Source organism: Cryptomeria japonica, chromosome 7, assembly GCF_030272615.1.
Source record: "Cryptomeria japonica chromosome 7, Sugi_1.0, whole genome shotgun sequence".
NCBI lineage: Eukaryota > Viridiplantae > Streptophyta > Pinopsida > Cupressales > Cupressaceae > Cryptomeria > Cryptomeria japonica.
The window spans coordinates 427519721-427591809 of NC_081411.1; the positions used below are offsets into that span (position 1 = coordinate 427519721).

General features: G+C 36.2%; 1 protein-coding gene across 1 annotated transcript; it reads left to right on the top strand.

Moving 5' to 3' along the window:
* Window positions 1–35853: 35853 nt before the first annotated feature.
* LOC131030462 (polyamine oxidase 7) lies at window positions 35854–38720 on the top strand. Its single transcript, XM_057961297.2, has 11 exons — window positions 35854–35993; window positions 36113–36365; window positions 36493–36639; window positions 36725–36786; window positions 36875–37056; window positions 37136–37279; window positions 37364–37516; window positions 37596–37850; window positions 37962–38043; window positions 38130–38257; window positions 38512–38720. Exons 1-11 carry the CDS (start codon window positions 35873–35875, stop codon window positions 38587–38589), a joined length of 1605 nt encoding a protein of 534 aa, XP_057817280.2. The 5' UTR covers window positions 35854–35872; the 3' UTR covers window positions 38590–38720.
* The last annotated feature ends 33369 nt before the right edge of the window (window positions 38721–72089 follow it).

Below are 72089 nucleotides of genomic sequence, written 5' to 3' on the forward strand. Positions count from 1 at the left end.
TTATCGTTCATTTTTATGTTAACTTTTTGAATGTGAGTTATATAATATAACTAATATTAATTGTGCTTTGTTTTTTCTTGTGCGGGATCCTTCAGAGCCGAGCAGTGCAGTGAAGAGGATTGATTTTGATGATCCATCAGCAACTTAGGATGTTATAAATAGTTTTGGGATGCTTACATGTCCAGTTGGCATGTATATTTTGTATATGGACATACATTCACGTATATAGACATATATTTTGTTTGAGTTGGCGTTTATGCCATATTTGTGTATGGACATACATTTGTAATCATTTGACATTTTTCATATATACAAAAGTTGATATTTGATCATATAAATTATTGCTCATCTTTGCATGGTGTTATCATGGAAATCTTTAATCTTCATTCCAATAATTAACAATGGTTAATTATGGTTATTTAATGAACAATACAATTCATTTCATTTCATCATAAGTGTTGTTTGTATAATGAACAATACAATACAATTCATTTAATGAACAATACAATTCATGAACAATACAATTCAATTAATAAACAATACAATATACTTCATTTAATGAACAATACTTGATATAATTCATTATTACCCTATGCATGCTCCTATTTTTCCCCCCCACTCGGTCAAACGCTCGGGGTCATACCCTACCGGCATTGTCCCTTGAGAACCCTAAGTGCTAAAAATTGTCAAACTTTGACAAGCCCAAACTCGGAATCCCTGGCACCTACGAATGATCTGTTTGAACCTATGGGTCCATGAGAGGGGTCTCTACAAAATCCTATCTCGGTTTTTCAATTTTCCCTACGGTTTTATTAGGGCAGCATTTTTTCGGTTGGTGAAAAAATCATCAGTCTCATTCAATTGAATGTTGTTGCATGGCTAATTTCTCGTTCTGCTCATCGTGATAATGAACCATCGGCTCTGAGATGTCTAGTTAGGCATTATTACCCTATGCATGCTCCTATTTTTCCCCCCCACTCGGTTGAATACTCGGGGTCATACCCTACCGACGTCGTCCCTTGAGCACCTTAAGTGCTAAAAATTATCAAACTTTGACGAGACCTAACTCAAAATCTATGGCACCTGTGAATGATCTGTTTGAACCTATGGGGCCACAAGAGGGGTCCCTAAAAAAGCCTATCTCGGTTTTTCAATTTTCCCTACGGTTTTATTAGGGCAACATTTTTTCAATTGGTAAAAAAATCGTCAGTCTCATTCAATCGAATGTTCTCGTGTGGCCAATTTCTCGTTTTTCTCGTCGTAATAACAAATCTTCAGCTCCGACATGTCCATTTAGGAATTATTATCCTATGCATGCTCCTATTTCCCCCCCCCCCACTCGATTGAACGCTCGAGGTCATACCCTACCGACATCGTCCCTTGAGCACTCAAAGTGCTAAAAATTGTCAAACTTTGACAGGACCTAACTCAGAATTTGTGGCACTTGTGAATGATCCTTTTGAACCTACAAGTCCACGAGAGGGATCCCTACAAAATCCTATCTCGATTTTTCAATTTTCCCTACGGTTTTATTAGGGTAGCATTTTTTTGGTTGGCAAAAAAATCGTCAATCTCATTCAATCGAATGTTGTCGCGTGGCCAATTTCTCGTTCTTCTCATCATGATAATGAACCATCAGCTCTGACATGTCTAGTTAGGAATTATTACCCTATGCGTTCTCCTATTTTTCCCCCACACTCGGTCGAACGCTTGAGGTCATACCTTGCCGACATCATCCCTTGAGCACCCTAAGTGCTAAAAATTGACGAAACCTAACTCAGAATCTGTGGCACTTGCAAATGATCTGTTTGAACCTATAGGGCCAGGAGAGGGGTCCCTACAAAATCCTATCTTGGTTTTTCAATTTTCCCTATGGTTTTAATAGAGTAGCATTTTTTTGGTTGGCAAAAAAATCGTCAATCTCATTCAATCGAATGTTGTCGCGTGGCCAATTTCTCAATCTACTTGTCATGATAATGAACCGTTGGTTCTAACATGTCCAGTTAATAATTATTACCCTATGAATGCTCCTATTTCCCCCCCCACCCCACACTTAGTCAAACGCTCGGGGTCATACCCCACCGGCGTCGTCCCTTGAGCACCCTAAGTGCTAAAAATTGTCAAACTTTGACGGGATCTAACTTGGAATCCGTGGCACCTGTAAATGATCCATTTGAACCTACGAGTCCATGAGAGGGGTCCCTACAAAATCCTATCTTGATTTTTCAATTTTCCCTATGGTTTTATTAGGGAAGCATTTTTTCGGTTGGCGAAAAACTGTCAGTCTCATTCAATCGAATGTTGTTGCGTGGCCAATTTCTCGTTCTGCTCATCGTGATAACGAACCGTCGACTCTGACATATCCATTTAGGAATTATTACCCTACGCATGCTCCTATTTTTCCCCCCTACTCGGTTGAACGCTCAGGGTCATACCCTACTAGCGTCGTCCCTTGAGCACCCTAAGTGCTAAAAACTATCAAACTTTGACGGGACCTAACTTGGAATCCATGGCACCTGTGAACAATCTATTTGAACCTACAAGGCCATGAGAGGGGTTCCTACAAAATCCTATCTCGGTTTTTCATGTTTCCCTACGGTTTAATTAGGGCAGCATTTTTTTCGGTTTTCAAAAAAATCGTCAGTCTCATTCAATCGAATGTTGTCGGGTGGTCAATTTCTTGTTCTGCTCGTCGTGATAATGAACCGTCGACTCTGAAATTTCCAGTTAGGTATTATTACTCTATGCATGCTCCTATTCCCCCCCCTCCACTCAGTCAAACGCTCGGGGTCATACCCTACTGGTGTCGTCCCTTGAGCACCCTAAGTGCTAAAAATTGTCAAACTTTGATGGGACCTAACTCAGAATCCATGACACTTGCAAATGATCCATTTGAACCTACACGTCCAAAAGAGGGGTCCCTACAAAATCCTATCTCGGTTTTTCAATTTTTCCTACGATTTTATTAGGGCAGTATTTTTTCGGTTGGCAAAAAAATCGTCAGTCTCATTCAATCGAATGTTGTCGCATGGCCAATTTCTTGGTCTTCTCATAGTGATAACGAACCTTCGGCTCCGACATGTCCCGTTAGGCATTATTACCCTATGCATGCTCCTATTTTTCCCCCCACAAGATTGCATAACTTTGAAGAAAGACGCATGTTGATTAAAGCCCTTCTCACTGCATTTCTCTGCATGGTTGAAGACGATGGTAGATATGGTCATTTCTAAATAGCAATACATTCACTTGACTTAGTGTCTATCAACACGTGGAAGCCTCCCACCAAAATCCCATGTATCTTGTTGAAGTGGATCATCAAGTCTTTGTCTTCGTGCAAGTGCTATATCCAAAGTTTTATGATTTATGTTAAAATCAACACAAGTTTGTCTCATTTGACGAGCCTTCCTCAATTGATGGCTTACTAAGGAGGTTGTAATCACTCTTCGAGCGGCTCTCTTATCTCTTTCTTTGGTATTCTTTCCAAATAGAACTGAGAGCGTCAAATAGATTTTTGGCAATAATAGAATTTCTCTCCATCTTCTTTTTCATACGAATGTTCAATTTGTTTAGCAATGGTCTCATCTTTATCATATTTAGCAATTGAACAAAGAGTTGGCATTGCTCGGTAAATATCTTATTGCTAAAATTTTGGTCGAAAAGTTGTGTAGCCCACAACCGAATGGTTCTTGTTGACCTCTTTCCTTCAAGATTCACAATAATGTTCTCATCGGTTTCAAGTAACCATTTTGGGGTTCTTGAAGGTCTTGGATTTGGAATTTGTCTTTCATACATGAGAGGGTCTTCATTTCTAAAGTAATTAGGTGTTACATATGGTTCACTTGGTTGAGCAATTCCACCTTCAATGTCAAAGTTTTCCACATTTTCACCTCCAATGTCAAAATTTTCCACATGTTCACCTCCAATGTCAAAATTTTCTACATGTTCACCTCTTATGTCAAAATTTTCCACATGTTGAGCATTTTCATTATCAATTTCAACATTTTCAACATTTTAAAAATTTTCACTTTCAAAATCTACATTTTCATTTTCAATAACTTGTGACACATTTTCAATTCAATTTCCTCTTGACTTGAAGTAACATTAGAAATATTTAACATACCTTGTCTTCTCCTCCTATGACCTTCTCTATCTCTTTCTCTATACACTTCAATTTGGTCATTTGAAAGTTTTCTTTTGCATTTAAACTTCTGACGACTACTACTCCCCATTTACCTCCACAAAGATTCTCCTAAATGATTGACAATGTAAGATTTGACTTTAATAAACTCTCAAAAGCACAAATTTGTCTCAACCTATTTGAAAAACCATGATCATCGACAAAAAATAGAATATGCAGACTCTGGACTGTTGGAATCAACAAAATGGCCCACAAGGGTCTTTTTAATTTACAAAAATTGGATATCCGATTTTAATGTATAAATTTGTGGTCCCAATTTTTTTTCCCGTTGCCGCCCTTTTTTTAACTATTGCCACATTAATGGCAATGACAGAAATCATCTGATAAAATCCGATATCCAATTTTATTACTCATATTTTAGAGAGAGAGAGAGAGAGAGATTATGGGAGAGCGAGCGAGAGAGAGAGAGAGAGAGAGAGAGAGAGAGAGAGAGAGAGAGAGACGAGGGAGAGAGAGAGAGAGAGAGAGAGAGAGAGAGAGAGAGAGACGAGGGAGAGGGAGAGAGGGGAGAGAGAGAGATTAGGGGAGGGGGAGAGAGAGATATTAGGGGATATATATATATGGTGTCTTAAGGGGTCGTATGTTGTCCTTAGGGGTCATATGGTGTCTCATAACCCCTTAGGACACAATATGACCCATAACGACATAATTTGGTGTCTTAAGGGGTCATATGGTGTCCTAAGGGGTCGTAGGACACAATATGACCCTTTAGGACACCATATGACCCCTAACGACACCATATGGTGTCATAAGGGGTCGTATGTTGTCCTTAGGGGTCGTAGGACACAATATGACCTCTTATGAAACCATATTGGGTCGTTATGGGTCCTATGGTGTCCATAGGGGTCATATTGTGTCCTACGACCCCTTAGGACACCATATGACCCCTTAAGACACCAAATTGTGTCGTTAGGGGTTATATGGTGTCCCAAGGGGTCGTACGTCACAATATGACCCCTAAGGACAACATACGACTCCTTATGACACCATATTGCATCGTTATGGGTCCTATGGTGTTCTAAGGGGTCATATTCTGTCCTACGACCCCTTAGGACACCGTATGACCCCTAACGACACAATTTGGTGTCTTAAGGGGTCATATGGTGTCTTAAGGGATCATATTGTGTCCTACGACCCCTTAGGACACCATATGACCCCTTAAGACACTAAATTGTGTTGTTATGGGTCATATGGTGTCATAAGGGGTCATGGGACACCATATGAGCCCTAAGGACAACATACGACCCCTTTTGACACCATATGGTTTCGTTAGGGGTCATATGGTGCCCTAAGGGGTCATGGGACACCATATGACCCCTAAGAACAACATACACCACTTATCATAGCATATGGTGTCGTTAGGGGTCATGGGACACCATATGATCCAAAATAACAACATACAACCCCTTATGACACCATATGGTGTTGTTAGGGGTCATATGGTGTCCTAAGGGGTCATATTGTGTCTTGGGACCCCTTAGGACACCATATGACCCCTTAAGACACCAAATTGTGTCGTTATGGGTCATATTGTGTCCTAAGGGGTCATGGGACACCATATGACCCTTAAAGACAACATACGACCTCTTATGACACCATATTGGGGCGTTATGGGTCCTATGGTTTCCATAGGGGTCATATTGTGTCCTATGACCCCTTAGGACACCAGAGGACTCCTTAAGACACCAAATTGTGTCCTTAGGGGTCATATGGTGTCCTAAGGGGTCGTAGGACACCATATGACCCCTAAGGATGACATACGACCTCTTATGACACCATATTGGGTCATTATGGGTCCTATAGTGTCCATAAGGGTCATATTGTGTCCTACGACCCCTTAGGACACCATATGACACCTTAAGACACCAAATTGTGTTGTTAGGGGTCATATGGTGTCCTAAGGGGTCGTAGGACACAATATGACCCATAAGGACAACATACAACCCCTTATGACACCATATTGAGTCGTTATGGGTCCTATGGTGTCCTAAGGGGTCATATTATGTCCTACGACCCCTTAGGACACCTATGACCCCTAATGACACAATTTGGTGTCTTAAGGGGTCATATGGTATCCTGTGGGGTCATATTGTGTTGTACGACCTTATAGGAAACCATATTACCCCTTAAGACACCAAATTGTGTCGTTAGGGGTCATATGGTGTCTTAAGGGGTCATGGGACACCATATGACCCCTAAGGACAACATACGACCAGTTATGAAACCATATGGTTTTGTTAGGGGTCATATGGTGTCCTAAGGGGTCATATTATGTCCTAGGACACCATATGACCCCTTAAAACACCAAATTGTATCGTTATGGGTCATATTGTGTCCTAAGGTGTCATGGGACGCTATATGAACCCTAAGGAAAACATACAACCTCTTATAACACCATATTGGATTGTGATGGGTCCTATGGTGTCCATAGGGGTCATATTGTGTCCTACGACCCGTAGGACACCATATGATCCCTTAAGACACCAAATTGTGTTGTTAGGAGTCATATGGTGTCATAAGGAGTCATAGGACACCATATGACCCTTAAGGACACCATATGACCCCTGAGGATAACATATGACCTCTTATGACACCATATTGGGTCATTATGGGTCCTATGGTGTCCATAGAGGTCATATTGTGTCTTATGACCCTTTAGGACACCATATGACCCCTTAAGACACCAAATTGTGTTGTTAGGGGTCATATGGTGTCTTAATGGGTCGTAGGAAACAATATGACCCCTAAGGACAACATATGACCCCTTATGACACCATATTGGATCGTTATGGTCCTATGGTGTCCTAAGGGGTCATATTGTGTCCTATGACCCCTTAGGACACTATATGACCCCTAAAGACCCAATTTAGTGTCTTAAGGGGTCATATGGTGTCCTAAGGGGTCATATTGTGTCCTACGACCCCTTAGGACACCATATGACCCCTAACAACACAATTGTTAGGGGTCATATGGTGTCCTAAGGGGCCGTAGGACACAATATGACTCCTTAAGACACCAAATTGTGTCATTAGCCCTTAGGACACCATATGATGTGTCATTAGGGGTCATATGGTGTCCTAAGGGGTTGTAGGACACAATATGACCCCTTAAGACACCAAATTGTGTCATTAGCCCTTAGGACACCATATGACCCCAATGGACACCATAAGACCCTTTATGACACCATATGGTGTCGTTAGAGGTCATATGGTGTCCTAAAGGGTCATAAGGACATCATATGACCCCTTAAGACACCAAATTATGTTGTTATGGGTCATATTGTGTCCTAAGGGGTCATGGGACACCATATGACCCCTAAGGACAACATACGACCCCTTATGACACCATATTGGATTGTTATGGGTCCTATGGTGTCTTAAGGGGTCATATTGTGTCCTACGACCCCTTAGGACACCATATTGGGTTGTTATGGGTCCTATGGTGTCCTAAGGGGTCATATTGTGTGCTACGACCCCTTAGAACACCATATGACCCCTTAAGACACCAAATCGTGTCGTTATGGATCATATTGTGTCCTAATAAGTCATATTGTGTCCTAATAAGTCATATTGTGTCATATGACCCCTTTAAGACATCATATTACCCCTTAGGACACAATATGACCCCTTATGACACCATATTGGGTCGCTATGGGTCCTATGGTGTCCTAAGGGGTCATATTGTGTCCTACGACCCCTTAGGACACCATATGACCCATAACAACACAATTTGGTGTCTTAATATCTCTCTCCCCCTCTCCCCTAATCTCTCTCTCTCCCCCTCCCCTGATGTCTCTCTCTCTCTCTCTCCCTCTCTCTCTCTCCCTCTCTCTCTCTCTCTCTCTCCCCCCCCACTCCCCCTCTCCCTCTCCCTCTCCCTAATATCATATACTAATTTATTTATAAATTAACATATTAAAATATTATATATTAATATATTAATAAACAATAGATTAATTATGTGAAAATTTAGTTAGTGAATTTACTTATTAAAATCGGATATCCGATTTTTATTGTACAATTTTCAAATTTCAAATTTTGGCTCGGGAATGCTTTGGGATTTGGCTTGGAAGTGACAAGCCTGGAAAGTCAACTGAAAAACATGTCTTTCAGTATTCCTTGATTTTCCAGACTTTACACTGGTGGCTAATGACTTTTTTTGTAGCCAAAATTGATAAAACGAAAAGGGTTTTTTAAGGACGTTCTCATCTTTTCAACAATATAAGGCTTGTCTTATTTTGATTTTAATAAATAATTATTATTTATTTTCTAATTGAATTCTTACAATAGTCCTAATTGATAGACTGATTGAAAAACACTCATAACTTTCAAACAGTACAACATTTTTTGAATCTGAAACATGCATCAGATCCTATGTTTTGTCTACTGTAGGGAAAAATAAAAAAAAATTAAATTTCATAAGGTTTTGACCAAGTTAAGGTGGTCAGACGTAGGAGTTTCTAAATTTCTGAAAAGTTGTAGTAAAAAATTCATAAATAATTATTTACTTTATAAAAAATTATAAAAAATATGTGTCACATCCGGACATGAGTCTAATACTTATATTATAAATATTATAAAAAAATATTATGATTTGATTGTGATTAGGGTGGTCAGACATATGTCTACTTCTTATCTTTTTCTTGAAATTTTAGTACCACTGCATTGAAATTTGAAATTTTCATCAAATAGGATTTTTTTTTCCAAAAAACAACTAGTAGCTTAGAAACTACATTCAATTTTCTATAGATTCTCTTCTTACATATTTTAAAAATAATGTTCACAACTTACTTTAAAAATAATGTTCACAACTTGTTCACACCATGATCCTGCACATACCCTACTACATAGCATTTGTTATCTTAGAAAAGTTTTGTATAAGATATGAAACAATATTCTAAAACTAATGTGAATTTTCTTAGCAAAATCTTTTCTTTTGAAGTAGGGCGAAGAAAACACTTAAAGTTAGATTAAACCTTGTGAAACCATACTTGCTGATTCTATTTGTATCTAAATTTGCAAGAGAAAATGTCTGGATGTTGAGCAAGAAGAAAGGCTCCAATTTCATTAAAATGTTCCGTGTGAGCGACAAAATGTCGAAATAAAATTTGTCTGTATCTATCAAGTGGAGGTCCATGAAGTGACAATCTTTCTCAATTGATTTTCTGAAATGCTATGTTTAAAATTTGATAGTTTTTATGTTTGGTGATTAATAAAGTGGAGGTTTTCTAAATGGATAAAGGGACAATCTAACTCAAGTGATTTTGTGAAATTCTATGTTTAAAATTTGATAATTTTCGTGTTTGGTGATTAATAAAGTGGAGGTCCTCTAATTGAATAAAGTGATAATTTGATTCAAGTAGTTAATATTCTTTTTTTTTATAAAAGGATTTTTTAGATGTTATGATTCAAAATATAATTAGATAAAACCGGGAGAGGCTAAAATCATTATAAAACTGTTATGCAGGCATACAATAAGGAGGAACTCACAATTGGTGAGACCATTAAGATCACAAATACCAAAAAAGGACATGCCCTTTTTTGAATAGAGGCTTTTGGCCAGAGCAACCAACCTGCGAGACCAATTGTCCTAACTCAACAAAAACACATAATCAAAATATAGGTGTTTAGGAAGGAACTCCGAACTATCTTCTTGAAGGTCTCCTTTGAATTGGAGTCGAAGCAGCAAAGGGAACAATCAACAAACAACATATTTTGAAAGACTTCCCACAACCTTGGAAACTTAATGAAAGAAGAAACACTTAACCATCCTTGCAAATCAGAAATAACTAGATTATGGTCACGCTTAAAAAATCTCAAAGGGTTTTGAAAGGCATCCCTTAACCTTTTACTGGAAGAAATCCCTACCAAGAAAGCAACTTTAACCACCTCAATAGGTTTGTTGTCAGCATTAACACAATGAAGTATATGTCTAGTAAAAGAAACCAAAGGGGAAGAGGCAACCTCCTAAAAAAAGAACTTCCCTTCCCAACCTCCAAAAGGAAGACCCTGAGGGCGTCACCTCAAGAGAATCCACAAAAGAGCAAGGGGAGTTGGGCGCAAAAGCACCGGTCCAAGAAGAGAACGACAACTGCCAATAGAAGTTAGAACCCACCTTAGGACTAGGTAGGAAGGAAGGAAAACCCTCTCTGGTTAATTGCATGTAGGGTAACCAACCTTCAGCACACAACCATAGTCAACCCACAAACTGAACGTAAAGAACCATTTTTATACAAGGAAAATCGTCATCCATTAAATAATGGACAACCACCAAATCTCAAAAGGCCTCTAACAACCCTTAATAGAGCAATATCCACCTAAAAAAGAAGCACAAAAGGGAGAGTTGGTGTAACTACAATGATCACCACCCAAGACAGAGAGGATGTTGTCAACCTCCTTTAATGGTTTAATAACTAGGCCCTTAAAGCTATAACTCAAAGATTACACATCTATACTAAGTAGCTATCAGACTCATTATGGAGGTTCATTTAACTTATCAACCCAGGGACATGAACTTGAAATGGGTCCACTGTATGTGCACTAAGACTCTGTTATGGCCATCATGACTTAAACAAAGAACAATGCTGGAATTGAAATGTTTTAAACAACTAATGAAGAAAACAAAACTTAAATCAACAACTAACCTGAACATGCAAATCTTAAACTAACACAAGCTATAGGGATGCAATTCCAAACAAACAGACATGAAACTACTTTGCCCGTTTTGGCTGCAGGAACAAACACATAGCAGAATTTTGTGGCTACAAGAACACTCAACTGTTGGAATGATACTAACTACTGCATAAAGAATAACTACTAAGCTAACTAAACAAAGTTCTCACCAAGTGGGCCCCCTTGAGTGAGACTTCCAAGATTAACACAAGTGCTAAAAAACTCATAATATCACTTTATTCATCAAAACAAAAGCACACAAGATATGACAACACGCTCTTAAACTGTATTCCAAAATTGAAAGTAAACTTACAACATCAAAATGTTCAACCTCTACAAGAGATCATCTAAACATTATTTATAGAAAAAAAAACTACCAACTATCCTAACTAACTGGGCGACCAACTCTACAACATAAGGAGGGTACCATTTATTGAAAGCATGAAAAGAGGAAAAGAAAGCTCATGCATGCGCTTAGTCAAGTCAGATAGGACTTCCTCAATGGAGATATAGTGCAACATGCCCCTAAATAGACTCAACTGATTGTACATGATTAATTAAGAAGGTAGTTGCAACATTAAGTAGAGAAAACTCCTGTACGTTGGTTACTCCTTGACTTCTTCAACAACCTGCCAACTGGTAAGAGTCTTGCTCTTCGTTGCAAGCTTCATCATAACACCACATTCTTAGTACAGACTTGGAAAACACGTTAGCACATACAAACAACCACATTTTTCAGATCATCTTGAAACAACATTCTTTTCAACACATGCACATTTAATAGATAATTACATAGCATATGCATTAGTATCATAAATTGTTTCAAAGTTAAACTTAAGCCTAAAAGATAATAATAAAATAACATAGTAAATAGTGACATCACAATATCAAAGTCTAAAATATCATCATGAACAACATAATAAATCCTTAGAAAACATGACTATAAACTTGTCTCATGAGATGCCACAACCCCACAACCCTAAAAAAATAAGACTCTACGACATTAGAACAACAAGCTTGAAGAAACTCGAATGCCTTCACAAAAGAAGATCTATCCAAACCAACGACCAAACCCTTGAGATCTGCCGAAGTAGACCCAAACCGGGTCCAAAATGACACCATAAATCCCCAAATGAGTAACACAAGAACATAATACACCCACAACATCATGGATCGAGGGAACAAAGCCCGAGGGTAAAACGAAGCACGAGGTCAAAGAAACAACAACTCGCTTCAAATGCTGACTCTCATTACCCAAGTCAATCACAGAAGAAGATCTAGAAAACCCCATCACTGCATCGAAGGCAACCCAAAAGATGGAGACCACACAGATCAACCCAGCAACCGAAGGAACCACACATAAAGGGGGACAAGCATAGGGAGCCAAAGCAACCATTAGCTAAGGGGGAAGGAACAACCTTCTAGACCAGAAAACCCCACTGACAGGGGGGTGGCGTCAAAACAGGGCATACTGCACTCAGGTGAAAGGGCACCAAAGGGAAGCCAAGAACCGTCAGATTTTCCAGTGTCAACCACACTGCAGAGAAATTGTAGAGCCAACGTATCCTCTCTTGCTTCTATGTCCCCACTGCCATTTGAGTCCTCATCCTCCTCAACATCTCCTGCATCTACCAAAACCCTAGCATCGCTTCCTCCATCGCTCTCGCATGCCATGAATATTTCTACAAAGCTTTGATATGTAGTTATGTTAAGTGTTTGACTAAATTGTGCTTTATAATATAGCTAAATTTTTCTTTTACTTAGAAGTGCCTACACTTTTCAATGGCCATTCAAAAAGTTTAGGCAAAAGAGATAATTCTATGTTAGAAAATTCTTCATCTTATATATGAAGGTGTAGAAATAAAATTAAAATAGCCAATTTTAAGATAGTGTGTTGAATCACTTCAATGATTTATCATTAGAATATCAATATGAGAATATATAGTTGAATTAAAAACTTTCTCTAGATTATAATAAGGTGGAAAATACAAAAAAATAAATTAAATAACATAAAATATGATAATTTAATATTTTAAATTAATAGAAATGGAAAAATCTTATATCATTGAGTTATAAAATATTTAAGTCAATTTAAAAAAAATAAAAATAAAAGACATGAAGCTTGAATTTTTATATTAATATTTAAATATAATGAAGTAGAATGAGATAGGGGAATGAGAAAAGGGATGAACAAAATTGAGACAAAACCTAGAATTGTCTCAATGGTGCCAGAAAAGAGAAGAAAAGATCTAGATCTATAGGTCCAAGAAATATGAGGGGCATATATGATATGAAACCCACATACAAAGCCTTTATAGATACTAAATAAAATACATGTCCAAAGCTAGCAACAAACCTAGATTACCAAGAGGAACACCATGTGAGATGCCTAGATATAAAATCATTTTTGTGGTAAGAGTATATAAATAGGCATATGACAATACCCATACATAAAACTGGGGATGAACTAGACCGAGACAAAGCATGAAGGGCCATATAGCTAGAATGAAAAAAAATACATCCATCAAGCTTCAAGAGAGTAGAAATCAATACAAATTCCCACTGATGAATACATTTAGATATCTTGGAATGACAAAAGAGAGCAAAACACATGCTATTGCCAAAAAAAAACACCAATCAAAACCTTATGTTTAAGTTGTAGAAAGTCCTCCATTTGAGCCAAGGTTGGTGTGGCACCACTTTCATCGTCATGCAAGTGATTCTTGAGGAAGACTACCACCTTGATTACATCCACCATTTTATCACAAAGTGGTATAGCCAATTCCTCATTATGGATTTTAATAGCAACATCTAAAACTTCCTCCCTTTTCTTCATATATTGCCAATTTCATTGCAATAAGCCTTATAAAAACTAGAATTCTTAGCTAACTCCATGTGGGAAAAGTGACTGCCTATAAGAGATTTTCGATCTTGCAGGTCATACTTCTTTGTAGGTTCATAAAGAGTAGGGTTTGGGATAACACTATCCTTTACAAAATCAATTGCAATTTGAACCACTTGACCATAAGTTTGTGTGAGATCCATTAAATTAGACAAGAAACAAGAAACTAGTTGGTACATGAATACCACTCTAGGTGAAGCAATGTCCAATAAATCTTCTCCAAGTACCACATGAATCTCATGCTCCACCTTGTCATAGTGCACTTCAAAAACTGATTTGAGAATTTTCGAAGTGATAACCCTAGATTCTAAATATTTTAATTTAATGAAAGGAATTGGCATTCTAGCTCGACATTCCATATTGTAGAGATTTAGAGATAAAAAACCAACATTGGAACATGTAACAAAATTGAAGGGAAATTGCAAGGCACAAGAAAAGCAAGTAGACACCAAAGAACAAGGAAAGAGTGCCTTCCTAAAGACCATTAGTCCTTGTATATTTTAAAAAATTAAAACTCAACATGAGTGAGTTCCAAAAATCCACTTTCAATTTTGATGTACACATTTTGTTTAAAGTCCACAAATAGATTTATGTCCATAGTTTTATAGATCAAGTTTACACTCAAGTAGGTGATCTAGACATTAATCTATATGACCTAAGATCTTCATTTGAGTCAACTCAAAATTTATAAACAATTTTAAATGAAAATTTTGAAATTTATCAGATCAATTCTCCACCATCAATTCTGAACTAAGTATATAACATTTATTTTATTTTATTTTTTAATCTCTACTTTTAATCATTTCAATTATTCTGTCCAATTATTTTATCTAATTTAATTGTTAATTGATTGAATTTAATTATTTTATTAATCTAAATACTTGAATATCTTTTAGCATGAACAAATATTTTGTAATTATAATTAACTATTCAAATAAACATCTCTATTTTGTTGAATAAACTCAAATGTAAGAAAACCGAAATATCATTGTAATCTTAGTGAAATTTGATTCAATGATTTTTAAATTATCTCCCCAATATTTATAAGTTATTTTATATTGAACCATTTTTGTAATGTGATAAATTACGTGTCTTGATTAGATAAAATATAGAGATGATGGAATCATAACAAAATAACCACCTAGTGGACGAGCATGAGGACTCACAAGCAATGAAACCACTAAAACCCAAAAGGGAGAAGACTCCTTTGTGCAAGTGGTTCTTTTGACTAGAGAAACAAACTAATGGGAAAAAGGGTCCCGTATCCCAACATTACATTTTTTATAACTAAGGGGTTTAGGAAAGAACCGTGTACTATTAACCAAACAAAAACCCTTGCACTAGAAACAAAACATCCAAGGAAATAGAAAACTAACAATAGGTTTTGAAAGGCTTCCTACAACCTTTTTCTTGAAGGACCGCCTTAAAAGGAGACAAAATCCACCCAAATAATGAGAGATATAGTAGAGAGACTCATAAATAATGAGAGATACAAAAGAGATCTGGAAACACCCAGAAGCCTTGTGGAGGGGGACATACCTAACCATTCTAGAAAAAAACTAGACAAAGAAACCACATAATGGTCTAGCAAAAAAACATTGAAGGGTTTCCCTACAAACAAAGCATTCTAAACCACCTCAATAGTTTTGTTGTCAGTAGTTGAAGTCCCATTGTAGGTAGCACACACATCTTGGAAGAAGCACATAGCATCTAGAAGCACCTCAATAGACTCAGAAGTCTTGAAACACTCCAGATGGTCCACCTTAATAGGACCGAGGACAAGAAAAACCACACTATCTAGCATTGTAGGGAGATCCATCTCAATAGGGTCTTCAACAACAAAGAGCGCAACACATCCCGCATTATGGAGTACCAACAGCCAAACCACAATACCAAACTTTACTTCCAAATCAACGCACACCACATGGACACAAGGAGAAGAAAAATAGAGCTCCTCAACTAAACCCAATAGGGTTGCCCAAGGATAGTGAGGATCACAAATGTTATCCATAGAAAAAACATAGCCACTTGTAGAAATGTTAACAACACCCCTAATGCTAGAAACCCGACCTCCACCCACAATACATAGAGATCTCCTCCCATACATAGGAGAACCTTCCAACTAAAAATTCTCCACTAGATGGGCAAGCCACATAGGAGCAAGAATGGTTAAGCACGACAGAGTGTCTGTAGTATAAATGAAACTTTAAATAGGGTTGAACAAAGAATGACCCCCCAACATCAGCCATGAAAGAAGCCCCAGAAAAAACATCAACTATCACTTCGACAAACAACTCGAAGGCCAAATAGAACATAGAGCAGGAAAGATCAAACACCACAACAACTTCAAAAAACCGGCAAGCAAATAGACAGACTTGCACAAACTAGGGATGAAAACTGCCACACAGATGTAACCAATCGACCATGCACAAGTATCAAACTTAAAAACTATAGGGAATCATGCATAATCATAGCAGGAGAATCCAAAGGTTCCCCCATACCAAGGCCCATAGGCCACTCAAGTGCAAGTCTCTCACCAAGTAGAACGTAGGACCCAAAGGTAAGGGAGCCCAAATATGAACATGAAGGGACTAGAAATTGAACCCCAAAACCCCACATAGGCAAGAAGCATAGGGAAAAGGGGACCATGGTAGAAAACAACACCTCAAAATAGGAAGCCAGACTCTTAGAAGTCTAGTTTTCATTACACCAAAATATTGACCTGTTAATGCCCGATATAACTACTAGACTTATAGAATCCATAAGAGGAAATTAAGCCATCTCACCAACCCAAGCGTTGCACTGTACAACGCAAGGAGACCAAGGGTGTACAACTTGCAACATTCCCCCCAGTGCAAGTGAGGGGGTTTGAACCTTTGTGACCTAGGATTTGATACCACTTGTTAGAAGTACAATTCTCATTGCACCAAAATATCAACTTATTAATGATCGATAAAACCACTAGAATTATAAAATGCACAGGCGACGGTTAAACCATGTCACAAACTTGATCGCTGCATTGCACAACACAAAGAGACCAAGGGCACACACCTTGCAACACATACTAGTCAAAACAAGAAACAAATGGGTTGAAACCCATAAGACCATAGGCATGAGGAATAGTCAGGATGCAACAAAGGCACCTTCCATCCCATTCCCACCAAATCAAACCTAAAATAGGGCAAAAAACCCTATAGTGGACAAATAGACTCCATTGAAAACAACTTCAACTGCAAAAACCCCAAAAAGAAATAGGGTAGAAACATGCCATTTTGGGCCAACACCATCCATCTCCTCATCTTAATCAGTGAATCCCTCATCTATCTTCTCTACATCTTCTCCTCTTCTCAAAAACCTAGTAGTGCTCTTCCATTGTGCACTCCCGCTCTCCATCACCTTGGTGGTAAATATAATGTTTGGTCACATAACAACTTGTTTTTGATAAAGATAAATAGGTTTTATAAGGACATGAAACCCAAAGTATTACAAACCAAGGCCAGCAGCCAACCAGACCAAAATACTAAGCAAAACAGGGGACGAGCCCCACACAGACCGACAAAAGAAAACAAAAAAGAAAAACCAAAAAGCAGGACCACACACTCAACTAAGAGAGTGCATCAATTTAGAGTTTTTCTGAATAATACTCCTAATCTTCTCCAAGGCATCCATGATGAATCTGGAGGTTCCTTGGTCCTGGCTCTGACTCCTAGTTCTAGTACACGGACCCGAACTAATCTTCCCAGCAGTAGTACTTTGTCCACCCTCCGAAGAAATATTTTTCTGCTTTTCACCCATGGAAGAGTCACTGGCGATGGTCCTAGTTCTATAATCAGTCATCATGGAATTGATCTTTTCCAAGCCATCAACGCTATTGTTCATTGCCTGCCTACTAATTTCCACTAGATTTTTCAAGTTTTCCTTGATCTCACTCACATCCTCTTCCATCTTCTCAATTTTGCGCTCTTGGTTAACCTTCATGGTTTCCACATCCTGCGAAATTTTTTGGATCATACTCATGATCATCTCAGACTTGTTGGGCCCAGGGGATTCCATGAAGGTGTCAACAATACCTTTAATCCCATCTTTTAGGGATCCAATTTCCTTCTCCACCCACTTCCAATATTGCTCCTGACTTCTGGTAGCCTCCAATAGCAAATTCCCCATCACCCTCTCCTCCTTTATCTCGCCTTTATTATCCTTAATCACACTCCCCTGTTTCTCATCATCCACCTTGATAGGGATGTCTAACCTAATCTCGTGGTCCAAGGCTTTAGACCAACTAGATTTGGTAAGTTTTGGTTTCTTTTTGGTGGGAGGCTCCAGGTCTTGCATTTTCCTACTGCTAGATTTAAACTTACTAGCCGCCCACCTTCGGGGATTGGTTTTCTTGCTGCTGTGAGTTCCCATAGTCACCATAAAATCCCCTTCAATTTTTGGTTTATACTTAGGGTCCTCCATATCCTTGATATCATGCTAGTCCATGGCCATACCACTGTCATCCTCATCCATTTCCGTATCAAAAACCAACTGCACATCAGGGTTAGAAGAGGAAATGTAGGTTTTATCCTTGGGGGAGGGTTTCACTTCATGGGCTTGGGCGTATTCCATAATCAACAAGATAAGACCTTCATGAATCACAGGCTTATCCTAATTTTTAGAGTGTTTAACTAAATTATTCTCCAAGGATGAAACCAGATAAAAGGGAATGGAAATCAATTTACCATGCCTAAAATAGTTTAAGATAGTCAAATGATGAGAAAAAATACTAACATATCTACCATCCAGGGTGATGTACCTCATGATAAATTCTGCCATATCAGCCCAGAGAGAAATCGACTCTTTCCTGTTATAGCCACCATCCGCCATCTTCATAACCCTAAGTCTTTCCTTCTCCTTATTATAAAAAGGCAGCAATAGCCTCCTCACCCGACTTCCTATCTTTATAGAATTTTCTGCCTTTCATATCCTGGCCCGTAACAATGGTGACCAGATTTTCATCAACTTGAAATTCCACAATAAAAGCAGTCAACACACCCTTATTCCACCCTGTGACAAAGCTTTCCGTAACAATGGCCGAATGACCATGTAGTCTTTCCAAAAAAGGAACCATCCCGCCATTAGATATTTCCTCCCAAACCTCCTTGTTCTTTTTCCATTTATCATAGGTTGTGGGTTCAAATCTATTCTTCTCACCTCCCATTCTGAAGCTCGAATAAAACAAAGATTTCAGAAAAACCAGGTGGAAAGTAAAGCATAAACAGGGAAAACTAAACGTTCTTACACTTCTCAAAGTGGTAATAATTCGAAATACACCCCAACGACTCCCATCCCATCATAATATTTCAACATAAATTTCATTTGAAAGGTCATAGATCTTGGCATCATTTCTTGCCAGGTCGCACAGGGTTTTCGAGAAAGTTTCCTCTCCTCTCCACCATTTAACCATCACGTTACCCACCGCCAAGTTGACCAAATGATCTGCCGCTTTGTTTCCTTCTCAGAAAACATGCGAAATCTTGAAATCCTCCAGGCCGCCTATCATTTCAAGACAATCTTTGATTAAGTTTGAGATATTCCAGCTAGGTACCATACATCCCTTAATGCATTTGATGATGTTAAGCGAATCACTCTCCAACCAGACCCTCTTGAACCCTTCCCTGCTCACCATGAGTACCCAATATAGGCAACGCTAGCCTCCACAAAATGGTTAGTCTGGGTGCCCAAATGGAGCGCCACCATAGAGACCAAAAAACCTAAATGGTTCCTTGCCACTCCCCCACAGCTAGCCAACCCAAGATTTCCTTTGGTCGTCCCATCGATGTTAATTTCGATCCACCCCAAAAGGGGTGGATTCCAAGAAACATTCTCTCTGGTATGGTTGATCCTATAAATAGGGATAGATATATTCCAGCTTATCTACCACCACTTGATACTATCCTATTCCTCCTGGCAAGACTCAATAGGAGGATCATCTTTCCTAACAGGACAATAATTAAGAAAATTTTCCTTAATATCATTCCTTATTCTGATAGCCACCACAAGAGCATTGGACTCCAAATCTTTGAAGACCATATTGTTTCTTTCCTTCCAGAAACCCCAAGCAATATGAGGTAGGGATAAGATCCATAGAATACCAGTCACATTCATAAGGACACTTCCATTGGAACCAGAAGTTCTAGATAGAATCGGGGGGGGTACCCAATTGCAATTCCATAGGTTGAAAAAGAAGGCCCAGATGTCCCTAGTAAAGGAGCAATGTAAGAGCAAATGATCAACATTTCAACTTTCTCTTTACATAAAAAGCATCGATTAGTGATGGGGATCCCACGTTTACAGAGATTATCAATGGTAGCAATCTTGTTTTTCATTAATCACCAGAAGAAGATATTGACTTTAGGAATTAAGAGTTTATTCCAAATTCCAGCCCAAATGGGGGAAGGAGAAAAAGACTTGGTGATGATTCTAAAAGCATCTGCCACCAAAAACTATCACGAGGAAGAGCCATTCCAAATAACCGCATCTTCCACTAGAGAAGAAGGAATGATGATCAGGTTTAACCAAGAAAACAATAGAGATAGAGAAGCATCCAAGGTTTTGAGGTCCACCCAAATGCCATTGCTGATATAATCCACAACCCAAGATCCAATCAAATTAATGCATTTCTCATTGAATTGTGAAGCCCACACCGAATTAGAAAAAGGTCCCTCTCCTGTCCACCTATCATCCCAAAACCTTATATTTCTAGCATTTCCTAGAACCCATCGGCTTCCATAAGAAATAATGGTAGAGGATTTGAAGAAGTTATCCCACAAATCAGAAACAGAAGTCAGGAGGGAATAATTTTCTAACATTCTTTGGAAGCCATGAATTTGGTATTTGTCCTTAAAAATATCAATCCACTCATTGTTCTGTTTTAGACATCTTCATAGTTGCTTCACCATTAAAGCTCTATTTGTCTCTTAGATGTCTTTAATATCCAGGCCTCCATGATTTATAGGCAAATAAACCTAATCCCAGGCGACCAAATGAAGCCTACTCTTGGATTCAAAACCTGACCAAAGGAAGCACTTCTGAATACTTTCCATTCTATCAGCAGATTTGACTGGGATTTTAAATACACTCATAGCATAAATAGGGAGATTCTGAAGAAAAGCCTTAATTAATTGAAGTTTACCCGATTGGCTTAGCAAAGCCGCTTTTCAACCAGCCAACTTCCTTTGAAGTCTATCAACCAAACTAGAGCAGAAAGAATCTGGGGTAGGTCCCACACATAAGGGCAGACCCAAATACGAATCAGGGAGGACACCCATCTTACAGCCCAGGATATTGGCAATCTTCATTTTTCTATGCTCAGGAGTACTGATGAAGAATATGGAGCTTTTAGAGAGACTGTCTTTTTGCCCTGATCCTTTATCACAAGTATCCACAATAAACTTAATATTATTTGCTTCTTTAATCAAAATTTCTCCCATCAGTATTGTATCATCAACAAATTGTTGGTGGGAGCAAATTGTAGCTTGAGATGAAGACCGCAAACCCCTCAGATTTCTCTTCCTAACATTTCTCTGGATAATTTTGCTGAAAGCTTCACTCATTAGAATAAAGAGGAATGGGGATAGAGGATCCCCTTGTTTAATTCCCCTCGATGTTGAGAAGAAACCAGATGCCGAATCATTGACCAGAATAAAAAATTTAGGAGTGGTAACACATTGATTGACAAGATAGATGAAATGGTTACCAAAACCAAAAGCTTGGAGCACTTTAAACAAAAAACTCCAATTGACCCGATCATACGCTTTGAGGGGATCCAACTTCAACAAGAAGCCTGACTTCTTATTGACAGAAAAGGAATGGATATTCTCATGGACAACAATAATAGAATCCAAAATCTGTCTACTAGGAAAAAAACCATTCTGATGCTTTGAAATAAAAGAAGGAAGCAAGATTTTAAGCCTACATAGAATGTTCTTGGTAAATATTTTATAGATCAGGTTACATAAACTAATGGTTCTGAAGTCCTGAAAGGAATAGGCATCAGGTTTCTTAGGAATCGAGACAAAAAAAGTAGCATTCAGTTCCTTAAGAAGCGATCTGGACCCAAATAACTCTCTGGCATCATCCACAACATCTGAACCAATAATCTACCAAAAAGTTTGAAAAAAAACATAAGGATGCCATTAGGGCCAGGGACTTTATCACCTTCAAAGGAAAAAACCGTAGCTCTAACCTCATCATGAGAAGGGATTCTGGTTAGCTCCTTGTTCATATAATGGGAGACGATGCTTCTAAACTCCTGAAGGATCTCATCTTGAGCATTAACATCAAGGGGACCATCATCCGAAAGAAGAGTGGGGAAATATCTAATGGCTTACTGATTCAACTCCTCCTGCTTATCAATCCAGCTGTGATCCACTAAAATTTTATTGATTTTGTTAGAGGCCCTATGCTTAAGGGTAGTCATATGAAAAAACTTCATTTTTCTTGTCACCAGATTTGAGCCATAATGCCTTGGACCTCTGCTTCCAGAATTCCTCCTTAGATATGATATCATGAATCTTGGTAAGTAACTCAACTTCTTTATCCATAACCATAGGGTCATACCCCACAACTTGAATATGAAATTGAACATCATCTAATCTTTCTTAAGCTTATCTTTTATCTGAAAAATATTGCCAAAGGAAACTTATTCCAAAGTTGGATATAGAACTTAATATTGGCTAGCTTCTTAGCCACTCTAAATATTGGACTTAATATTGGCTAGCTTGTTGTTTTCATGATAAACTATTAGTTATTTATAACTAATTTCTTATAATTTTTGACAAATGCCTCAATTATATGCCATAATCACTTTTGTCAAAATAGATGTACTCCATATTGTTGTTCGTTAATTATCATTTCTTTTCTTTGCAATGAATATTAAACTTTAAGTGTCAGTTATTAATAAACAATAAAGGCTCAGTAAAATTGATAAATGTGTATTAATCTTACTTAAAAAAATTCTATAGGAAAACATGGCGATAAACCATTTGCAATATCTCCTTAACTAACATTTCTGATTATAGGCCTCTTCATTTTTTTTTCAACCATTCTATACTAGTAGTGTCACCTAACTTGACAAGAATAAAAAGTCACCTATCTCAACCACCCACTAATGAACATAAATGTCTATATAGTATGCATGATGCACCATTGATTGTGATTATTAATTAATTATATTTTTTATTTTTAATTAATTAATAATCATAGTCAAAGGTGCATCCTAATAAAAAAGTCTCATGAACCCACCCTCAACCTTAAATAGAAACTACACAATTTTTAATACTAACTAATGACTCCATATATGAACACCTTGATACAAATACTATTATGTAAATTATGTTATGAAATCCATGAGATAGAAATGCAAGTAATGTGATATGCTACTATTTTAATTAGGGACATATCAATATAGAATATAGCTATAAAAGGAAATGGTGGTCATGCATCGGAAATGTGAAATACAATTATAAAATCAAAATTTATATTTATTTATATATTATCTTTTTCAAATTAAAAGTAAAACCAATGTATTATTTAAAAATATTTTTTAAATAACAATAAAATTAAATAATTCACAATAAATAAATATTTTTATAATCTATTTTTCTTATTTATTTGTGTATTCATGTGTAAAATAGCTTAATATACATTCAAATTTAATATTCATATAGAACAATAAAATAATTATGTAAGTAAATTTTAAATTAATAATTTATTTTCATCAGATTATAAACAAAATATTAAGTCAAATTATTTAAATAATTTATTTGATTTTTGTTAAAATTGCATAACTAATATAGCTATTTATTGATTTATGTTCTTTCTATTTGTCATTTTGATTTCTTTTTATTTTCTATAATTTTTTTCACTTTTTATGACTATTTTTTTATACAAAAATATTATTATTATTATTATTATTATTTTGATAAAAGTGGCAGAGCCACAAAATTTATTAATTAAGAAAGAAGATTTACAGAGCCTGGTTCAGGCGGGCATACCAGCAGGAAAGAACCAGGAAGAAAACCCTTGACTGTAGCCTGAGTAACAAGAGTGAATTATCATAAAGAACTACCCCACCCTCACCCATGATAATCCACAATCCTTTTGACAAAATACATCGAAACAAGTAATATCCCACCCAATAAAGCCCTTATACATCCGAAGAAAACCCAGGGGAGAAAGGGGATAAAGAAGAGGGACCAGAATAGGTTGCAACTGAGGAGGAAGGACGGTCCATGTCTCTGATACCAACCACAATTGTAGAAATAGAAAACATAACCGCAACATCATCCGTGGAAAGCAATGTAGAATCCACACTACTATCTAATTACGATCTAGTAATCCCTGCATACCTTCTGACTAAGATCATTTTTAGTAGATGTACACACCCAAGAGTCACAAAAATCAAACAATATAGAAATGAATGTGATATGAAGCCTCAAAAAATAAAACATCCATAGCATCTAAATAAGAGGATACGAGGAACCAAGAATGTCACCAAACACAAATTAAACAGGATGATCTATACTATTGAAGTCCCAGTTTCTAACGTGAACTTGACAAAGTTAAATGGCAATACCGAAGTCCATATCCCAGAAAAGGAGGGACCTCCACTAAAAACTTATGAGGGGAAAGAGTGAGAATAAAAGCCATACCTATATACTTTGATAAATAAAATTGTCCTTCCTCAACAAATCAAAATTAAATCAGATGTAAGAGATGACTCACAACTACTTCCTGCTGCAAAATAGGGTCATCAATAACTTTATTTGCCAAAACATTTGCTAACATGTTTGCTTCTCGAAAACAGTGTTTGATTTCAAAGGATTGAAAAGATGTGAGCTTATCCAAAACCATATCTAATCTATACCTTAGCTTCCAAGATGAAGTCTGTCTTGAGGAGACAATGTTAAAAACTACCTTTGAGTCCCCTTCAACAATAATGCTAGGAATATTCATGAAAGTGGCAAGGGTGAGACCATGAAGGAGGGCTTCAATCTCCACAACATTATTGGAATCAGGTGGTAACTTCTTATATGCTGCTCTAATTATATTGCCATCAGAATTCCTAATAACCACCCCAGCTCCAAAGATGCCCGGATTCCCCCTAGAGGCACCATCATAATTTAATTTTGCAAAACCAGGTGGCAGATAGTCAGGATGAGGAAGATGGTCTAGAAGATTGACAACCATGAACCAGGAGAGACTGAAGAAGAGGCCAGTTATCATAAATAAAAAATTTCCATTTGGTATAATTATTTTTGGTATGCAGTAATTTAAAATGATATGAGAGCATAACTTCATATATTGATTTCTCTATTTTATCTATAACTTGTTCCCATGGAGTAGGTTTGTTCCTAAAAACTCTCTCATTTCTTTCAAGCTAGATATTCCAAATGAATAAAGAAGGACCGATTTCCCAAGGGGGTGTAAACGTGGAATATTTGTGCAATAAAGGCTAAACTTTGAAATGATCACAAAGATTGGGGCCATCAGCTGTTTACCAGCCTAGTCTCTGAAGTAACCAATACCAACAATCCAAGGCAAAGGGACACTGAAGAAATAAATGATCAGAGGTTTCCATGAAGTAACCACATAAAGTACAAGGAAATACAACAGTGATCCCTAACTTATCTAATCTGGTGCCCATGAGGACCCTATCCTGTATAGACAGCTAAGCAAAGGCACCTGCCTAATTAGGAAGGCATGCAGATCCCCATAATAGTTTTGTAGGCCATGAGTCAAAAGATAGATGAATAAATTTTTATTCATAGCCAACCTTAATTGTATATTGGCCAAAAGGAGAGCCTAGCCAAATGAGCTCATCTTCAAGAGGAGAGAATATGATAGTTATGGAGGAAAGTTCTTTTTGTAATTCAGTTACCAAATCTGAGGTAACGCATATGCCAGAGAAATCCTTCCATGTTGCAAGGTCATCCTGGATGTCTAAGTAATGGCAGACTCGATCACTCCAAGCTTGCTTAAGATAATTATCAAGGGGATGCCAATCCTGAATATGAGATAAATGTGTATGCCCATTCCATGGATCCTCCCAAAATCGAGCTTTAGATCCATTGTGGATTAACTATGAGAGGGAGGGTGAAATGAGATCCCGACAAGAGACCACAAAATTCCACATGGCAGACCCTTTAGGCAAAACTAAGGTTGTGAAGATCCTCTCCCTATCCTCAGAATCAAGATATTTCAACCTCAATAGTCTAGCCCATTTTGAATTCGGATTTTGGTATAACTTCCTATTAGGATTCCCACAGATACTGAGAGGGGGGGGGTGAATCAGTATCTAACCAGTGAATTGAATTTCTTAACTTAAAACATGTAGAACATATTATAACAATGTACCGGTATGCAAGAAATAATGCAATAAACAGAATTAAAAGCATCCACATGAAAAGCACACCATGACACAAGGATTTAACAAGGAAACCCAGTGTGGGAAAAACCTCGGTGGGATTTGTGACCCACAATATTCACTTACTGGCCAATAAGAGAATATTACTTCTACAAGAGGGGCCCACACATGCAGGAAGGCCAACTGCCTAGAGCTTACTCAAACACAAAATGGGAAGTCTCACTGACTTACAATGATGGATTATATAAACCCAGTATCTTGTACTGCTTTAGAATAGCATCTATAATGCCAGATCTAGTATCGGTTTCTACTCTGCTTCTTACATAAACCCTTAACCTATATTTCGCATAATAGGTCTACCTTAATTCGCCTAAATACAATATTCTATCTTCCTTACTTACATTTAAATGTTCTACAATGATCTCTCTTATATAAGAGTCATTTTACAATGATTCCAAGTCGGCTTATAAAATATTTTACAATAATAAACAAAATATAATATAACAAAAATCCTGTTGGCCTCTGTGCCGGTATGCTTCCTTTCTCTGCCGGTGTCGGTGGTCTGAGTGCTGGTGTAGAGTCTGATCTTGCTAGTGCCGGTGAACAATCTTGTTGGTGTAATGCCTTGTCAGTGCCATAGGATTGTAAGGTTCCATCAATGACAAAACCTTCAATCACCTACAATGTCTCATTGGAGTATGCATATGCCAACAATCTCCCCCTTTGGCATTGATGGCAACACTCATGAGAAAATTCAAAAGTGTACCCAAAACTTGTAATCCAAAAATGTTTCCAAAAATATGTTCCCAAAAATATAAGAACTCCCCCTGAGTAGATAAGTCTTTTGCCGGTTATTTTCTCATACTACTACTCCCCCTTTGGCATCAATGACAGAGGTTGTTAAGATGTCAGTAGAGTTGTAGTCTCAACCTTGTAACTAGGTGGTTATGATTTGAAAAAGATCTCCTAAAATCAAGTTTATACTTTCCATAAACTTCTTGTTGTCCTTTATTGCTATCTCTGTTCTTTTAACTGTACCGGTGAGGTGCTGCATATGCTCTGCCGGTGTTTTCTGTCCCTGTACCAGTCCCTCAGATATTTCCTTTCGTAATGATGCTAGATAGTCCAATCTTGGACTCAGTTTTAGTCTCAAATTCTTTGCCTTATTTACTATTCTCTCCTTTTCTCTTTCTAACTTAAGTAACTCTTCCTCAAAACTTGTTATCCTTTGCTCAAAAATTGATAATGTATCAGGTGAGTTAACAAAATTATCAGCAAGTTTATTGATTTCATCCTGTACCTTGCTCATTTTCTTATCTATGTCTACTATCAAAAAGTTTGTCTTACAGGTGTCTTTGTACAGAGTTTTGTATTCCTTCAATAAGTTACATAGTTCCAGTAGAAGTGTGTCAAATTCCTTAGTACACTTCTTTATCTGATCTTCAAAGAATTTTTACTTTTCAATTTCTAACCTATCCTTCAATGCCTCTTCCTTTATTTGCTCGACAGTCACTGTGTTCTCAGTGATGTATTTACAAAAAGTGTCAAGTTGTTTTAAAGAATCCTTATTGTCCATGTTACAGTTAGGAGCTATCATCTTCAAAATTGGGATTGTATCATCTATAGCTTTATAAGCCTGTGAACTACAATCTGTTATCCTTTTGATGGAGTCCAAAAGTACTTTTGTTACATTTGTTGATTTGTACCCTGCTGAGGAGGAACCAACATTCTAAATTCCATCAGTGGAGGAAGCAACCAAGATTGTAGTGACCTCTAGTAGGTCAGTCTGTGTTTCCATTTCTTTAAGAAATGGCTTTTGATCTTCTCCTATTGCCGGTGGTACTATTTTCACATGAATCTGTTCCTGTTCCAGAGCCTATTGCTCTGCCCCTTTCTCTATTTGTTGCTCTGTGTTATCAACTTCAACTTTTCTTTCAATATTGTCAATGATGTCAGTTGCCGGTGGCTCACTAGCCATATCTATTTTGCCAATTGTATCTTTGTCTATCACAATGTTGACCTTTTGTGTATCAACATCAACTGTGTATAGTACCTCATGATTAGGATTTGTATCCTTAATATCCATACTCTCATCTGTCGGTTGATCTTCAATAGTTTTTACCGTTGATGTAATTGGAGACGGTGGGAGTAAGTTGTCTTTTACTTTGATGCTCGGGGGTCCACCAACCTTTCCTTTTCCTTTGTCTCTCTCCTTCTGGTATACCTTTAATGGTTTAGGGTTCCTATTTTTCTTTCTCAACAAGAAATATGTCCCCTGCATTTTCTATTTCCTCTGTTACTTCATTCACTCTTCCAACCATTAATGCAATATGTCGGTGTGCAGTAGAGAATACTGACCGGTTGGCTTGTGCAATTAAGTCATCTATCTCCTTAGGTGAATTTACTGGGTAAACAACAAGTAACTTTTCAATTTTGATTTTCTTATCAAGCTCTACAACAACTTGTCTTCTTGCTTCCAGTCTTTTGAACAATTCATCTGGTAGTTCATCTACCACTTCCATCAGAAACTTCTTATAGATATCTAGGTGTAAAATAACACTGTTTTCAACTTGTTCTTTGTCATCTGCTAATAGTGTATCATAGACCTTTCCTATGTTCTTGAGTTTCCCTTCCTCTGTGATTTCATATAGCAATTTGTCAAGAGGGGCCAAGTTTTGTTTAGTCTTCTTCTTTGGTGTCAACTTTTTCTTTGGTGTTGTCTTTCTAACTGGAGACCTCACTGCCTGTTGTTTTTGTCTAGTCCTTCTAGGCAAGGGTGTGGATGCCAATGAAGGATCCCTTTTCCTTACAACTCTTTTGAAAGTTGCAGGCATGTCACTCTCTGAAGAAGTAGCTACCGGTGATAGGCGAGTCTCAGGCTATAGAGTTCCTAACTCATCCTCAGTGATACCGGTTTGTTTCAGTATATCTTCTTTAATAGCCTTAGCCTGTCTAGAACCTCTTCTCACAACTTCTTCAACCTTTTTCACTCTCTTCTTAGATTGAATTTGATTTTCTATGGTCTCAGCACTACCAAATACTTCTTCCTTAGGTTCATTTGGTGCTTCTAGAAGTGCTTTAGCATAAGTTTCAATAATATGATCATCGGTTTCATAACCCATCTTTGTTACCCAAATAGTTCTAGGGATGACTGCTTCCATCCAGATCTCATCCTTTTTTATTACAAAACATATATCATCCTTGTATTTGTTAACAATTTCCTGTGATAGTCTGATCCTTTTGTTCATCCTAACCTTTAGTTCTTGAAAGTGGTCTTGAATATTCTTTTCTTTGTTTTCACCCATGTTGTTGAATAGGTCTGTTAACTGTTTTCCTACTGGTATATCAAATCCAAGGTTCTTATGACCAATACTGGGAACTTGTTTAGTTATGTGTAGCATCAAGCATACAAGTAGATTTCCAAATCTAAAAGTTCCTTTCTTATCCTTCTTGATTTTTCCTAAGTTATCAATCAACTCATCTTTTAACCATTCACATACATCAATTTTCACATCGTCTTTAACCATATCATAAGCACTCTTAATGCATAAACTAGAAACTGAGTTAAGTCTGTTTGCATGAGTTGCTTTGTACCCTAAAATTATGCTAACAAATCTCATGTTTATACCAGTCACATCATTAACCCTCAGAGACCTTCTATCTGATGTTGCACCAGTTAAGTTCATTACTAGGTCATTGGAGACCTTCTTAGTCTTGTCTAGTCTATTACCGGTGGAGGGTAACCCTGTTTCTACTTTCACAGCTTCCTTTGTAATTTTGTGAATCGAATCAAGCCAAAAGAATGAACCATGTACCCTGCTTAAAACTATCCTAATCACTTCCTTGGGAAATTCAGGAATGCAGAGGATTTCGGTGAATCCTAGGGTTTCAACAATTTTATGTTCAGGATTTACATTTCCATAATTGTCACATATAATAGTCTTATACATGCTTTTGATTTCTTCATCTCCTAATTCCTCTATGTTGCAATGGATGTATATTCTGGGATCTTTTGCAAAAACAACTCCCTTTGGAATTTGGGAAAAAGCACCTACATTGTCATCTTTCTTAGCTATCTTGGGAACTAGTTGAAATACGGGCCTAGGGCATTTTATAACCTTGAATACTATAGGGTTTTCTATGAATTCAGGTGCAGAGGAGGATGCCATGATAAATACCTTTTTCTGCCTTTGGATGGATTGATTTCTGAAGTGCTTTGCCTCTTTGCTTGAAATGCCTTAGCTTTGGAGATTTTGTGCTCTTTGAATGTTTGAATGCTCAGTGAAGTGAAATGGAGCCAAAAACATTAATTTATAGCGTCGAACTACCAACTACCATATTTAATGTATGCCGATTAAGTAGTCACTTAACATTGTCTGCCGATATAGAAGTAATTTCCAACTTCTCACCATTAACCGAGGGAATTATAGCATATGTCTCATTGATTGCCAAACCCTCAAGAAAATTTTCATCAATTTGATGAAGAGCTTCTTGCCGGTGGAGTATTACTCTGTCCTGCTAGTGAAGCACTACTCTGTCCTGCCGGTGGAGTGATGATTGGCTCTACCAGTGGAGGAGTATTCCCAACAATATTTAGGTCTGACTTTCTAATCCATTGTTTTGAGAATTCTTGCTTAACCTCTTCAACTTTTTCTTTTCCTTTCAAACTAGGACCTTTGTTGTCTGTAGGTGATCCTTTACTTCTACAGAATTTTGCAATATGCCCAATCTTGTTACATGCATAACAAGTAACATTATTTTTCTAAATAGCTTTTCCATATCCTATGCTGGTTTGTGTTCTGCATTGATTAGATAAATGTCCAAATCTTCCACAAACATAACATCTCACATTCATTCTGCAATTTTCAGAATTGTGACCAACTTTGTTGCATTTTGAACATTGACCGGTGGGTGTGTTGATATTCTGATAATTTCTAGATCTACATTCATTTTCTCTATGACCATACTTATTACAGTTAAAGCATTTTCCATTGAATTTATAAGAATTAGGTTGCCTTACTAGTTTGCTATGATCATGTGTGTTTGTAGTACCAGAGCTTTTACCAACTTCAAAGCCAATTCGAGAAGTGTCACCTTTAGGTTTTTGATTCTTCAGCAAGTTACCAAGTTCCTTTGAGCTTTTCTTGAATTTTCTTTATGTTGATTTGCAGTTTCTAGTTCTCTTTCTAAGACTTCTTTCTGCCTCATCAGTTCATTGGAGTCATTCTGAGTGTGCATCAAATCTGTCTTCAATAAATCATTTTCATAGCTAAGTCTTGTGTTTTCATTTGCTGCATCACTTAGTCTTCTGGTCAATTCTTCTTCATTCTTCTTCCTATCTTCAATTTCCTTACAGAATCTCATAGTCATATCCTGCATCTCATTCTTTGTTGTCATGTTCTCTTGTTTCAGCTTGTTTATCATATCATTAGGTGATTCCTTTTCATCATTCTCATTTTGCATCTTTTCACAAAGTTCTCTTCTCTTATTTCTTGCAATAGTAAGATTCTCTTGAAGTGCTTGAATGATATCCCAAGCAACCTTTAGATCATCTTCTAGTTTGATATTTTTCAATTTTTCTGTATCACAGTCTGAGAGAGCTCCTTCAAGTTGCTTCATCAGATTTTCCATCTCTACCGATGTCAAGATCTTCCTCAAGCTGTTAGGCTTCTGAAAATAGAGAACTTGGCTTTGATACCAATTGTTAGGATTCCCACAGATACTGAGAGGGGGGGGGGGTGAATCGGTATCTAACCGGTGAATTGAATTTCTTAACTTAAAACATGTAGAACATATTATAACAGTGTACCGGTATGCAAGAAATAATGTAACAAACAGAATTAAAAGCATCCACATGAAAAGCACACCATGCCACAAGGATTTAACGAGGAAACCCGGTGTGGGAAAAACCTCGGTGGGATTTGTGATCCACAATATTCACTTACTGGCCAATAAGAGAATATTACTGCTACAAGAGGGGCCTACACATGCAGGAAGGCCAACTGCCTAGAGCTCACTACTCAAACACAAAATGGGAAGTCTCATTGACTTACAATGATGGATTATATAAATCCAGTATCTTGTACTACTTCAGAATAGCATCTATAATGCCAGATCCAGTACCGGTTTCTGCTCTGCTTCTTACATAAACCCTTAACCCATATTTCGCATAATAGGTCTGCCTTAATTCGCCTAAATACAATCTTCTATCTTCCTTACTTACATTTAAATGTTCTACAATGATCTCTCTTATATAAGAGTCATTTTACAATGATGCCAAGTCGGCTTACAAAAGATTTTACAATAATAAACAAAATATAATATAACAAAAATCTTGTCGGCCTCTATGTCGGTATGCTTCCTTTCTCTGCCGGTGCCGGTGGTCTGAGTGCCAGTGTAGAGTTTGATCTTGCTAGTGCCGGTGAACTATCTTGTCGGTGTAATGCCTTGCCGGTGCCATAGGATTGTAAGGTTGCCATCAATGACAAAACCTTCAATCACCTACAATGTCTCATTGGAGTGTGCATATGCCAACACTTCCAAAGAAGTTTCGCACCCAATGCTTTATTTTGCAAGGGTAGATCTCTAATTCCTACACCCTGGATGGGTTTAGGAGGGCAAACCTTACTCCAAGCAAGAAGGGGCAATTTCTTCTTTTCAGTGACATTATCTGCCTATAGAAAATCCCTCAAAATAGACTGAAGTTCCTCTATTGATCTCATAGGCATACTAAGAACTGACATCAATTAAATAGGGATGGCATTCAAGACTGATTTTATCATGAGTAGCTTTCTAGACAGGGATAACCATTTATGTTTCCATGATAGGATCCATTGGGAGATTGCAGAAATATTCTTGTCCCAAAAATGGTGCTTCTCAGCCTCTGAGAAGAAGGGAACTCTAAGATATTGACAAGGGAACTCCCCCATTGAAAAGCCCCAAACACTAAGAAGATGATGTTGGACTAATGGAGAAACTTTTAAAAAGAAGATTTTAGATTTTGCTAGATTAATTAATTGTCTAGAAGCCACGGAATAGTCATCAATGATTTTCTTAATAACCCGAGCTTCGATGATAGAGGCTTCCCTAAAAAGAAGAGTGTCATCTGCAAAAAGATTATGTGTGTAAGGATCATTTCCATCATTAAAGGAGATGCCTTTCCAAGTTCCCACATGTCTAGCATGAATTATTGATCCACTGAGACCCTCTGCCATTAAGATAAATAGAAAGGGGGAGAGAGGATCCCCTTTTTTAATGCCTCTAGAGGATGAAAAGAAGCCTCTAGGAGATCCATTGATGATAATCGAAAATGAGGGAGAAGAAATGCAAGCCTGAATCCATTTTACCCAATTTTTATGAAAGCCAAATTTGATGAGGACAATGGAGGGAAATCCCAGTCAACCCGGTCATATGCTTTCATCATATCTAATTTGAGAACCATAGAAAATTCGTTATGTAACCTGATAGAGTGCAATATTTCATGGGCCAAAATGGCACCTTCCGGGGTTTCTCTACCAGGGACAAAGCCCCCTTGCTCTTTTGAAATAATTTTAGGGAGAACCTTAGCTAGCCGAATAGATATTGCTTTGGTAAAGATTTTCTAGAGAGAATTACAAAGCGAGATAGGGCAGAAATCCGCAAAAGTTTTAGGATTATCTTTCTTTGGGATAAGGGCAATCCAAGTATGATTAAGCTCTTTTAGCATGGTTTTGTGTATTATGGCTTCCTCTAGAGCTAATAATATATCATTTCCCATGAAGTCCCGATATTTTTGAAAGAAGAGCATGGTGAATCCATCTAGCCTCGAGGCTTTATCTGGGGCCATAGAAAAAATTACCTCCTTGAGCTCCTTCAGAGTGAAAGGAGCCATAAGAATATTATTATCTGCCTTAGATACACAATTAGGGATGGATTGCAGAAGTATATAAGAATATTGAACTTGCTGCTTAGTTAACAGATGTGAGAAGAAAGAGACAACTTCCATGGCTATCTCACTCTCATCCTCAAGCCTTCCATTCATAGAGTCAATTTGAACTATTTTGTTCTTAAGGTGTCTAAGTTTAGTGGAGGCATGAAAGAACTTGGTGTTCTGGTCCCCAGTTGCAAGCCAAGTTTCTCGAGATTTTTGTTTCCAATAAATTTCTTCTCTAAGAATTACTTCTTCTAAAGAACTCCTAAGATCCTTTTCCTGAGCAAAGGACTGAGCATCCATGCCATTTTGGATTATAAAATCATTAATCATAGATAATTTTGACTGAAGCCTAGTCTTCTCATGGAAGATATTGATGTTCCAATCTTTGATCTTGATTTTGAGTAGCTGCAATTTTTTGACCAACTTGTATATCTTAGTCCCTTCCATATAGGGAGAATTCTGCCACCAATTTTTCAGCAATGGGATGAAGTTTTGATCACGGAACCACATTGGTTCAACCTTAAATGTCCCTCTATGATGGGAAGAGGAATCAGACAAATGGTTTATACAAAAATAATTATATACTCAACAAATTAACATAAATATTTTAAATGCATCTATTTAAAATATAGTGAGAGATATTAGTCTATAGATACGTTGATATTTATATTAATTAACAATTATTTAAAATATGAGACATTGTTATAATTGACAAAAACTAAAAAATGAATTAATTTGTTTGTTTGAGTGGCTCCATTAAGTAAAAAAGTGATACACATTTTAGTATTCCACTCCACATTGTACTAAAATGTAAAAAAATATTGATAATAGAATCAAATCCACATCTAGAAAAAAAAAGGATAAATCACATGCATAAAATTAATTTCAAAATATTAAAGATTGATTCACATAAAATTTTCAAAATGTTTTGATTTCTAAACACGTTGAAATTTAAAAAATAAATATATCAATTTTATGCAACATCAACATTATTATCATTATAATTTATAAGATAAAACATATTAAATTAATTATATTTAATGTTTAAAAATGATGTTTAATCAAACTATCATATCTCAATCGAGATAAATACAAAAGTATATTTAAATTCATACATTATCTTTCATATTAAATCTACCTTATTTTAAATGTACTATTACGAATTTCTTAAATTTTAAATTATGCCGATGTCTATCGAACATATTGAATACATAAATATTAATAATTAATTAAGATTCAAAATCGAACAGAAGTTTTAAACATTTGATTATTATTTATGATCCAATGTGCCTCCAATATGCCATACACCAAATTACAGAGGAAACGACAAAAGCTGCCGAGCGTGTTTGTAATCAGTTATAATGAATTATATGAAAAAAGTTGGCAGCCTGTAAACTACAGTAAAGACATGAAGTAGAGAATCAAACATACCCCATCACTTATCTTTTCGGAGCTTCATCGAATTTTTTTAATCAACTTCCACTGACCTAAAACTAGTTCACGTTTTCCTTGCGCTCAGACCACTGTTCAAATATTCGTTGATCAGTTAGTCCAAAACATAATTGTTTCTAGTGTCATTGTTATCTCCACACTCAGCACTGAAAAGCCATAAAGGAGATTTAGTATTTTGTGCGGTCCTTAAACAAGATAAGGTTTTTCATCATCTAAAACGTGCATATATCCCTTCCCCCTGAAAATTTCTGAATAACACCCTGCAATTTCATCTACAAATAGCAGCCAAGAGTAAGGGAATTGCAAGAAAAATTAGCTGCAGCATACAATGGGTTTGGCTAATATAGCGTTTCGCCACATTTTGGCAATATGGTTGCTTTGCTTATCATTTTCCATTAATGGCGATGCCGCCACTTGTACTACCATTATTGTGGGCGCTGGCATGTCCGGTAGGCTTTGGTGCATAACTACGTTCTGTACTTGTTTCGTATTTTAGGTTTAGATAATAATGGTTATCATTTGCATGTGGATTGATTTTTTTTTTGGTTGGCTATAATTTTTGAGGCAGGAATAATGGCGGCGAAGAGATTGTCTGAGAAAGGAGTGACAGATTTTATAATATTGGAGGCGACGAACAGAATTGGGGGAAGAATGCAGAAGAAGACAGTGGGAGGGTACACTGTTGAGATGGGTGCCAACTGGGTGGAAGGCGTAGGGTCGGCAGAGAACGTGAATCCCATTTGGCCTCTTGCTCAGAAATACAATCTCCGGAACTTCAAGTCTGATTGGAGTAATCTCAGCTACAATATCTATGATCAGGAGTAAGTTCACTTTTCCTCTACGTCTAATTAATAAATTATAATCTCAGCTACAATATCTATGATCAGAAGTAAGTTTTTTTTCCATGATTATTATTTTTGTTTTCAAAATAAAGTTGAAGATGTACAGGGGAAGCTTATTGCCGCAATCGGTGGTGGCGGGGCCGTTTGAGAAAGCGACTGAGTCGTCGGATTTCAGTGCAAATCTATCGGAAACATTTACGGCAAATGGAGAGGACGACATCTCAATCTTAGCGTCTCAGCGCGTTTTCGGGCAGTAAGTATATTCATTTAAGCATATTCTACATTGCAGGTAACACAGACAAAAGGGATTTGAATGGTTTTGAGTTTTTGCAATGCAGTATTCCAACTACTCCTTTGGAGATGGCCATCGACTTCTTCTTCTACGACTTCGAAATTGCAGGTTGTTATTTAACGACGTGACTTATATATCTTGTATTCTATTTTTAACAAAGTTAAAAAATTGGAGGTGGTGGGCTTTTTGCGTGCAGAACCTCCGCGCGTAACGAGCTTAATGAATGTGGAGCCCATTGCAACGTTCGAAGACTTTGGCGATGACAGTTACTTTATAGCAGACAGTCGAGGATACGAACATGTTGTGCATCAATTGGCTAAGCGATTTCTCAAGTCTAAAAATGGAGACATAATCGACAAGCGCCTCAAACTCAACAAGGTTGCTTCTCTCTTCATTTTCTTTGTCTCAACCTGTTTTAAGGTTACAATGAAAATATTCAATAAACATTGTGTTGCAGGTGGTGAGTAAAATCGAGTATAGTGGCAGTGGCGTGAATGTCTCCACAGAGGATGGGTCAGTTTACACTGCAAAGAACACCATTGTATCTGTTAGCGTGGGAGTGCTGCAGACAAAGCTTATTGAGTTTAAACCCGATCTGCCCGTAAGAATTACTGTTTCACATTTAAAAAGTTAATTCAAAGTTAAGACATGTTAGGGTTTTTGATTTTCTATATATATGTGGCAGATATGGAAACTACTGGCAATATACAAATGGGATATGGTGATCTACTGCAAGATCTTCATGAAGTTCCCTTACAAATTCTGGCCAACTGGAGGACCAGGAACCGAGTTCTTCATGTACACCCATGAGAAAAGAGGGTACTACAATTTCTGGCAGGTAATACTCTTTTTCTCAAATTCTTGACTTTCATTTTAGTTTTACATTCTTTGCATGACATAGTTGGTTACTGTGACAGCACCTGGAAAACGAGTATCCTGGAGGAAACCTTCTTATGGTAACTGTACAAGACGAGGAAGCCCGAAGGATAGAACAGCAGCCTGAGGAGGAGACTAAAGCTGAGATCATGGAGGTTTTAAGAAAGATGTTTGGCAATGGCATTCCAGAGATGACTGATATCTTGATTCCCAAATGGGGACACGACCGTTTTTACAAGGGAACGTATTCAAACTGGCCAATTGGTGTCTCTGTGCAAGAGTTTCACGAGTTAAAGGTTGTTCACTCAAAATGCCCAGCTCTATAATCTTTAAATTCAATTTACTCATTTCTTTTCTTGGATAGAAATTTTCCATAGCCTGTATAACAGCGTTACTGGTTTTTGCAGGCACCAGTTGGTCCTGTATTCTTCACTGGCGAACATACCAGTCAAAAGTATAATGGATTTGTGCATGGTGCCTATCTAGCAGGTAACAGACCACCCACTTTTAGTATTGTAATCCAGTTCTATGTATATTAAAATCCTTCACTCACGAGGCCTTTGTTATATCAACAGGCATTGACACCGCTAACATGGTGTTGGGTTGCATTAAAAATGGCAAATGCGCTAACAATTCGACTCTCACAAACAAGAAGCCTGAATTCACAAATACAGACACTCGCGGTTATTCAGAGATCAAAACGGTAAATAACATCTGAATAGATTTCTTGTAGTTTCATCTGTCGAAACTACTGCTTAGCATTTATTCCACTTAGGAAAGTTATGTAATCGTTTAACAATTGTGTGAATTTCCTTGAGAAAATCTGTTTCTTTAGAAAGGAATATTTTTTATCACGAAGTAGATTAAACCTTGTGAAGCCATACTTGATGATTAGAAAATCTCCTCAATCAATTTAATATGTGAACTGCTGATCTCTAATTGTATCTAAATTTGCAGGAGAAAAGGTTTGGAAGTCGAGCAAGAAGAAAGGCCCAAATTTCAGGAAAGTCTTCTGTGTGCGGGGAAAAATGTTGAAAGCCCATTCTGAGTTAAATCTGAAGCATGTCTTTTATTATTGATTTCATCTAAGTGAGTGCAGTATTTAGTCCTAAAGAGAAAAAGAGTTGTTTACTCCTCCCTTCAAAGGGTCTTTTCATAGAATCTAAATATATTGATGTGGAAATGGGCTTCGGAGTTGAAATGAAAAAATCGCAGTTGCTTCCTATTAAATTAGTTTGAAGTTCTAATTGAACAAGATCCTTTCAGTTTGAATAGCATACGAATATTAACTTTTATCTCTTTTGGAAGATTCATTTAAAATTATGATCTACATAACTATGTTAATAGTATTATTTTCTTATCAATATAAGATTTCCACAATTCATAGAATTTCTAATTTATTATTTTCTATTTTATCAAAAAATACTTTTACTTGTTATATTATTTACATAATTTTAAAAAATATTAATTATTATTATTTATTTATTAAAATAAATAATTATTTATTATTTTAATTATTATATATAATTTTTTTAAATAATTTTGTTTATTATTTTTATTATTTTATATTTTTTAAAATTATTTTATTTTAAAACATTAATAAATATTATATAATTATATGCTATTATTTTATTTACTAACATATTTTTTAAATAAAATATTTAAAATATACTAAGAGATATTATTTTAAGATATTTATTTTACTCATATTACAAATCTAGTAAAACATAAGAACCTCAAGAATCTCAAGAATGATAACTTTTGACATCTTTTACATAAATTTATCAAACATAAATATGTTAATAACATCCACTAGCTTAGGTGGCGGGTGTGGGTCCCACTGAAATCCGTTCATCTTTTCGTTCACGGTTCCTGTTAGCAGATGTTCGTCCGTCCAAACAGTGATGCAGTACAAATGGTGACGTCGTTAATGTTGTAGTTCAAATTATTTTCCTGCTTTAACCAATCAGTTTCTATCTGCCAAGATACTTGGGCCTTGTGCCAGAATGGTAGCTTTGAAACAGGGTATGGACATCCATCGAAGCGTAGTGGAAGGGGGTATATGATCATACATTTCAGTTAGAAATGCTGTGGTAGACATCATGTATTCAAAATGTGGAAGCATAGACAAGGCATGTGAACTGTTTCACTGGATAATGTGATCTCATGGAATGCTACCATTGTACGATATAGATGACCAATACATTTTGTTGAAAAGGATTGAGTAGCTTTACCAAAATGTGATTAGCAAGTGTAGCGCAAGAATCTGCAACCCTTTCTAGCGCCTTGCCAGCTAGTGCCGAAATCGAAGCTTTAGAATTTGTGGAATGTTGTAGCTGTGATTGCCCTCGTAGACATGTACGCAAAGTGTGTAAGCATTGACAGGCACGGGAACTGTTCGAGAGAATGCCATGATGCAGAATATGCAAAATCTACAAGTATCGTTCTCTTGATCGAAGGATATTAAGAAAATCGATTTGTTCGAAAGGCTTTAGAAACTTTAAACCCAGAACAGAAAAACAAGACAAAACAGGCTGCTGAAGATAGATAAATATAAACTGCAGCCAAAAAAACTAGCAAAATCCCAAAAGCACCAAAAACCAGCAACGACGAACCAGGAACTAAAATAACAAAAACTACATGAGGCTCTTTAAGGTCTCTGCAACCTCAGCCTCCAATTGACTCATTTTATTAGCATTAGACCTTAACTCCCGATAATCCATAGTCTGGGAAGCAGCTTTCCTCTTCATATTCCCCCAAGTCCTCTTACAAGGGCTAGAATCCCCCTAATTCTAGTCTTTATCCTCCTCTAGGGTAACCAACATCTTGTCTTGTTGAGCACTATCAAGATTATTCACCATAATGTTCATCGCATCAGCATCTGCTTAACAATTTGGTGACTGTTAGACATTATGGTCATAAGGGTGGCCTGAATCTTCTTGTAATTCTCCTCCATTTGGATGAATCTATCCCCAAACCCTTTTTTCATGTGATCAATAGCTTCAAAAACTTTGTTGATGCAAGCCACAACAAACTTTTTCTCATCCTTGGTCCATTGAGCTCCACCATTCAAACTGTCATGACGAGTGGGAGTAGTCATAGCCTCTAACTTGTTTCTCATCGCCCTTTGGTTTAATTTAACCTCCTTAAGTTCATGAAAGAGCCATTTAAAAAGGCTGAAGGTGTCAATGGCATGATCCCATGCCATACCCAAAATATCCAAATAGTCATCCCTCTTAGAATTGAGCTCCGGGTAGTTAGCATTAAGGTCCCCCTGAGCATCAGACCTAGTACCTTTGTTGATATCCTAATGTGGAGGTGGAGGAGGGATCTTATTGATTTGAATTCTAGGATCCAGGTTGGCACTCTTACTAGACTCCTCAGCCCTAAAAGTCACCTTTTAGCCACTGGAGGAAAGAGAATCATTACCTGCAAAGGTAGAATAATAGGAAATAACAACTTGCTTCAAAACTTTCTTACCCTTACCCAAAATAGGTTTAGCCTTTGGGGTCTTTTCAATTTTAGCTTTCTTGGGAGGAGAAAAAGCCTCATCCTCTGAGTCAGAATTGGACTCCTCATTTTCTGACTCCCCAGCACTGGTATGATCACTAGAGGAGGTAGGTATGTATGGAGAAGGGGCAAGGAGGGCTAAAAAATGGGCATCAATTAAGACAAGCAACCCTTCATGAAGGATAGGGTACTTAGTCAGATTCTTCTTATGGTCTCTGAAGCTAGCTTGGAGGGAAGACAACAAGTAAAAAGGAAAAGAGACCCTAATACGATGTCTAAAATGATTTAACAAAACAAAATGATGACCATAAACCCTAGTAAATCACCCATCAAGGGTGAGATATTCCATAAGTACATTGAGGAGCTAAGCCCATATGTCTTTGAGAACACCAATGTCATAATAACTAGAAGTCTTCTTCACCATCTTCTCCCTTTCCTTCTCAGTTTTAGAATTTTTTTGCATCGCGGTACCATCAGAAGAAAGGTCAGTGACTTCTGCAATCAAATTTTCATCCACTATCACCTTGCAGCCATGTAGGATAATGGTCTCATCCCTCCAGCGTGTCTCAAAATACCCAGTGAAATCTTTGTTAACTCCCTGCAATCTTTCAATGTAAGGGACAATACCCCCTTTCTCGAGCAACTTCTACATGTCCTGATTTTTCTTCAGATGCTCACATTTTGGAGGCTCAACCCACTTTCTAGCGCCCCCACTATGAAATTAACCCTGGAGCTCGGAAAATTAGCAGTGAACAAACTGAGGAGAAAGGCCCAAGCAGGTGAAATGGCAACCCACAAAGGGTGCCAAACCTTCGTGCAAAAATTAATCCACCCACTACCAGCGCGTGCCAAGTAGAAAAGGAGGGTGATCTTTCTAGAATCAGTTCTTATGATAAATGCCTCCTTACTTATTATCCTTAAAGGAAATAATTTTGCATCAAATTTTGTCATGGAAAATTAGCCTGTTGAATTCAGTTTCCACCCTATCTTCCTTGGCCCATGTCACTTGTCTCGCACTGCCAATACCTTTATTGGCAAGATAATCGGCCACAACATTTGATTCCCTAAAAATATGGGAAATAACACATTTCTCAAAATATTTAATGATACCCCTATCCTTATTTATCCATCCTTCCATTTTCCATGATGGCTTAGAAATACCTTTGAGATAATGTATTATATTCTTGGAATCTCCCGAGCTATCCAAACATTTTTAAAATTATGTTGCATAGAAAGATTTAGGCCTGGGAAAGCCCCAATGGCTTCAGCGAGGTGGTTGGATAGGGTTCCCAAGGGGAGTGCCACCACTGAAATGAGCATACCATTATAATAGTCCCCTACATCTAGCCAACCCAGGGTTACCTTTGGCCGCCCCATATTTTTATTATAATGTTAATGTAGATGTTAGTAATTTTTTTTTATGTTTATTAGTCAAAATTTAGAAGACTAGAAACAAGAGAGAACATCAAGAAAGGACATGGGTATTCTCTGAGCCATATTCTTGTTCCTAATCTTCTAAAATTTACTTTAATATATTAATTTTCTCATTATTATATTTTACTTTAATATGCATTCTTCATGGTATTTTTTTATGTAGACTAGAAGATGAGTGAAAAATGTAAAATGAATTATACATTTTGAAAAGGGAAAGACAAGAAAGAATCTACATCTAGTTCCACTTGAATGTCTACATCTAATTTTGCATCATTCAAATATTAAGGGCCTAGGAAACTTACAAATATTAGCAAACCGTTGGATAATGTTCTTCAAACCTTTCTAATAATTTGGTGAGCCTTAACCCCATTAATCTATTAGATTCCTCTAGAGGATTATCTATAATGAATGATCCATCTACAATTTACATAGAGTTAATGAACACCATACATATACTTACATATGGTATTCAAGCATAATATCATATATCTCATTAGTAATAATATGATTCATGTTGATGATGTAAAAGATAGGGGAAATTTTTTGGTTGCTCACTAAGTTTTTTTTATTGCATACACAATCTAACAATATTGAATATTACTAGGTTTTATATACACATATGGATCAAGATCATCTGGATACAAACCACGTTTGTTCCTCTTCCCATACTTCTATAAATTTATTTAAGGTTATCACTTTAAAATGTCACCTCCTCATGTACCTAGGATTGTTTTATTAAATATTATGAGGATATCCCAAAGCATAATTATTATGGTCCACTTTACGATCACAATTTTCTTCATGGTCAATAATGTGAAGGTTTTCTTATTTATCTAGGAAATTAGTTTAACATATACATAGAATAATTTGATATAAGTGAAAAATTAGCATAAGACAATTATACACATTTATGTGTTGCTCTAAACATAACAAATAGCATTCTTGTGGACACTTTGAAAGTTAAATTATTAGATAGAACTAGGAGAGGCCCAAACCATAACAAAAACACCATATAGGTACACAAAAGGGAGGGACTCACAAGTAGTGAGACCACCAAGAAAACACCAAAAGAAGACAAGACCTTTATTGAAAGGATGCTTTTGACTGGAGCAAAAAACTCGTAAGACAAGGGTTCCAACACACCAAAACTACCTAATCAAAATAGAGGGGTTTAGAAAGGAACCCCAAACCATCTCCTTGAACTACCCCCTTACACTAGAATTGATGTAGCCAAGGGAATAGCAAACAAACAACGGATTTTGAAAGGCATTCTGCAACCTCTTACTAGTTGGACCACCTTGTAGCTCCAATAAAGAGGGAGGCCACAATAATCTTGAGAAACCTAAGAAACTTGTGATACAAGAAACACCTAGCCTAATCAAGAAAGTGTTAAATAGAGTAACCATTGAGTGGGATAACACAAATAAACTCATAGGGTTTTGAAAGGCATCCCTAAACTTTTGATTGGTAGATAACCCTACAAACAAAACAACCTGGACCACCTCTATAGGTCCATTGTTAGCATTACCTTGGGGGACCAAAGGCCCAATAAGAAATAACATGAGAGAAGTGACCTTCTCCCATAGTCCAGGACAAAAAAGATCCCAGCCGAAACTTTGAGTATGAAGTCATGAGGGAGTCACTCCAAAAGAGCTCACCAAATGATTGGGGCTTAAGGGGGCATAAGAAAAAACCCATGAAAGAGGCAACATCCATGACAGAAAGTTAGAGTCCACCACCAAAGTAGGAAGAAAGGAGGTAAAGCCCTCTCTATTTAGTGTCCTATTGGCTAACCAATCCTCAGCACACATCCAGAGCCAATCCACTGTTGATAGTTAAGAACCAACACCAAAAGGAACATTGTCTTCCACATAAATTTGCAATAACAAATGCCTAAAACACCTATTATCAACAAAAAATCTTAGGGTCAAAATCCTACCTTCCAAGGCCTCAGAGCACAAAACCCTAATAGGGCATAGTCTACAACAAGTCCTAGCTTACCAAGCATCCTACAAAAAGCTTCACCAAGGAGACCTAATCCCATCTACCCAACATGAAGGCTAATAGAGCCCACAGGGCCGGACAAACCACCATAGACACTTTGAAAATTATTGGACACTATCAAGGACATTTGTTATGACTATAAGACTAAAGAAAGTAAATTAAATGTTTCTTGTGAGCATAAAGACTAAATTTATAAATTATACCAAAAAGTCAATGAAAAAGAAAATAAAAATGTAAAATAAGGAACAGATAAAGTCATCTTCATTTCCCCTAATGGTCTTATGCACAAAAACCAACTCATAATTCTTGTTCTCTACCAATAAAGTATGAGAAATATAGTTTCATTCCTCCATATATATGGTTAGAACTGAGAGTCATATGTCTATAGGTTTCATCCTCCAATTTCACCCATCTTATCCTTCATTGCATAAACTTAATGGCCTAAAACATCTTTTCCTTTTAAAATAATTTCTTTATTGAGAATCTCTTCCTAGGTTCACGAAGTGCCAAAACACCCAATGATGGGTTTTAAGAACTCACGAAACCTTTGAGAACCTTAAATATTGATAATTTCTCTATGCAATACCATGAATCTAATCATTGTGCCACAAATAATACCAATTGAAGAAAACCCATTACATTTAAATTTGTTGAGAGGAAGAGTACTCATACTTATAGAGTAACATCCACATTTGTATAAGATTAAAAATTTAATCACATGCCAATATTGAACCTTGAGAGTTATAATAAGTTTAAATTTTCATGATTTCATGTCTATGGTATGCTTTTATTCATAATGTTATAATACTTTTGGAGCTAAAAGCCTCAACATATCAAAATTTATAAAGTTTCCACATTTTTGTCAAGTACTAGTGAATTTTATAACTATTGATGCACAAATTAAATATGTATCCACTAATTTGCTAGTGTGAATTTTCGCATTCATGTGTTCATAGATATATGATAGTTGGAAGCTAGTTGTTTGTAAGTTCAAACTTGATTGGAAAAATTAGTCAAAGTTATTAGGAAATTTAGGTCTATGGAACTCTAAAGATCAATCCTTTAGGTTTTACAACCAAGCTCTCAACTAAACTAGGATTGATAATATGTTTGTGCCTAAGATGTTAACAATCATTAAACCTAATGAATGGGTGCATTTAATGTGTTTATATTAGGGCTAATCCTAAGAAAATTTGTGGACTCTTTGGAATACTTTAGAATATAACCTTAGCATACTAGAATTGATTTATAATTATGCAATGTTTTATAGGACTCTTGCACCCATTAATGCCACAAAGCTAAGGCTATTAAATTTTTAAACCTAGAAACCTAATTAAACTAAGTTATATAAAATTATTTCACAACCATGAGCATGATTAAAGTATGTCAAATATGTTTGAGATTTGACATTCAAAGGGTTGGTCTTTGAGTCATTTTAACAATTTAAATCTCGGTATTATATTTTTAGGCATCAAACATTATAAGTCTATGCCTTGTGAGGATTTTGAACACATGTTGTAAACTATAGGAACCTATGTTGTTAGGTAATTTTGTCCATTATTAGATGTCTCTATCATAATTTTTAACAATTCAAGGGATCCTTTAAGCTTAGCTACTATATTTATTTTGCCACATTTTATGGCATAGTGTAATTATAATTATAAAAATATGGTAGCACTTTAATTAATTACAAAAGCTTTGTGATTGTCATCTTTCATTGCATATGGTGGCTCATTATTTTGACATGGATATTTGAAGTACGTTTAGTTGTGTGACATATTTATTCTTTCTATTTGCATATGCATGCACAACTCGACATCCTTAGTTGAATTACAAGTGTGTTTCCTCTCCCTCCATGAGATTTGACTCTATTGGTAAAATGATATGCATTGGATTGATTGGTGAGAAATCCAAGCAATTTTTAGTCCAAGGTTCTCTTGGTATTATGATTTAGAGATCATTTTTAGTTTTATATTTTGTCTATCTTGAACTTGTGTATATAAAACCAAGAAGATTCAATTATCAAGAAGCAATAATGCTAATATCTTAAGGTGTATATGTAATGTTTATCTTTTTACTAGAGCTCTATTGGACTTGTTTACAACTAGTACTAATATGAGTTTAGTGACAACCTTAGGGATTTATAACATTGTTGGTAAGCTATTGGAATCTAATATTTATCATTTATTTCTCTTTAATTATCTTGTATTGGAAATGTCAAGAAAATTTCCCTTCAATTAGCACATGTTGTTAATTGTTAATTGATGTTGATTTTAGCCACACATAAGAAATGGGCCACTCATACCACTATTTGATCATTAGACCAACACTTAGTCATTGATAATAATCCTAAAGATTAGGTTTTGGTATTACACTTAGGGTTTATGGAATTATATTTTTGAGGAGCCAACACAAATGGCACCATTGTTGGATAATATTTATTTAAGGTTGTGATAATCCTCATATTGCAACACATGAAGACTATATTAATAAAATAATTTAAGATCAATATAATGCCTTGGAGATCAATGTGCTTTAAAAATTTTATCTCTCAAAAAGGTTATGAATACATTGTTGGAAACCAAATTTATGTTATTTTTATAAGACTTATAAGGTGAATCAAAGATGTAGTCAAGTGGTGTAGAATTTGGTGGTTAAGGTACATATATTTCCTCTTCTTTATTGGTGACATAGTAATTTTTCATAAAATAAAAAATGTTTTTATATAAAAGAGCTATAGCTCAATCCTTCATGATAGAATGTTGTAGTTGTTGTAGGACATGGTATAAGAATTATCATTATAAGGTTTATCCCTTATAGGCACCTTCTTATGGTACAATTACAAAATAGTGTGGTGAAGAGTATAATCCTAATTACTATAGTCATTCATCTTCCTAATATCCAACTAACCATACATCTTATATGGATATTTCCCAAAGCTTACAAGTATCCTTGAGAATGAATATAGTGAACTCATAATAAAATAAGATGATTTTATAAGATACCAAAAATAATTTGATAGTCAAATCAAAACACTCAAGCTTGGATTACAATTCAAAGTCTAGCTTGCAAATAAAAAATTCCAAAAGATAAGGCTTCGCAATATTCCCATTGTTGAAGTATATGAGAAGTTAGATTTACTATGGTGACTTATGATTTTGAATCTATTGAAAATAAAGTCTACAGTCAAACTCCTACTTTTGATGCTCAAATTTCTTCATAAGAGGAAGCACGTTTGTAATTTTTAAAAAAAATTTATTGATGAATTTAGTTTCAATATAAAGATAAGTAGATGAATTTATTTACTAGGTCTCTTAATGGGAGCTTAAAGAGATGCTTAAAAGGTTTCCTAGTCTATGATTTGTCTTCTTGATAAATTCCTATCATACTTGTGGTATGCACATGTTATTGATCCTTCACTTCTTTTCCAAGAGCTAGCAAACATTTTAATAGGTGTGCAACAACATAATATTTACTTCTAAAGGATTATAAGTATGATGTTTCCACATGTGTTAAATTACTTTTGTGGAGGATTTGAGGCTGACGCAAGCTTGTTGTCAATTGAGCTTCCCTTAAAAGATAATCTTAACACTAGATATTATTTACATTGTTATTGATTTAATTTCATCTAAGAAGTTTTCTTATTCTAAATTTAATATGAAGATCCATCAGCATACCTAGATATTTTGTTAACTAATACTTTTTATAGTTTAATAAAATATAGAGTTAAAAAGAACAACTTTTATATAGAGAGAGAGAACATAGAAAGGAAATCTAATGTGGGTTAGATCAGTTAAATTCCTTAATGATGTTGAATATGTGGCTCTTCTTGACAGTATGAAATCATGCAGAAAAAAGAACCTACGACAAATTGATATCAAAGGTGACTCCCTCAATATGATTTGAGCACTCATTACTGATAATGCCCCGATCTGAAAATCTACAATGTGGCTAAGTGCGATCTGAGATAATATTGGGGAAATGGACTACACAATAAAGCATACATTTTGTGAAGGGAACAAAGATGCGGATAATCTATCTAATTGTGCGATTGACCAAGATTGTTACTCCATCATTTCGGATGTCACATCTGCCTGTAGCGGATTAATTCTTACTAAAGGTATTTCCATCCAAACACCTCCACTGTAGAAATGAAACATTGTAAGGGAACAAAATTGCCTTTGAACAATGATATGGCGGACAAAGCAGGAACACTTGGTGTTCACCTGGTTGAGTATTGATATTTTCGGGATTCGGTAATATCTTGAGATGGTAGATTGACGGACTTGCTCCCGTCTATAAAATTAATTTATAGGAGAACAAAGACAAAGGATAGTCGATGAAAGGTGATAATGGCAGGATCTGCGTCAAGTGAGGGGGGAAGTGGAGTTTATCTCCATCCCGGATTGCGAGTACAAATGCTCACAGTGGGTGTGCAGCTAAAAGAGGTTTTTGACTACGCCAGTGATGTGGAAGAAGATACCATCCACAAGATCATTAGAAGAAAAGTGTTGGACGGCCCCCATGTACATAATGTCAAACTGTTGGAGAGGTTCGTGTGTATTAACATAGCTAGGACGACTAGGGATCATAAGATGACAGAGAAGGTTGTTTGTCGACTGGTTGCACCTAGCCTGCGGAATCCCGCTGTGGGAGCCCTAAAGAGATAGAAAATGGAGTCCTTCCAAGGATAGGTGGCAAATGTCGTCAGCATTAAAGATGCTATCAAGAATAGGGACATGACTGATACTATAGCTGTAATGAGGAAGTATTCGAGGAGGAACAACATGGAAACATTTGAGTACATGACGAACTAAGAATCGTGTAAATATGAATTTGTTTTCTTTAGAGAAGATTGAGCGTGCGCAAGAGGTCATTGAGGCAATAAGAATCGTGGTCTTCACTCTGCCAATTTCTATGTTAACTTTTTTTTGTGTTTAATGGAATGGGAGCTACCTCGTAGGTAGCAATTTGCCAAAAATAAATAAATAATGAATCTATAGAAAATAATAATGTGTTTTATTGAATCTTATTCTTAGGTTATAAACAAATAAGTATGAACTTATTTCGGTTAAGTTCACGACTTATGATTTACCACTACTGGTATGGTTACACTAGGACAAGTTTTGGGAATTTTTGTCTATTCTATGAAATAATATATAAGTACTTTGTAGCACTTAGATTTGTTAATCAATCTATGAATTTTTTCCATTCTTAAAAGGAAGATATTATTTGTATTTGATATCTTGTAGGAAGAAAACTTCATATCTTGTATTTTATATATACATATTCATTTATCATGTAAAAGAAAACAATTCCAATATAGAAAACTAGATAATCTTACTAGATGAAGCCAATTAACATGCTACCTTCATATGTTTTAAAATTATTGGTTGCAAGGTGGACATGCTTCCTTCCACCTACTTGGGTCTTCCCTTGGGTTTAGTTCCCCCAAACTCCTTCTGGAATATGCTTATTGACAAACTCAACAAAAAACTTGCTGGGTGGAAAGGTTCCATTTTATCTCAGGCCGGGAAATTGCAGCTCCTTCAAGCTACACTCCAGAACCTCCCTGTTTATGCTCTCAGCTTATTTGGTATCCCGGCTAAATTTGCTGAAGCATTGGAAAGAATCCAGAAGAGATTTCTATGGTCAGGAGTTGAAGAAAAAAATAGGATATCCTTGGTTGCTTGGGACAAAGTTTGTAGACCAAAGAACAAAGGAGGGCTAGGGATTAAAGCTCTTAAAACCTTTAATAAATCTCTCCTAGCAAAACAATTATGGAGAGCTTATGATACCAAGAAAGATTGGAATCAAATCTGGTTTGACCAATATATTCAGAATCAGCCTATCCAGGGGGTCCTTAATTCTGAAGACATCCTTATTGGATCCTTCATTTGGAATAGTATCATCAAATCCATAAAAGTGGCCAAAGCTGGCGCTGTATGGGTCCTTGGAAAAGGTGACAAAATAAGGTTTTGGGAGGATCCTTGGATGAAGAGTGAAGCTCTTTCTGATCAAGGCAATAGTCAATTTATTGAGGAATGTAAAGGGAGGTTTGGTCTTATGGTGTGTGACTACTGGAAGGAAAACAAATGGGTGAAACTTGATGTTATACATGCTAGATTTTCTCTGCTCTAGAAGGAGCTGCTGTCTTTCTCTCTTAACAAAGACCATGATGATATTTTTCTCTAGAAAAGTAATCCTAGAGGTGAATTTACGGTTGCCTCTGCCTACAAAAACACTCTTTCTCAGACCAGTGATCCCATATGGAGTAAAGTTTGGAGCAACATTTTGATCCCTAAAGTCAATATGTTCTTTTGGCTTGCTACTCACAATAGGACCCTTACTATTGACAATTTGGTCCGAAGAGGCTTTAAATTCCCTAATAGGTGTGAGCTTTGCCAGAAAGAGGAAGAATCAGTTGATCATCTTTTTTTTCATTGCTCATTTACATGGGAAATTTGGAGTAAGCTGTGGGAGAAATGGAAAGTTGATTGGGTTATGAATAAGAGTCTCAAGGATATTATCTGGCAATGGAATTTCCCTACCAAATGCCATCTTATCAAGAACCTTTGGTCCTTGACCCTCCCCATGACCTGTTGGGGTATTTGGAAAGAGAGAAATAACAAAATATTTAGGGAAGGTAAGTGCACCTCTCAAGTGGTCTTTGAAAATTTTTGCAGGGCTATAAAAGAGAACATTGAAATATTCCTCATAGGAATAATAAGCAATGGTTTGTTATTGATATGAATGAAATGGAAAAAGGTATCCTCACTGAATGGAACCTAATACACAAAGTCTGCAGATCTGACAATAAGAATAGGAGAGATAATATTGTTTGGCGTTTTCCTGATCATGATTGGATAAAGGTGAATTTTGATGGGGCGGCAAAAGGCAACCCTGGGAAGTCTTGTGGTGGAGGAGTTATAAAAAATGCTCAAGGAGTCTGCATTGTAGCTATTGCGTCTCCTTTGGGGGTCCAAAATAATCATGTGGCTAAAGCTCTGGCCATGCTAAAAAGCCTCCAGCTTGCTCAAGGATTCAAATTTAAAAAAATTTGGCTAGAAGGGGATTCCCTAAATATCATCCAGGCCCTCAAAGGTACAAGCTCCGTCTCTTGGAATATTACTAACTTAGTGGAAAGTGCTAAAAAATTATTAAATAACTATGTTAGTATTATCATATCTCATACCCTAAGAGAAGGCAATAAGGTAGTGGATATCTTAGCTAATGAAGGGGTCAATTTAGAGGATGATGTTAAATATATTGGAGAAACTAATTGTAAAAGGGATGTTAGAGAGCAATTATTTTTTGATCGCATCAATGGGTCAAGCTAATATAATGATTATCTTCTAGGGACCGGATTCCAAAGACAGATTTTGGGGGCAGATTAACTATCAGTTAATGTTTGCCTTTTGGCATCATTTCTATTATCATATGTGTGAGGGGGATTATAATATTAAATGCTCATTTTGTGCGGCCATTAACATAAGATTCAAAACCACGAAAGAGACTCTATTTTGTAACTTCAGAATTTTATACAAGAATTTGGGGCTACACCTGTGGACTGTGAATTACATCTTTGGGCACTTCTACTTGCTGGTCAAAATGGGTGGTAATTTAAATAGGAATGAGCCCCCAGGATGCAAAAAATGGAAGAGTGAACGAAAAGTCTGGAGAAGGCTTCATAGATATATGACTTTACTGATTATATGGAAAAGCTTCACGAAAGCAAAAATTCGGTGTCATATGGTTTTGCTAGAGGCTGGAATAACAACAGAGTCACCTTTTTCAGGGAGATATGGCAAATTGATGAGGAGCTGGTTGCAGAGGTCACGGGTCTTCAGAAGGAGGGTACTAAATTCTATAGAGACTGGAAGTATGCAGCTGAAGCATTCAAAAACTTCCCGAAATCGGAGAAGGAGAAGGGCAAGCTTGTTAAGAAAGACAAGATCTCCTACTACATTCCCCAACAAGTAAAGCCCTGTTGGCAAAAATTTTTAAGGGTTCTAATGGAGTTTCTCACTATTGACGGTAGATTTACTAAAATCTATAACTATCACTTTGCAATTCCTAACCACTTCCGTAAGGGGGCTAAAATTTCCTTGCCTTATTACTTAGCGTCCTCTTTGAATGAGAGTCTAGCTGATCACGCTAAAAAGACTAATTCTTACCCTATAGCCTATCATGGGCTCATATTGCTCATTTATGAATATATGAAGGATAAGGCTAGGGCTACCAAAGATGATCCCCTGATCACCAATGCACATATTTTTGAGAGCTGCAAAGACTCTGATTTGGATGAGGATCAACCTAATGTCCCTACCCACAAAAAAAGGAGAGTTGATATAGATAATGTGGAAACAAAGGTGCATGGTGATGTGGAGGAGGAAAGGGGGAAGGATATTGAGACAAAAATGGAGAGTGAGAAGGATGAAAATGTTGATGAAAAGGAAGAAGGAGGAAACTCTGAAAACCCTCACTCTAACCCTATGGGCTTAGACAGTAGGAATGTCGCTCTGTGTAAGGAGGAAGAAAACCCTAACTCTGTGGGCACTAAGTAGGGTAGGGATTCTGCGAATACAATTTTGAATACTGCCCGTAACTGTGCTCTGGAATCCTTCAATTTCCAAAAATGGGTTGTTGACAACATTACCAGTATGCAAAGTAAACAAAGGGATCTGAAGGATACAAATTTTGGGAAAAAGAATGAGGAGACGGAAACCAGTGAAGCTGAGGAGGAAGTCGAGATGGAGGATTGACTGGAAAAAGACCTGATCAAAGGGGACCTGAAACATCTGGAGGATGTTATCAGAACTTTGAAAGAATGGGCTGGGGAGGATAAAGATAATATCAATACCTAGGTTGCCCACACTGAGAAGGCTCTGAAAAGTTTCATGAACCATAGTCTTCAAGTCCTAAAAGTTTAGTCACAGAATATGAATGCAGTAGTGGATCACTTGGAGAGGAAAAAACAGGATAATAATTTGGTAATCATTGAAGACGTACCAACTTCGAGCTCCACTCATCAGATTTCTAGGCAAAGGACAAGGCAGAACACTACTGAGATGGAGACCAAATCGAAAGATATCCAGCTAAGACAGGAGAGTAATGATTTGAGGGAAGCGGCCAAGACGATGATGCTTTTGGTTCAGAATGCTGAGGAGTATAAAAGTATTCAATTGATATGTAATGCTGGGTTTGGGAGGCCAATTTCTTGTTGGCTCCTTGCTATCTTTTTGTCCTAGCTGCTGGTTTTTGTGCTAGTCTTTTGCAGATGTTTTGTCTTGTTTCTTTATTGCCTATCTTTCGTAATTTAAGCGGGTTTCGGGTCCCTTAAAACCTGTTTTTTCTTAATCAAAAACATTTTATTTCCTACTTTTATATTCTTAAAAGATAAAGTGATAGACTCTATTACTAATTGTAAAATATAATATGTATTGATTAGCTTTGACAACTTAATTATTTTTCATCATTATTGCAACAATGTGTCACTTTAGCCAAACCCATTTACATGCATGATTGTATACACACACAAATAATAATTACATGTGAGTTAGTTATTTTTGAAGAAACAATGAAACCTTTTTTTGATGTTTACTAAAATGAAACCTTTCTTGTCAAAAACTTGTTCTAGGGTTTTGTAGATGCATCTACAACTTTTTCAACTATAAACATTTTAAGAATTTACGCAAGTGATAGCCTATCTTTCATTTTACTATTTTGGCGTTTATATATTTTCCTACAATTTGGTATAGCCTTGGTTTACTATTGTTCTCATGTCAAATGTATGTGCTTGTGGTCTATGGTTATGGTTTAATATCTTTGTTGACATTTGATTTATTCTTGAGTGCCTCATGTCCAAGTGTTGATATCATCATAGTGGGTTAAAATTATTCTATCCTACATGTGCATTATCTTTATGAATGTATAATGTGATTCAAATGCAAGTTTCCACTAGCCAAACACCACTTTTGGTGGTGGTGAGCTAGATGCCTTTGCTATGGCGTAATCTACTCATGCCATATGTCCTATCTAATATACATAGTCTCCATAGCGGTAGTCATGACTATTCAAAGCATACTTGTTATGTTTCTCCTATCTATGTGATTCTATCTCCATGATCAATATATAATCTTGGATATTGACTTGCAAGAACATCACACGCCTACAAGGATTTCCGTTTTGTTGGTCTTGGAAGTACATTAGTCCTTAATAACCATCATGTTACTTTATGCATGAATGACCATGGAGCTATTCTCTGTATAAAATGGCAATTGTAGTCTTCTTTTCATTGAATCACATGCATTAGCTTCTCTGTGTAAAATGGCAATTGTAATCTTCTTTTCACTGAATCACATGCATATTAGATCAAACTTGTACACAAGGATCCCAACTTAGTCATGGGACTCACGAATTCATAAACACAGAATGACATATTCACACAACAACTACATTGAGAACTCTAACCTCGACATAGACTGTGACAATTTACTTTAATCACCAAATGACACATAAAACCCATCTACAAAATATTATTTCACTAGTTTTTATGGTGAATTGAAGCTACAATTACTTGCTGTAGAAAAATTACTTCAGAATTAAATATGTAGTTACATTTCGTAATTTGCATACATGTTTACCAGAACACATTCTCAACTACCCTTGAGAAAATTCCTCTATCTGTTATGCTTTGATGGATATCCAAACCCTGTGCCAAAGCTCCCATTAGGCACAGGCTGGGATGATGCTGACAAAGGTTGTGGAATCTGACCTTACACCTTCCAATCGCATTTGGTTGGAAGTGAAGAAATCCATTTTATTAATATCCTTCAATCAAGAGAATGATGCTCTTTTAGACATTCTGTCAAATGTTTCAGATACCCTGTCTATGTTTCCAGATTTTGCATGTTCTGCATCATGCATTCTGTCGAACAGTTCACATGCCTTGTTTATGCTTCCACATTTTGCATACATGTCTACCACAACATTTGTAAATGAAATGTATGATCATATACCCCCTTTCAGTACGCTTCTGTTTCAGAGCTACTATTTTGGCAGATAGAAACTGATTGGTCTGAGCGGGAAAAGAAGTTGAACAGCGTCACTGTTTACTGCATCATCGTTTGGACAGGAACGACAAACATCTGCCAACGGAAACGCGAACAAAAAGATTGGAACGGATTTCACTGGGACCCACACCAGCCACCTAAGCGCAGTTAGAGCTTAGAGTGTGCTACCTAGTTAAGCCCATTTGTAAATCATTCAAAATGTGTAATATAGATGATAAGACAAAATGAAAAATAAAGAATCATTTAATTCATCAAAATGTGTCATACATTTTATATTAATTAATTAGAAAATGATGAATTATTCTCATATTCATAAAAGTTAATTTGATAAACTTTTGAATGTCATCAACATAACATATTATACTCCATGATATTAATTACATGACATTGTTTTTTTTAGGAATTTACTATATGTTCCTTAGCTTCCTATTTAGAAAGTTGTTTTCCTCTTTTCCTCTTTTCCTCGTGGTCATAATCAAATGGTTGCAATGTTCATAGTCTTTCCAAAGACTTTAAATGAGATATAGTCATGAATCCCAACCTTATTAATTATTTTATCTTATATTAATTATATATTCTAAAAGAATTAAAATTTCTGATGTGTATTATCAATGCTTAATACAATCATAATGCTAGTTGATGGTAGTTGATTTGTGCACCCATATCACTATAATTAGAGAATTACATGACCTTAATTTTTAAATGACATCTTTGAGTAACTATCAAAATAATAATATTTTTTTCTAGTTTTAGTGGGGCATTTCTAGGTTTGCATATATATATATATATATATATATATATATATATATTGAATATACCCTAATGATCCAAATGTACTTCTATCTATATATTTGTTGTTAACACGACCCTTACATCTTTATCAATCAATTACTCCACATCAAGTTTAATAAGTAATCCTAATTTGTGTTGGCATTTCCTACTTAGATTAAGATTATATATGTATTAGGTTGTTTCAATAAATATTTCTTCTATTATGATTATGTATATTATCATATATTGAAAATCGAATACAATTATCAAATTACTTATTGATGGATCCATCTACGTCAACATTGGTTCTTTTGAACAATAAAGTTTAATCATTAATCATCAATCATCAAATTCATATTTCCCATATTTTTGAAAAGTTAATAAAAAATTCATTCACTCACTTTCTCCTTCTTATAATAAAATTCTTTGAATTCTTTCAATAGTAGTTTTACATGTCTATTATTATCATATGGGATCTTTTGCCAACAAGAGGTATTTTTCCCATATCTCCAACTAAAATAATAGATTTACCCACATGAATTAGTTCTATCTCTCTTAGAAAATTGGGTGGTTTGGAGGCAATTGATATTATTTGATTAATATTTTTTTTTCATTCATCTCCATCTCTTAACATACAATTTTATTTAAATTAGAATAAAACTACATATAGGAAAAGTTCAATTGGTTAAGTATATTTTCACAAAAGTCAAGTAGAAGTTCTTTGAGAGAATTTCATCAATCTAAACATTTGCATAGAGCCTTTAATGTTATGCTTTTAGTAAGTGTCGTACACAATCACTATTTATTAACAAAAATATTATCTTTTAGTCTTCATCCCTTCTTTGAAGAAAAATCATAAATAAATCTTTAGTAATTATGAAAAATCCTTCTACTAAAACAAGAATATATTATCTTCGAACATGTAATGTTGCGGTTAAAACACTTCATTGGCAAAGCAGCCACTAAGATTCAAATCCATGTTGGGTCGTTGAACTTGCATGCCTTGTGCTTTCGATGGACTGTTGGGCTTGCGGATTTGATCAAGTGAAGTGTGGGGATGAGGTCCCCTATTTGTGGCCTCACTGATTCATAGCTTTGGGTCAAAAGCATTCACGTGGAGCCATAGGTCGTGTCGTGTCGACATTACCAGTCACGTTAAAATTTTGACCAGAGTAGATAAAATAATTAAGCTAGAGATAAGGGTAAAGAATTTAATTAAGGATGGAAATGTTGTAGCTAATTATAAATATATATCCAAAATAAATATGTTGAAAACTATCTTGAATATAGATTGGCATGTGCATGGTGGTTATGAATAATGGGTCAAAACACATGACTAAAGTTATTAAAAAATTTATTATTTGTTGGTTCATATATTTGCTATTATTTCATATCCATAAGATGTAAATTATTTTCACTTATATCTATGAAAGTAATAAAATCACATGGTAAAAGTACAAACCTATGTCACGCTTTTATAAAGGAAAAGGTTAACACAACAATAATTGTTCAATTTCGATGACATAAAAGTGGCATTTGTATTTTGAATTTGAAGATGATGTAATTGATGAAATGTGTAAAATTTGATGAATTTTGAGTCTATTATTTTTAAGTTTATTTTTGTCAAGGATTGAAATGTTTATTTTACTTTTAAAGCCAAATTTTTTATTGTTGAAAAGTGTTGAAAAACTAGGGGGTTTAGTTCCCACCATAAAACAAAATATAAATCAACTTATTTTTTTTCTTCTGATTTTGATATCCCTAATAAATGACATAAATATACAATGCATAAGAAAAAAAAAATAAAAAATCTATGTATATTTTCTTAGTTATAACATTTTAAAGTCTAACATACATGAATTTGACAGTTTTTTATCTCCCACCATATTTTGTTTATTTAATTTTTGATAATCAAAAAAAAAAAAAAACCCTTTTGGAGAAGACTCTCTCCTCTAGTGAACCATATTTTTTCCTAATTTTTTTGAGGTGATTCAATATATATATATTTTTTTCCAAACCAGCCTCTTACCAAACATTAGAATACCTATTTGTAGTATTTTTAAAATAATATATATTAAATCTAATCAAAACATCATCAAAATTATATGAGTAGATTCTTGACTTCGATCTCTACAGAAGGGTATTTTTTGGTTTTTTAATAAATTGAATTTACTTGTAGAATTTTGTTACAGAAGTCAGAAGTTTTAGAAATTTGTCAAATTTGGTGATGTGGTTGCCACTTAGAACATTTCGACCGAAACATTGAAGGCCAACACAATCGGTTATTTCAGCGACCGCGCCTCTTAAACCCCATATAAATAATGATTTATTTTTTTGTTTTTAAATATAAAAAAATCAAGGAGTGTGAATTAATATAATTGATTTTTGAATTAAATCATTTTTTTTTTGCAAATAAAAGCAACATTGTTGATATAAAGCAATAGAGATTTTTGATTTTTTTGAAGATTTTGGTTGAAGGCTTCTACTTTTTTCAAGTATGTTATTTTAATTTTTTTTCAATTAATTAAATATCCAATATTAGAAGGCGTTTTCAAGTATATTATATTAAACTAAATACTTTTTAGATTCTATTAAACCTTATTTTTTGGATGCATAATTTGTTAAATAAAACATTGCATTGAAATGTTATTTACCTTTTATTTATGGATTCATTTATGTAATTGTTTCTTGAAAAATATTTTTTAATTATTACGATCTATGATTTATTTCTTATCTATGATATATATGTGTTTGTGTGTTTAGGTGTTCAACTGAAATTGAATCTGAATATTTTGTGCAATGGGGAATAAGAGGACTAGATCAAGGTTGTATGATCGAAAATGGATGATAAGATGAAAGGTCATACAAAACGTAGTCAACAACAATTCGTTGACATTAAAGATCAACCTATTAATGTGGAAGAAATGACAACACGGGTACAAGATCAAATTGGTACATCGTGAAGTTCAAAATTATTCTCAGGTATGAAAAATTTGATGGAAATGGATGAAGATAGTCTTTTCAATGAAATTCCTTCTTAAGATATGGTATCTGTGCTAGGATTCCCATAGATACTAAGAGGGGGGGGACGGGGGGGGGGGGGGGAGGGGGTGGTGTGAATCAATATCTAACCGGTTAGAAGGTTTTCTTAACTTAAAACATGTAGAACATATTAATACTGTGTACTGATAAGTAGAAAGTAATGCAATAAACAAAGATAAAAACAACCACATGAAAAACACACCATAACACAAGAATTTAATGAGGAAAACTGGTGTGGGAAAAACCTCGGTGGGATTTGTGACCTACAATATTCACTTACTTGCCAATAAGAGAATATTACTGCTACAAGAGGGGCCTGGACATGCAGGAAGGCCAACTGCCTAGAGCTCACTACTCAAATACAAAATGGGAAGTCTCATTGACTTACAAAAATGGATTATATAAATCCAGTGTCTTGTACTACTTCAGAATAGCATCTATAATGCCAGATCTAGTACCGGTTTCTGCTCTGCTTCTTACATAAACCCTTAACCTATAATTCACATAATAGGTCTGCCTTATTTTGTCTAAATACAATCTTCTCCCTTCATTACAAATGTTCTGCAATGATCTCTCTTATATAAGAGTCATTTTACAACTTGCCAAGTTGACTTACAATGATTTTACAAATAATAAACAAAATATATAAACAATAAAAATCCTATCGGCCTCTGTGCCAATATGCTTCCTTTCACTGTCGGTGCTGGTAATGTGAGTGGCGGTGTAGAGTCTAATCTTGCAATTGCCAGTGGAATGCCTTGCCAGTGTCATAGGATTTTAAGGTTGCCATCAATGACAAAATCTTCAATCACCTACAATGTCTCATTGGAGTGTGCATATGCCAACAATCTCCCCCTTTGGCATTGATGGCAACACTCATGAGAAAATTCCAAAACTTATAATCCAAAAAATATTACCAAAAATATGTGAGCTCCCCTTGAGCAGATAAGTCTTTTGCTGATTATTTTCTCATACTACTACTCCCCCTTTGGCATCAATGACAAAGGTTGTCAAGGTGTCAATAGAGTTGTAGTTATCTGTCTCAACCTTGTAGCTGGGTGGTTACAATTTGAAAGAGATCCGCCAAAACCAAATTTATGCTTTCCATAAACTTCTTATTGTCTTTTATTGCTGCCTCTGTTCTTTGAACTGTATCGGTAAGGTGCTGCATATGCTCTGCTAGTGTTTTCTGTCCTTGTACTAATGCCTCGGATATTTCCTTTCTCAAGGATGCAAGATAGTCTAGTCTTGGACTTAGTCTTAGTCTCAGATTTTTAGCCTTGTTTATTATCCTCTACTTTTCTCTCTCTAGCTTTAGTAGTTCTTCCTCAAAACTAGTTACCTTTTGCTCAAAAACTGATAATGTATTAGGTGAATTAACAAAATTGTCTGCAAGTTTATTTTATTTCTTCATGTATCTTGCTCATTTTCTTGTTTATGTCCACTGTCAAAAAGTTTGTCTTGCAAGTATCTTTGTACAGAGTTTTAAATTCCTTCAATATGTTTCATAGTTCCAGTAGAAGTGTGTCAAATTCTCTAGTACACTTCTTTATTTGATTCTCAAAGAATTTTTGTTTTTCAATTTCTAGCTTGTCTTTGAATTCCTGTTCCTTTATCTGTTCAACTGTCATTGTGTTGTCAGTAATGTACTTCGACAAAGTGTCAAGTTGACTTAAAGAATCCATATTATCTATGTTGCATTTAGGAGCTATCATCCTCAAAATTGGGATAGTGTCATCTATAGCTTTATAAGCTTGTGAACTACAATCAGTTATTTTCTTCAAAGAATCTAAAAGAACTTCAGTTACATTGGTTGATTTGTAACTTGCAGAGGAGGAACCAACATTCTGAATTCCGCTGGTGGAGGAAGTAACCATGCTTGTAGTGACCTCTAGTAGGTCAGTCTGTGTTTCCATTTCCTTAAGCAAGGGTTTTTGTTTCTCTCTTGTTGCTGGTGGCACTGTTTCCACATGAACCTGTTCTGGAGCCTGTTGCTCTGCTTGTATCTCTGTCTGTGTCTTTGTCTTTCCATCTGTCGGTTTACCTTTAGTTTTATCAGTGTTGTCAGCTACCGGTGGCTCACTAGCCATATCAGTTTTACCAGTTGTGTCCTTGTCTATCACAATGTTGACCTTTTGAGTATCAACATCCACTGTGTATAGTACCTCAGGATTAGGATTAGTATCCTCTTGTGATACATCCATACTGTCATCTGCCGGTTGATCTTCTGTTGTTGTTACCGGTGTAGTAATCAGAGGTAGTGGGGATAAGTTATCTTTTACTTTGATACTAAGAGGTCCACCAACCTTTCCATTACCCTTATCTTTGTCCTTCTGATAGACTTTGATAGGCTTGGGGTTCCTGTATTCTTCTCGCTTTTCCTTTTCCCCAAGGAATATATCCCATCCATTTTCTGTTTCTTCTGTTACCTCTTTTACTCTTCCTGCCATTAGTGCAATATGCCGGTGTGCAGTAGAGAATACTGACCGATTGGCTTTTGCAATTAGATCATCTATTTCTTTTGGAGAATTGAATGGGTAGAAAACAAGTAATTTTTCAATTTTGATCTTCTTGTCAAGTTCTACAATAGATTGTCTTCTTGCTTCTAGTCTTTTGAATAATTCATCTGGTAGTTCATCTACAACTTCCATAAAAAAATTCTTATAGATATCCAGGTGTAAAATAACACTGTTTTCAACTTTCTCTTTCTCATCTACTGATAGTGTATCATATAATTTTTCTATGTTCTCGAGTTTTCCTTCTTCTGTGATTTCATCCAACAGTCTGCCAATCGGAGAAATATTTTGTTGAGTCCTTTTCTTCTTAGGTGTTAGATTTTTCTTTGGAATTGTCTTCTTTACCGGAGACCTCACTACCTATTGTTTTTGTCTAGTTCTTCTAGGCGATGGTGTGGATACCGGTGAAGGTTGCCTTTTCCTTACAAATCTTTTAAATTTAGCTGGCATGTCACTCTCTGAGGAAGTTGCTACCAGTGAAAGGTGAGTTTTACGTTGTTGTGCCTATAACTCATCTTCAGTGATATCGATTTGTTTTAGTACATCTTCTTTTATAGCCTTAGCCTGCCTTGAACCTTTTCTCACTGTTGCTTCCACTTTCTTTACTCTCTTCTTAGATTGAATTTGGCTTTCAATGGTCTCAGCACTACCAAATACTTCTTCCTTAGGTTCATTTGGTGCTTCCAGAAGTCCTTTAGCATATGTTTCAATGATGTGGTCATCAGTCTCATAGCCCATCTTAGTAACCCAAATTGTTCTTGGGATAACTACTTCTATCCAGATCTCATCCTTTTTAATTACAAAACATATATCATTCTTGTCTTTATTAACAATTTCTTGTGATAGTCTGATTCTTTTGTTCATTTTGTCCTTTAGTGCTTGAAAATACTCATTGATATTCTTTTCCTTGTTTTCACCCATGTTGTTGAATAAGTCTGATAATTATTTTCCTACTGGTATGTCAAATCCAAGATTCTCGTTGCCTATACCGGGCACTTGTTTGGTTATATGTAGTATTAAGTATAGAAGTAAATTACCAAATCTGAAAGTTCCTTTCTTATCCTTTTTGATCTTCCCTAATTATCAATCAATTCATCCTTTAGCCATTCACATACATCAATTTTCACATTTTCTTTTACCATATCATGTGCACTTTTTATGCATAAGCTTGAAATTGAGTTAAGTCTATTTGCATGTGTTGCTTTGTATCCTAAAATCATGCTAACAAATCTAACATTTATATCGGTCACATCATTAACCCTTAGAGACCTTCTGTCAGATGTTGCACCAGTTAGGTTCATTACCAGGTCATTTGAGACCTTCTTTGTTTTGTCTGGTCTGCTACCGGTGGAGGGTAACCCTGTTACAACTTTCATCGCTTCCTTGGTGATTTTATGGATTGAATCTAGCCAAAAGAATGCACCATGTACCTTGCTCAATACTATCCTAATCACTTCATTGGGGAATTCTAGAATGTAGAGGATTTTTGTAAATCCTAGGGTTTCAATAATTTGGTGTTCATGTTTTACTCTATCAAAATCATCATAGATAACAGATTTGTACATGTCCTTGATTTCTTCATCTCCCAATTCTTCAATATGGCAATGGATATAGATTCTAGGGTCTTTTGCATAAACAACTCCTTTGGGGATTTGGGAAAAAGCACCTATATTGTCATCCTTTTTAGCTATTTCGAGAACTAACTGAAATATGGGCCTAGGGCGTATGATTCCCTTGACTACAGTAGGGTTTTCTATGAATTCAGGTGCAGAGGAGGATGCCATGATTATAAATACCTTTTTCTGCCTTAGGAAGGATTGATTGCTAAAGTGCTTTGCCTCTTTGCTCGAAATGCCTTAGCTCTGGATATTTCATGCTCTTCGAATGTTTGAATGTTTAGTGAAGTGAAATGGAGCTAAAAACATTAATTTATAATGTCAGTTTTGCCAACTACCACATTTAATGCTTGCTGGTTAAGTAGCCACTTAACATAGATCTGTCGGTATAGAAGTAATTTCAACTTCTTACCATCAACCGAGGGAATAATAGCATATGTCTCAATGATTGCCAAACCCTCAAAGAAATTTCTTCAATTTGATGAAGAGACTCCTACCGGTGGAGTGCTACTCTGTTCTGCCGGTGGAGTGTTGCTTGGTTCTACTGGTGGAGGAGTATTCCTATCCACATTCAGTTCTGATTTCCTGATCCATTGTTTTGAGAATTCTTTCTTAACCTCTTCAACTTTTTCTTTACCTTTCAAACTAGGACCTTTGTTGTCTGCCGATGAGGACTTGCTTCTACAAAATTCAGCAATATGCCCAATTTTGTTACATGCATAACAAGTCACATTATTTTTCTGAATAGCCTTTCCATAACCTATGCTAGTTTGTGTTTTGCATTGATTAGATAAGTGTCCAAATCTTCCACAAACATAACATCTCACATTCATTCTGCAATTCTCAGAGTTATGACCAACTTTGTTGCATTTTGAACATTGACCAGTGGGGGTGTTGATATTCTGATAATTTCTAGATCTACATTGATTTTCTCTATGACCATACTTGTTACAGTTAAAGCATTTTCCATTAAATTTATAAGCAGTAGGTTGTCTTACCAGTTTGCTATGATCCTGTGTGTTTGCAGTAACGGAGCTTTCACCAACTTCAAAGCCAATTTCAGAAGTGTCACCTTTAGGTTTTTGATTCTTCAACAAGTTACCAAGTTCCTCTGAGCTTTTCTTGAATTTTTCTTTATGTTGATTTGTAGTATCTAGTTCTATTTCTAAGACTTCTTTCTGTCTCATCAGTTCATTTGAGTCATTCTGAGTGTGCATCAGATTTGTCTTCAACAAATCATTTTCATAGATAAGTCTTGTATTCTCATTTGCAGCATCACTTAGTCTTCTAGTCAAATCTTCTTCATTTTTCTGTCTATCTTCAATTTCTTTACAAAACCTCATAGTCATATCTTGCATCTCATTCTTTATTGTCATGTTCTCTTGCTTCAGCTTGTTTATCATATCATTAAGAGTTTCTTTTTCATCATTCTCATTTTGCATCTTTTCACAAAGTTCTCTTCTCTTGTTTCTAGAAATAGTAAGTTTCTCTTGAAGTGCTTGAATAATATCCTGAGCAGCCTTTAGATCATCTTCAAGTTTGATATTTTTCAGTTTTTCTGCATCATAGTCTGAGAGAGCTCCTTCAAGTTGCTTCATCAGATTTTCCATCTCTACCGGTGTCAAGATCTTCCTCAAGCTGTTAGGCTTATGAAAATAGAGGATAAGGCTCTCATACCAATTGTTAGGATTCCCACAAATACTAAAAGAGGGGGGAGGAATTAGTATCTAATTGTAAGGCAAAAACTCAAACCCCAGGGGTTCCCCCCACTCCAAGGAGAAAGGAGGTCACTAGGATTGACACCTTTAACTTAGGAGAGACTTTACATTCAAAAGAGGGGTTGAAACCCACAAGATCGAATCCCACACAATGCAAGATTGGATTCTGAATGAGTTTCAAGGGTTAAGACAACAAGGCTACCCTCTTTTGTAAAGAATGTAGATAGAAGGATTGAACTAGGAATACATGTAAAGTGAGAAAGATTCTCTTATAAATAGAGATAGGAATATGGGATGAAGCTGCGGACCTGGAATTTGCAGTAAAATGTCGAGACGATGCTGTCCTACAAATTTGAGTGAAAGTTGATGGGACGATGGCACCCGACGTGCACACGGTCCTCTGAAAAATCTGTGAAACGAAAGGGGATCTGTTCGTCTCTGCACAAGGATTCCAGATCTTCAATTATAGCCACATACCTGCAACCTTGTTGTAAGAATGTTTGTATTCTTACATGCGAAGGTGTAATAATGTTGTATGTTGTATGTTGCAAGTGATCTCCTCTTCAATGGTTGAATCCTTGTCTTGAATGCAACACTTAGCCTTGAATGGAGACTTAGAATGCTCAATTGCTTGAAGGAATGCTTGAATGCTTGAATGTTTGAATGTTTGAATATCACTTCTGCGCCTTTGTACGCATATGTTTTTTCCTCCTCAAAATGGGAGAGGAAATGTAGTTTATATACTTGTCAATTAGGGTTAAAAGACTAATTTTTCCGACCTTAGGCCGACTTAGAAACCTTATTTTCCAATTTGTAAACTTAAAGACCCGATGCCCCATAAGAGACCGGGCCCAAAATAGGGCCAGGGACCAGGGCGCTGGGCGCCATGGTCCCACCTCCCGAGACAACAGGGTGCAAGGAGGGATTAGGCCATGGTGCAGAAATATGCAGTTTTTGATGTCGCAAATAGGTTTCGGGGTCTCCATTCAGGTTCAGTGTTGTGTCACCATCGTGAAGACCCAAATGCAGTCGAAATTGCAAGTGTCGCAATTTTAGGACGCTACATTTAGCCCCCACTTTAGCGGGAGTATAAGCGTATGCCCATACTTCCGATAAAGTACAAGGAAACAAAATTGAAAGACTTTCACCACGTCAAGGAGGCAAGATACACCAAGCCCCCAGTGGACTAAGGATCTTACGACTTCGATTGACAAAGTAAAAGGGAAGATCACGAGGGAGAACCATGACTGTCAGTAGTAAGGTTCCCTCACTATGAGTCATGTAAGAAAAATACCAAAAATTGTCAAGGCAAAGCTAAGTTCGCCAAGAAATTTTCAAGTATCCTAAAGAGATATGGACGGGGTGTATGCCCCCCTACGCTAAAGCGATCGCACACGCCTCATCGGGGGTGATTGCTTTAAGGTAGTGATACATATAGGAAATTAGAAGGGAAAGGAGCATGTTATCACAAAGATTTAGCCCCCAAGTGTGAGATAAACCAAGGATAATAGACACAAAACACAAATCACGAGGTGACTTCGCTTTCCTCGGGGTCAGTATGCTATATGATAATTCATGTATATCATATGTATGTATGCATAATTGTTCTTCATTCCGCAATCAAGGAAGGTCACCTAGAAGAAGGGAACACATGCGTCTTTTGAGTCAACATGAGAGAGACCACAAAAGATCTCAATGCTTTGCATCATCCTCAGGTAGACAACACTAAGGACAACAAATAGAAGAATGAGAATAACACATAGAAGAAGTAACAAAAGAGAGGAGGAGAGAGTTTGCTATGCTAATGAACTAGTCTAGCACATCATCCACCCCCGATCTTGTTGATCAATATTTTGAGAAGGCAGGAAACATGCTAGAGGAGGAACATCCAACACAGCAGATGGAGCTATCACAAGATCCAAACAAGGGCTATGTTCATGTTCCAAGCCACGTTGTTCTTGTCTAGGAGCTAGGATAAGTGCTTTAGAAAATTCGTTAGATAAATGGTTATCAATATCAACAAATTCATATTCACTATCAGAAGCAAGAGAAGTAACATTTTCATCATGAATAACATCTTCATCTATATCATCATCAAGATTTATAAAAATAGGATCTTTAACTCGCACAGGATCAAAACCATCATGCATCTTATGCTTAGGAGATTTTGGCTCAATTTTCGACTGAGGAGAAAATGGAATAATACTAGCTAAAGGTGTTTTTGGGGATTGCAAAGTTTGAGAAGCAGCTGCCTGAGCTCTAAGACGACGCTTTCGTCGACGTTCACACGCAGAATAATTTCATCTAGTCTTAGTAGGAAGTTGAGGAGATTGAGGAGGAGGAATGTTCTCATCCTTATCACTTGGGTGTTTAGGTTGTGGTCTCTTAGGTTGGATAATAGGAGAAGAGGAAGGTCTCTTTTCTCTATAAAAGGAAGGAGGAGGAACTACTCCATATAAAGGAGGAATATTTGGTTTAGGAAGGAGACCAAGTCCATCATGACGAGGAGGTATAGGTCTACTTTTATTAGACATAGACATAGTCACATCCATAGGAATGGGTTGGGAATCTTCTTGAGGAATGACATTAGTTTTATCTTTCAAAGGAAGAACTTCCTTCTCAAGAACGATAGGAATATCAAGTTTGGGTGTTCTAGGTTCACTTAGAGATAGGATCATATCTTTTTTCCACTTTTGATAAGATTTGAAAAGATGATCACTTCGCGGTGGAAGAGATTGGAATTGTTTAGGCCAAAAATAATCAATAGGAATGCTAGAAGTTCTTTCAGCTGGTTTAAAAAGACTATGATTGACAGTAACGACTTCACCATTATGGGGAAATTTCAAACACTTGTGAATAGGAGAAGCAATAGATTTCATGGAAGATAGCCAAGGATAGCCTAGCTTCACACGAAATTGTTCAGATGATGGAATAATAGCAAAGCTCACATCAAGGGATTTGTTATGGACCTCAATAGGTAATGTAATAGAACCAATTGCAGGAGAAGAAAATGCATCAAATAATTTCACAACCACATTTATTTTGTCATAGATCACTTGATTCAATTGCAAAGTAAAAAGAAATTCTTCAGTAATAACATTAACCATGCAAGAAGGATCAATAAGCACTCCACGGCAAGGTGTATTCTTGACTTTTGCAACTATATATAAAGGACCATCAGGTGCCCTGATAGTTTCACTGGAATCAAATGTGATGGAAGGTTCTTTAGGGATTTTCTGCTGCTCTACAAAGTTAATCACATTCGGAGTCATAGACACAAGACCATCAGGTGAGAAAGAGGAATCATTAGTCTCAATCACATTAGAGGTATGAGAAGGTAATGGATCAGTAAAAATCTCAAGATTTTGGTTAGGAAGAGCTACAAATGTGTTGCCTTTATCATTCACTCCCAAAACAGAGATAGTATTATTATCAATCAAATCTTGAATTTTACCCTTTAAAGCAAAACATTTTTCAGTATCATGCCCAGGTTGACGATGAAATTGACAAAAAGATTTGTTATCAAAATAGGGTGAATTAATCTTTGCAGGATCTATTTGCTTTATAGGAGGGAGAGTAAGCACATTTTGTTCCAATAACTTATTCATAATACTATGCAATGATTCATTCAAAGGAGTAAACTTTCTTTCTTTCTTGAAAAACTTAGAAATAGGAGGCACACCTGATGCTGCATTCACATTATTGTTGATGATGTTTTCATTGAACTTAACGGACTCTCTGTTCAGTTTAAACTTCCCAAATGGTTGTTGACTACTATCACCCTTATCACTCGGAGCCATAGGATTTTCTTGTTCCATTTGACTCACAGTCAGTTGATAATTGTGAAGAGTTGCACACAACTGTTGGAAAGACGTAAACTCAGAAAACATAAGTTTTTCTCTAATATCTTTTTGTAAATTAGAAATAAAGATTCTTTGAATATCATTGTCAGGTACTGGAAAAAAAATTTGAGCACACAAATGCTTATATCTACCAATGAAATCAGTCACTTTTTCTTTAACACCTTGTTTACAATGCATTAAATCAATCAAAGTAACTTTAGGACTTATATTGTTTTGAAATTGTTGAATAAAAGCATTTGCAAGTTGTTGGAAAGAAGTAATAGAATAGGAAGGCAACGAGAAATACCATTGTAGGGCCTTATCTCTTAATGTCCTAGTAAACAATTTTGCAAGCAACCTTTGGTCATGAGCAAAATCGGTACATATTGTTTGAAAGGTCTTAACATGTGTTAGAGGATCACCTTTACAATTATAAAGCTCCAACTGTGGGATTTCAACATGCTTAGGTTGGATAGCTCAAACAATGTCAAGAGAAAGTGGGCTCACAACATCAAATGTGGGCACACTAAACTTAGATTGATTCATAGAGGCAATTTGTTGCTGTAAAGAAGAGACAGTTTGTGCAAGATTGTTAATGGTCGCTTCAGTCGAAGAGCTCATATTAGACGTGTTAGATTGTGATGGAGGTATTATGTTATTGAAAGAAGGTATTGATTGAGAGTAAGGTGGCGGGACACTATGATGGTTAGTCATAGGAGATGATTGGAAACAAGGAACACTACCAAGAGGAATGGAATGGTTGAATGAATTGCCCCCTTGCGTCATGTTCATTTGTGGAGATGTAATAGGGACACTCATTGAAGGAATGAATGAAGAAGTCGGATTGAATGAAGGAAGAGGGTTGATTGAAGAGGAAGGATTGCTCCCATGACTGGTGATTATAGGTGGAATGTTTTGTATTGAAGTAGTCATTATGTTTGATGTAAAAGTAGGTATACTAGTGTAGACACCCAAAATTGTCATGTCTAATTAAATAAATATTTTATTTATTTAATTATCTAAGCCTAATTCTTCTATTAATTAAATAAATTTTTATTTATTTAATTAATTCATTTATCCTCTTCTAGCCTTATTTCTCATTTAAATAAATACATTTATTTATTTAAATTATCCCTTTCCTAAATTAAATAAATATTTTATTTATTTAATTGTCCTACTTTTTCTATTAATTAAATAAATCTTTATTTATTTAATTAATTCATTATCTTTTTCTACACGTGACACATGTCATTCATCTCTTAATTCATACACTACCTACCTCTTTCATTATTTTGGTATTTCTTTTACCTACCCTCTAATCCTAGCCGACCTCTCTTTTTACACCTCTCAATCTTAACCCTCCATTTCTTATTGTGTCTTCTATTTAAGGAGATGCTTTCTTCATTGTCAAACCCTAATGACAGATGCTAATGATCTTTTATGCAATTGACTACACTACGATCCTACTTGCAACCACATTCCATTCTTTGTTGAGCTCTTGTGCATATAAAAATCTGAGAGCAAATATATCAAGCAAGATCAATGGAGAGAGGAAGAATGGAGATCAAAACCCTATTGGACATGTGATGGTATAATCTTTGTGATTTTGAGTTATTTTACATTGTCTTAGGTTATCTTCATATGTTATGGTGGATCTTTGTTCATTGTTAGGCTAGGGTTTAGTGGTTGGATTCATTTAGCCTTTCAATATTGTTGTTTATTGTTATCCATTTTCACCATATACATTTTGGCACGCCCGGTGGGACTCTTGTCCCTTTGCATTTAACATTTTTGTTGCAGATTTTGCATTTTTGAAGTTGCAGATCGGACAGTTTTCGACAACATTTTAGGTTTTTTCGCGTCTGCGAGTGTTCGGAATCGCGTTTTTGTGTTTCAGAAGTGTCTGCGATATCGAGAATCGCATCTGTGTTTTTGCCAATTTTTATTTTTGCAGGTTTCTGGAATCGCGTCTGAGAATTTTAACCGCGTCTGTGATTGATCTTATCGCGTCTGCACTCGGAAGTCGCGTCTGTGACCTCTGATCGCGTCTGTGAACTACAGAACCGTGTCTGTGTCGTACAGACGCGTCTGTGTCTGGTATAAAGGCATCTGTGCATTCTGTTTTGCAATTTTTCAATTTTTCTTTGATTCGGGTTTTCGGATTTTGTACAGATCTAGTTTGTTTTCAGCCAACTCTTGCAGATCTAGCTAACCTGGTTTGTGCAGCTTGCTTTGGAGGCAAATACGTTTTTGTTGAAGGCCCCTTTTCACAAAGTCTTTTTGGGTTTTCTAAAATTTACCTAACTTGTGTGCTTGCAGGAAGGGGTTATCATTTGAAACAACCCAAACTACTAACAATTTTGTTGCAGGGCCTTAGCTAGGGTTTTGTAATTTTATTGTGTGCCTTGTTTTCATAGCTTAGCAAACACTTCAATTGGTGCACTAAAACTGAATCATTGTCTTTTGTGTCTTGAGCAATAGGCTCTTTTTGTTTACTCTTTAGAGGGCCTGTCTTCCCGTGTGGTCATTAGGACTACTAGTGAGAAGAGAACGACCCAAGTGGTAGCAAGGAAAACCCACCTCATCCAAACCACTATAATCAAATGTATTCATGGTGAAAACTATGGATAACGTGTGCTGATTAGTTCATACCGACACTATGTCTCCCCATAAACCCGTTTGATCAAATTTATTTGATCATTTGTAGGGCGTAACCCCTACCGGCTGGGAGCCTTCTGTATTTACAGAGCTGAAAGTGCCGCATGTATGGCCACACGAGCGGATGCCCTTACTAGCACCTCTTTGTTTTAGATTTCCAAATCCTTCTAGTTGTTGAGGCAGGAGGTCGGACCTCTGGTAGCGGCCCACACACATACTGTTCTTAGTAGAGATACAAAGTTCGCCATGGGGAGTTTTCATGGGGACTGATGCTTGGCTGACCCAAGAAGTGAGTGCCGAGGGTGGAGCCAGTGAGGTCAAGCATCTAAGTATCCGCTCTGAATAGCGT

Excerpts from the sequence above, each read along its gene's own strand:
- LOC131030462 (XM_057961297.2), top strand. The coding sequence starts at position 35,873 with ATGGGTTTGGCTAATATAGCGTTTCGCCACATTTTGGCAATATGGTTG. Across the intron at positions 37,517-37,595 it reads GGTACTACAATTTCTGGCAG|CACCTGGAAAACGAGTATCC; the intron begins GTAATACTCTTT and ends TTACTGTGACAG. Across the intron at positions 37,851-37,961 it reads AAGAGTTTCACGAGTTAAAG|GCACCAGTTGGTCCTGTATT; the intron begins GTTGTTCACTCA and ends TGGTTTTTGCAG.